The 58,003-nt window shown below is 35.6% G+C and overlaps 1 non-coding gene across 1 annotated transcript; it reads left to right on the top strand.

The window, feature by feature from the left end:
• Window positions 1-15,715: 15,715 nt before the first annotated feature.
• Window positions 15,716-15,822, top strand: LOC139887359 (small nucleolar RNA R71). The gene has a single exon (XR_011773194.1). It is a non-coding gene; the product is annotated as a small nucleolar RNA R71 (small nucleolar RNA).
• Window positions 15,823-58,003: the final 42,181 nt, after the last annotated feature.

The raw sequence follows: 58,003 nt of genomic DNA, 5'->3' as shown, positions 1-58,003 counted from the left end.
ACTATCATTATTATTATGTAAACATAAATGCTATGATTAATATTATTATTATTATTAAAAAAATGATGCAAATTATTATTATTTTCACTAATATTAGTATTAGTATCATTTTTATAATTATTAGTATTATTATCATTAACATAAGTATCATTATTAACAATATCATTATTATTATTATTATTGTTAGTATTATCATTATTAATAAAGTTATTATTATTATTATTATTATTATTATTAGTAAATCATTATGGTCGAAACTATTTTTTAACAAATAAATATTTTGTACAAAATTATACTTATTACATATATTATAATATATATATACAAAATATACAGATATAACATAAGATATAATATATATAAATAAGATATATATTTAAATAGAATTTAGTATAAATTCTACATAACTACAAATATATAAAATTTTACATAATTAATAAATGAAATTATGAGATTTCTATTATATGTTTTAATAGATATACAATTGATATTGGTTCGTGAATCCAAGGCCAACCCTGCATTGTTCAGTTTCGTCGTATGAATATTTGTACAACAAAATATCATATTGTGAGTTTCATTTGCTCCCTTTTTAAATGCTTTTGCAATATATATTTTTGGGACTGAGAATACATGCGCTGCTTTTATAAATGTTTGACGAAATAGACACAAGTAATCGAAACTACATTCTATGGTTGGATTATCGAAATCGAATATCACCCCTTTTAGCTTGGTAACCTAAGAATTAGGCAGATGAGAGGTTCTATTCCTAATTGACGCGAATCCTAAAGATAGATCTATGGACCTCGACAAGTCCCATCCAGGTTATGGATGCTTTAGTACTTCGATTTTTATACAGATGAGAGGTTCTGTATATACAGACGAGAGGTTCTGTATGTTTTGGGATATTCTAGATGCATTTTTTAATGTCGGTTACCAGGTGTTCAATTCATATGAATGATTTTATCTTTATGCAGACGAGAGGTTCTGCTTATAAATATGAAAATCTTGTGGTCAATTAAAATTATGGAAATGATCGCTTATGATAAGCTAATGAACTCACCAAGCTTTTAGTTGACACTTTAAAGCATGTTTATTCTCAGGATTGAAAGAAATCTTTCGTTGTGCATTTGCTCAATTTAAAGATATTACTTGGAGTCATTCATGCCATATTTCAAAAGACATTGCATTCAAGTCATTGAGTTCAGTAAAGATTATGATTAAGTAAATGACAGATTAGATCATTTATAGTTGGATATTATGAAATGGTATGCATGCCTGTCAACTTTCGATGTAATGAAAGTTTGTCTTTTAAAACGAATGCAATATTTGTAAAATGTATCATATAGAGGTCAAATACCTCACAATGTAATCATATGTTATTGTATTCGTTCTTATGGATTGGGACGGGTCTTTACAGAATATTCCAGAAAAGAGCCAAAAATCGAAGAACTTGGAAAAGCATAAGAAGCCACCGGCTTAAGAAATAAAGCCTCCGACCAGATCAACTTAAGCCGCCGGCTTCCCATCCAAAGCCGCCGGCTACGGAGCCATTTATAAAACCAATTTGGCGACCAAGTAATTCGTTTAAAGCTGCAGATTCAGTATTTTGGCCATAACTTACTCATACGATCTCCGATTAAGGCGTTCCAGGTGTACAGAGTCCATATGACATAGCTCTACAACCTCCGTTTTATAAGTTTTATCTAATTCGGCCTGGTTCAGAAGCTAGAAGGCAATAAATGGGGGCTGAAATTCAAATATGGGATTTTATGTATTTTTACTTGTTTCTTGGCCCACATCGCCCACAAAATAAATGTAAAAGGCTCTCCTTCACCTATAAAAGGAGGCCTTCACCCTTTAGTTTTCAATGTACCTTCTTGTATTCTTTTCTCTCTTTTGACAATTGAATCCTCCTCCCCTTATGAGGTTTATGGAGTTAAGAGATGTACATTAGTTTAATATTTTATGCTATGGCGTTAAGGTTCTGCCCGAAGGTTTTCTTTCTATTTTGTAAGCGTTTTTCGTTTTAATTTAATTATTTCTTTTCTTTTATTTATCTTTTAATTTATTGACTTTTATTTAATGTCTTTTATTTATCGTCTTTTATTTGTTTGTCTTTAGTCTAGCTTATTGCTTTAATTTATGTAATGTCTTTCATTTATTTAATTGCTTTATTTTCGTCTACCATTATGAACTAAACGTTCATAGTGGTTAGGTGGACGAAAACTAACTTTGTCTGGGAATCAGATGAACCCGCCGGCTTCACCAATCCAAGCCGTTGGCTTGATTGGGACAAAGTCGCCGGCTTCGTGCTTCATTCTGTGCAGTTTCTGGTTTTCCAGATCTGTATAAATTGAGTTTCTATGATAAATATGTTGAATTTGAGTTACGCTTATATAATAAAGTTTGATATTGTTAGGCTTAGTCGAAGATCCTTTGTTTGTATGTGTTTAATTAATGATTGCATGAAAACCAAGTAATAATTGACTTTCAGCTAGTAACTTGAGTTGATCTACTTGATGTTTAATAGCTTATATAAATTTTAAGTCTATTTGCATGTTGATCCGCATCATAAGGTTGATATGTATCATGTAATTGAATTGAATACTAAGAATTGAGATGTTAGCCATGCACTTCATGTGTGTAGCATATGCTTTAAGTCCTGCTTATTGAATGATATGCAACACTTAGCTTAATCGTTCAGGGATAATAATTGGTCTATGGTTATTGTCTTGCTTTGTGTTAATATAAGTTATGAAACCTATCTAATATGATTTCCATACAAGTTACTCGTTCATGTAACTACTCTTATTATTTATTTGTTTCTTTATCTTTTATTTATTAAGCATTTATTATTTCGTTCATTAAAATCTATTCTTCAATACTCTCTTTCCTAAGAGATAAGAATCAAAAACCTAAATACACATAAAAATCTTTCTTTAGTTCTTTAATAAGAGCTAAGTTACATGATGTTAAAGCTAAGGGATATAAAATACTATTAAATTCTAGCAGGAAATACTATTAAATATGATACAATTTTACACAAGATATTTATTTATTTATAGAATGGATATACCTAAACCTTGCTACAACACTTATAGGCAGTGTACCTAATCGTACAGTAGTGTAGTTTTTAGTAAGTCCGGTTCGTTCCACAGAGAAAAATCTTTAAACAAAGCTTAACGCTATATTAGTTTAATTTATAAAAATACAAATATATATATATAAGTAATATTATTATTTTAAAGGGGGGTTTTTACCGTTTAATGACCGATTTATCGATTTTAAAAACTTTAGTCGCAGTTAAAACCTAATGTAAAATATTAAAAATAAATACAAGACTTAATTTAAAGCGTAAAGTAAATAACGATAATAAAATTGCGATAAATAAAAGTGCGATAAAATAAACTTGTGATAATTAAAAAGTACGATAATTAAAAGTGCAATTAAATACAATGACAATAAATAAAAGTACGATAATTAGAAGTGCAATTAAATATAAAATAAAGGAAATTAAATATGAAATAAAAGAATTATGCTTATTTAAACTTCTGTAATCATGATATTTGACGTGTTGATTTTAGTTTTATGCCCATGGGTTAATTGTCCTTTGTCCTGGATTATTTACTATGTCCGTCTGGTTTTTGTCCATAACAGTCCATCAGTCATAAATATAAAGTGCGAGTATCCTCGTCAAATTATCCTTATACCCGAAGTCAAATATTCCAACTAATTGGGGACTTAAACTGTAACAAGATTTTAATACTTTGTTTAATAATTACACCAGGTTATCGACTGCGTGTAACCCAAGGTTTTAATACTTTGTTATCAATTATGCCAAGTGTCCTTGTACATAATTTCACCCCTGTTTTAATAATTCTAGTGACTATTAATCCATTCCTGTGTCCGGTTAAATGAACGGTTATTCGTACATATAAATACCCCGCCCATCGTGTCCGATCGAGTGTATATGGTTATTTATATGGACGTCCAATTGTAAATCTTTATATTAAAATTAACAAACTATCATTTAGTTAAAAAAATATAAAGCCCATTAATACCCCATAGTCTAATTTCCACAAGTGTCGTTCTTTTTTCCAAACCCCAATTATGGTACAAAGCCCAATTACCCAATTTTAATATTTTTAGCCCAACATCATGATTAATTTGATTTAAATAAGCATAATAATAATTTAGCTACGAGACATTAATGTAAAAAGGTTAAACATAACTTACAATGATTAAAAATAGCGTAGCGTTACACGGACAGAATTTCGACTTACACCCTTACAATATTCGCTAACATACCCTTATTATTAGAATTAAAAATTAAAATTAAAATTAAAATTAAAATATAAATATATATATATACATATATATATATATATATATATATATATATATATATATATATATATATATATATATATATACGTTTACATATAGATAGAGAGATTGATATATGGATATTTAAATCGTCGAATTGCGCTGGCTTTTATAAGCATTTTTGTCCAGGGAGGCTCCGCGAGTCGTGGCCTTTTTGGCCTTCAAACTCCGCAACTCGCGGAGTTTGTTTCTACAGCTCATCTCATTTTGGAACCTTTCTTGCCGACGGTTTTAATATATAAATATAATATATATATATATATATATATATATATATATATATATATATATATATATATATATATATATATATATATATATATAATTTATATAATTAATTATATATTATATTATATTTATATACATAGTTAACTTGTAATTTTTAGTCCGTTGCGTCGAGCGTTGAGAGTTGACTCTGGTCCCGGTTCTGGATTTTCGAACGTCTTTGCGTACAATTTAATATCTTGTACTTTGCGTTTTGAATCTTGTAGTCTTGTAATTTTGAGACGTTTCTTATCAATAATTGGAACCTCTTTGATTTTATTTTGTACTTTTGAGCTTTTTGATCGTTTGCGTCTTCAATTTGTCGAATCTGTCTTTTGTCTTCACCTTTTATTATTTAAACGAATATCACTTGTAAATAGGACAATTGCAACTAAAAGCTTGTCTTTCTTGAGGGATAATGCTATGAAATATATGTTCATTTTTAGCATTATCAAATATTCCCACACTTGAGCGTTGCTTGTCCTCAAGCAATATAGTCTTGAAATACTAGAATCACTTCTTTATTCTTCACACTTTGTACATCAGTGATTTTTATACGGCGGTATAAACAATGGTAGTAACGATGTGGTTTACAGTCTCACATGACTTATGAAATTTAGATCCATTAAGGAAATTGGATCTTTATGAAAATATTTGATCTTTTGAAAATTCATTCTAGCTTTTACCCTAGCTAAGTTTTCCGGAATAACCCTTCACCGGTGTCTGCAAATTGTTTTTGTGGGTTTAGTGGGTTTCAGATTTGAAAATTTTAGCTCAAAACTTGTGGTTTTGTGTCACCCACTTACTAACCTTGTATTAGGAAAGCAACACGTCCAGTATACTTGCTCCGTATATTACCTTTCGGTAAACTACCGTCTGGTTGTAAAGGAAAGCGTTGAACAAGCAACTGTTAAGGCAATGTCCCCTGACATGCTTTTAATTATGGTCTATAACGTGTCGGACGCAATTACTATCCTTTGTAGGAGCAATAGTAAAGCTCACCCTTATAATTTTTTGGTCTGGCACAAGGTCCTGTCTTTGACCATGCTATGCAACCACCGTTCTTACGGTTGACACCCGATTTGGTTCAGGTGACCTAATGAATTCCAGGTGAATTCCTAGGATTTTATGTTCAATGGTAATGAACGCATTGAAAATGGGTTTTCAGAAAACAAATCGGTTTTAATTTTTTATCAAAATATTTTCTCGTTCAAGCTCGAGTTTAGATATCATTGAATTCCATGAGTTTGAATTCTCAATCTTTAAGATCAATCTCAAGGATTGAGTAATATCAGTCTTAAAAGCTGATTTTTGATCTTTAAAGGAGATTATCCTTTCTGGGGATCTGATTCATTAGTCTTATCAAGCTAATTTGCACGGTGCCCCCCATTGTACGAGATAAATCCTTCTCATGGTTAAGATAAATCTGACCACTTGGCGACCCTGTTTTATGCTGAGGTCCGTGGATTTCCTGCTGATTTTAGTAATGAATTTTCTAGATTTTTCGTCAACCTACAGCTGGTCTGAACGACAACTTCATGACCTAAATCAAGAAGCGCGTGTCTTTTTCGGAAGACTTTACTTCCTTTTAATGATGGAATTGATTCATCATGTAGATACATCTTTCTTACAGTAAATCGGGTAAAACTGTTTAGTTTAGTCCAAAGCAAAAGTATCTTTAATTATTTGTTACAGAAATATGTGACATATGTTTAAAATAACTTGGTAAACTTTCCCACACATGGCTTTTATTTTCCTTTTTATTGTCCTCTATTCCATTTTAAATAAATTCTAACATTTTGGTTTGTTTCTCAATTTATGTCCTTTCCGAGGTAACAATAATTTCGGTGTTAACACCTAGTTTTATCGTTCATAAATATGTATAAACATGATTTTAAATTCATTTAGTTGAAAATTTTGAAAAATTTTACTAGAATTGGGTAGTCAGTATATAAGACTAGGGCTGTTCTTTATTATCAGAGAGCACTAGATTCTAATACAACTACTGCTTTACTAGTATTTCTAATGGTAACCAAGTGTTTAAATCAAAAAAAATATTTTAAAATCCGAAAGAATTTAACCCCTTCCCACACTTAAGATCTTGCAATGCCCTCATTTGCAAGAAATCAGTAACAATTTAAATTATTGAGGGTGATTAGCGTAGAAAAATGATTAAATTTTACCAAAGTTTCCAAACATATTGTTGTTTGTGTTGAATGATAAATGGTGCACATCATTTGTTCATTCCGTCTTGTTGTTACATCACATTTATTTTTAATCTTGTCGTCAAAATTAGTAGCTTTTGCTGAACTTAATGCCAGTCTTTGAAAATGCGTTGTTTTACCCTGTTGTGTACATAAGATAAACTGCAAACATATATACATATTTTTGAAGTTTGGTATATTACCCCACATTCAAAAATTATTAAAATCTAATAATAAAAGTTAGAAAATTATAAAAACTATTACAATATTAACATAAGTGTTAAATGTAGTAACATTACAAAAATAAAATAAATAAAACTAAATAAACTAGGGTTGATACTGATACCAGTAGGGGTTCCATGCATAACCGTATGTGTTATAAAATGCTTCAGCTGGGTTATAATTAGGATACGGTGGTTGGATCTCTATAGACCAGGGAGAAATACGGGCTTTGGAGTAGGAATATAGTTTCTACCTATATGTTGGCAATGAGCTATGATGTGGTTTTGATGAACTTTCCAATCTTCAAATGCTCGATGTCTAGCATTTTCATACTCTTGTGAAGCTATAAACCTTTGCATTTCTGTCATTTCATTTTCCCTTCCCACATTACCTGGCTGTTGATTTCTTTCAACCTGTGGATGTCTTCCATTATATTGTACTGCGGTGTTATTTCTCCTCTTCAAAACCTTCGCACCATGATATACATTTAAACCAATTGTATCGCGGGGTTCTGGTTCTTCGATTAATAATCCCCCCAACTTATATCCACATCGAGATACTCAGCAATTATTGTAATAAATATACCACCTCCTATTATACTGTGCGGTCTCATCCCCCTGACCATAGACGATAAATAATAACCCACACAATAAGGTATACTTACAGCACTTTGTGGGTCTCGAATACACATGTGGTAAAATAAATCTTGCTCATTTACCTTTTCCTTATTTTTACCTCGCTGTGTAATCGAGTTTGCTAGAAACCTATGGATTACTCTTAATTCAGCTCTATCTATATCCAAATAAGAGTAAATTCCCCCTTTAAATCGGTGAAGGCTAGTCATTTGACTCCATACACCATGCGTATCAAAATTTTCATCAATCTTCCTACCATTTAATATCAACCCTCGACAATCGGCAGATGCTAGCTCCTCAGGCGTATATATACGTAAAGCCTGAGCCATGTCTAATAGAGACATGTGGCGCATCGAACCTCCTAACAAAAATCTAATAAAAGTCCGATCGGTTAAACTAGCTACCCGATCATTTATTTCTATACTACACAATAATTCTTCACACCATACTTTATATACAGGTCTACGCATGTTGAATAATCGTACCAATCGTTAAAAGTAGCATTACCATACCTCTGAGTAATTAATTCTCTAATCCGTTCGCTCAATTCCACGGCTTCTAATGGTTCCCATTCTATTACCCTAGGTACTTCAACAGCTTTAGAATAAAGAGTGTGCAAGCTCCTTTGGTATTTTGGATAATCTATCCAACGTCTGTCTAATCTCAAGTTCGGGTGCAAATCTTCCACGTGCATATCTGAAAATGTCATAACTGGATGAGGTATATCTTGTTTATAATAGTTATCAACATCTTGTTGTTCCGCATTCTCAGGAGGAGCAATGCGAGCTTGGGATGAAGATTCACCCCTTTCAGTCTGCAAAACACATCAAACACAATTTTTGTGCATCCAATTATGCATTAGTGTCGGCAAAATCATCAATCAAAATAATTACAATGACATGTTCAATTTATATCAAACTTATGCTCATTTTCATATTTTTATCAAATCTACACTTTTTCAAATAAGCATATACGAAAATGTTCACCAAGTTCATAAGCATTCAACTTAAATAACATGTCAAAATAATCATTATTAGCAATTAAACAAGTTTCAAATGGCATTATCTCTCAAAAATCAAGTTCATGAATTTTAGACTTGAAAAAGTCCACTTTAATTCTCAAAAATCATGTTTAGGCTCAAAGTTTGGATCATTTACCTACCTAAACATGTTACACTACTTAATTTAGCAATAATTCATGACAAAAATCGGCCATAACCTATTTATATCAAAAGGCCCCAATTTTGCTCAAGAACACAAACCCTAGATTACTCAAAATTTGAAGTTTAAGGCTTCTAATCATGTTAAATAGTATCAATCTAGGTTATACAAGCATAATACACAAGTAATTTAAGCATAATTACACTAAAAAGCATTAAAATCGAATTGGGTATAAAATTGCTCAAGAACACTAAATTTTCGGATTAAAGGGTGTTTTGGTGTAGAAATTTACCGTTTTCCTTGAGTAATTCCTTGATAGCATTCTTCTCAACATGATTTTGTGAAAGATTTGATGAAAAACGGTGAAAAATTTCGAATTTGGGAGTGGTTTTGTGTGTATTTTCGCAGTATTTTGGGATGTTTGTGTGTTGGGGACTGTCTGATCGATCCAGTTATATTTTTTTCTGGAATTTTGGTACTCCGCGAGTCGCGGTGTTTAAACATTACAAACTCCGCGAGTCGCGGTGTTTGCATTTTTTTTTTATTTTTTTTATATAAAAACCTTAACTTATAAAATAATTAATTAATTAATTTTAAAATTTTGTTTCCCTTGTTATTTAGGACGAGGTCGTTTCGAAACGATGTCCTAGTCCGTCCTTCGACAAAATTTTAAAATTTGTCTATTTAAAGCGCGGTTTTAAAAGCAAAGATTTTTGGGTTTTTTTTAATGTTTTTGGCATACTTTAATTCAATAAGATTAAAAATAATGATAATAAAAGTTCTCGTCCCTCCCTCGGGTAAAGCAATTTCGGTTCAACGACCTAGTCTTCAACTCACGACGAATTTTAAAAATCATATTTTTAACTTAGCGAAATAAAGTAAATTTTTGTTTTTAAATTCACACCAAACTTAAATTTAAAATGCATAAAATTAAAAATTCATATTTTAAAAATTCACACCAAACTTATATTATATTTCTGTTTTTATATATACAAAATTATATTAAAAATATCAATTTTTCAAATATTTACAATTTAAAATATATTAATTTAAAAAGTTTACAATATTATTTTAATTTTTATATATTAATTTTAAAACATGGTAAAAATAAAATTAAAAATCTTTTTGTCTTTTATCCCACTTTAATCAATCAAATATTATCAAAAATATGCGCCCCTCTTTTCGGTAAAGTAATTTCGGTTCCATGACCTATTTTAACTCATGACGAATTTTTGAAATATTTTGAGTTGATTGATTAAAGATATTTATACCTTAAGAATAAACGTTAAATTTCGCAGTGATGTAATAAATTTTTGTATGATATCAATAATTTTGGTCGCAAGACCTAATTTCATCGAATACCAATTTAATACTTTATAGCGAACAAATTAGCGTTTATTATCAAAAGGTTAAAAATAAAAATAGAAATAAAAAAAAAACTGTACAGACTTACCTGTGAGATAGTATTCTTAGTGATATGCTCTAGCCCACTCATAAGATAGTCGGACTAATTGATTTTCCATGGCTACATAGGCGTAACCTCGAGCATTCAGTGTTTTTTCTTCTAAACATATGAACGGTCCATCTCTGCATAAAGTAACAAATTCGGTGTTTGAATAGGTTTGATTATTTGAACATTTACCTTCGTGTGACCATTTTCCGCATTTGTGACATTTTTCAAGGTGTCGTGCTCTTCTTTTCGCTGCGAATTTTGATTTTCCTTTACCAAATTGTAACTTATTATCTTCGCATCTGGATTCTTTTCTTACTCCGTCCAATTTACCTCTGATTAATGATACTATTTCACTTGGAAGTGTGTCATTATTACGTTTAGTGATCAAAGCGTGTAGCATTAGACCATGGTTTAGTTCACAGGAAGTCTTCATTTCGTAAAAACCTAAAAAAAATAAAAATTCAAAATGGGGGAAGAAGACTAGTTCTTTAGGGTCTGCTAGGGAAAGACCATTCGGGTTCCATTTTCGAAAACTACACGAAAACAGAAAATCTAACTCTAATAGAAATACATATTACCCTTTAAAGACTTGATTCTCCCCACACTTAGTTAGCTGTGGTATCAAAATTGTGATTAACTTCGTTGTCAACTTCCATCGGACTATCTATGTAGTGTTTAACTCTGTGACCATTAACCTTAAATTCAATCCCATTTGAATTTATTAATTCTACTGTTCCGTATGGGAAAACTCTTTTGACTATGAATGGTCCAGACCATCTTGATTTCAATTTTTCAGGAAATAGCTTGAATCTTGAATTGAAAAGAAGAACTCTGTCTCCTTCTTTAAATTCTTTTGAACTTCTGATTCTTTTAACATGCCATTTCTTTGTTCTTTCCTTATAGATTGACGAATTTTCGTATGCTTCTTGTCTTAATTCTTCTAATTCGTTTAATTGACTTAACTGTAGATGTCCAGCTTCATGTAAATCAAGATTACATGTCTTCAAAGCCTAAAATGCTTCGTGTTCAATTTCTACTGAAAGATGACATGCTTTTCCGTAAACGAGTCTGAAAGGTGTGGTTCCAATTGGAGTTTTGTAGGCTGTTCTAAAAGCCCAGAGTGCATCCTCCAATTTAATGGACCATTCCTTCGGATTTGATCCTACGGTTTTCTCTAGAATACGTTTTAAAGCTCAGTTGGTATTTTCAACTTGTCCACTTGTTTGTGGATGATATGCGGTGGAGATTTTATGAGTTACTCCATATCTTTTAAGAACTTTCTCAAGTTGATTATTACAGAAATGAGTTCCCCGATCACTTATTAAAGCTTTCGGTGTTCCAAACCTTGCAAAAAGACGTTTTAAAAAGTTGACTACAACTCGTGTATCGTTAGTTGGGAGAGCTTGTGATTCCGCCCATTTAGATACATAATCAATGGCTGCGAGAATATAGAGATTATTATGAGATTTTGGAAATGGACCCATAAAGTCAATACCCCAAATGTCAAATACTTCACATACTTGAATGACATTTTGTGGCATTTTATCACGTTGACTTATTTTTCCAGCCCTTTGACAAGCATCACAGGATTTACAAAGAAGGTGTGCGTCTTTGTAAATTGTAGGCCAATAGAATCCAGCATCATAAAATTTTCTTGCTGTTAGTTGAGGCCCATAATGCCCTCCTGTTGGTCCTGTGTGACAATGGTTTAAGATTTTACTAGCTTCATCTCCGTATACACATCTGCGTATTATTCCATCTGGACAACTTTTAAACAAATGTGGATCTTCCCAGAAATAGTGTTTTATATCACTGAAAAATTTCTTTCGTTTTTGGTACGACAATCCTTTTTCAAGGAATCCACATACTAAGTAGTTTGCATAGTCTGCAAACCATGGAATTTCATTATGATCTATCTTCAATAGATATTCATCAGGAAAGTTGTCTTGTATGGCCGATTCATTTAGAACTTCTAATTCGGGATTTTCAAGACTAGAAAGATGATCAGCGGCGAGATTTTCTGCTCCCTTTTTATCTCGGATTTCAATATCAAACTCTTGTAAGAGTAAGATCCAACGGATTAATCTTGGTTTAGCATCTTGTTTCGAAAATGGGTATCTAAGAGCAGAATGGTCGGTATAGACTACCGTTTTAGCTAGAACGAGATATGAACGAAATTTGTCAAAAGCAAAGACAATAGCAAGGAGTTCTTTTTCAGTAGTTGTGTAGTTTGTTTGTGCTCCTTGTAACGTCTTACTAGCGTAATAAATAGGTTGAAACCGTTTTTCAACCCTTTGTCCTAAAACGGCTCCCATTGCAAAATCACTTGCATCGCACATTAGTTCAAACGGTAAATTCGAATTTGGTGTTATCATGATTGGTGTATTAGTGAGTTTCTCTTTAAGAATATTAAAAGATTTGATACATTCCTCTGAAAAGATGAATGGAGCATCCTTTTCTAGGAGTTTATTCATAGGAGTGGCAATTTTAGAAAAATCTTTAATGAAACGTCGGTAAAAACCGGCATGCCCTAGAAAACTCCTAACTCCTCTAACATTGGTGGGATGTGGAAGTTTAGCAATTACATCTACTTTAGCTCTATCCACTTCAATTCCTTCCATTGAAATTTTATGACCAAGAACGATGCCTTCTTTTACCATGAAATGGCATTTATCCCAATTAAGAACTAGATTTGATTGTTCGCATCTAATAAGCATTCGTTCAAGATTAACTAGACATGATTCAAATGTATCACCGAAGACTGAAAAGTCATCCATGAAAACTTCCATGCATTCTTCTATCATGTCGTGAAAAATCACCATCATGCACCTTTGAAAGGTTGCAGGGGCGTTGCAAAGTCCAAATGGCATGCGTTTGTAAGCAAAAGTACCATAAGGGCACGTGAACGTGGTTTTCTGTTGGTCCTCGGGAGCTATTGGAATTTGAAAATATCCGGAAAATCCATCAAGAAAATAATAGTAACTATTTTCGGCTAATCTTTCCAACATTTGATCAATGAAAGGTAAGGGAAAGTGATCTTTTCTGGTGGCGTCATTTAATTTTCTATATTCAATACACACACGCCATCCTGTTACAGTCCTAGTAGGAATAAGCTCATTTTTCTCATTTATAATAACAGTCATGCCACCCTTCTTAGGCACGCATTGAACTGGGCTTACCCATGGACTATCAAAGATTGGATAAATTAAACCTGCATCTAGCAGTTTAATAATTTCTTTCTTAACAACATCTTGCATATTAGGATTTAGTCTTCGTTGGCATTGCACATTATGACCTTCTTCCATAAGGATTTTATGTGTGCAATACGAAGGACTTATTCCTTTTATATCATGAATCTTCCATGCAATGGCTGGTTTATGAGCTTTCAACACAGAAATGAGTTGTGATTTCTCATTTTCAGTAAGAGAAGACGATATTATTACAGGTAATTCAGATTCACCATGTAAATAAGCGTATTCCAAATGGTTTGGAAGTGGCTTTAACTCTAATGTCGGTGGTTCTTCTATCGATGATTTGTATCGATATCTGTCTTCTTCTTTTAGCATTTGAATTTCTTCTGTTGTTGGTTCATATCCATTAGCTATTAGTGTAGCTAACATTTCAGCTTCATTAATTGGTTCAGTTCCTTCTCCTAAAGAACATTCTCCTGTTCGTTTTAATTCTGGAAATTCTTCTAACAATTCTGCATGTGATTCTATAGTTTGAATATAATAACATGTATCATCTGCAGATTGCGGTTGTTGCATTGCTTTATCAACTGAAAAGGTAACACTCTCGTCCTCTATACTTAGGGTCAATTTCTTACCAAACACGTCTATCATTGCTTTAGCCGTGTTTAAGAATGGTCTTCCTAATATGAGAGGAACTTGAGAATCTTCTTCCATGTCCAGAACAACAAAATCTACTGGAAATACTAAAGTACCAACTTTAACTAGCATGTTCTCCATTATCCCTCTAGGATATTTTATTGATCGATCGGCTAGTTGTATACTTATTCTTGTTGGTTTCAATTCTCCAAGGTCTAGTTTAGCGTATAGTGAATACGGCATTAAATTTATACTAGCACCTAAGTCTGCCAATGCTTCTATTGAACTAAGACTACCCAGAAAACATGGAATTGTGAAACTTCCTGGATCTGATAGTTTTTCTGGTATCTTATTCAACAGCACTGCTGAACAATTAGCATTCATAGTAACGGCCGAGAGTTCTTCCATTTTTTTTCTATTTATGATTAAATCTTTCAAAAATTTAGCATATCTAGGCATTCCTGAAATTACATCAATTAAAGGAAGATTGACATTTATTTGTTTAAACATATCCAAGAATTTGGATTGCTCGGCTTCAAGTTTCTCTTTTTTCATTTTACTCGGGTAAGGAAGTGGTGGTTGGTATGGTTTAACATAAGGTTTAGCCTTAACTGTGTTAACTTCAATAACCTTTTCAACTACCAGTTCTTTTTTCTTATCTTGTTCAGGTTGTGGTTCTTGTGGAGTAGGAATATCTTCATTAAGATTTACAGGTATTTCAGGTGGTTTAAGTGTAATACCACTTCTTGTGGTAATGGCTTTAGCCGTTTCATTCCGGGGGTTAGCATTTGTATCACTAGGTAAACTTCCCGGTTTTCTTTCACCTATTAACCTTGCTAGGTTACTTACTTCTTGTTCCAAATTTTGAATAGAAGCTTGTTGATTTCTAAATGCTTGAGCATTTTATTCATTAGTTTATTTCTAAGATGTGAAAAACTGCGTTTGAGTTTCAACTAGCTTCGTCATCATATCTTCTAAATTCGGCTTTTTATCATCGGTTTGTTGTGGGTTGTTTTGAAAATTAGGTCTTTGTTGGTTGTAAGTATTGTTGGATACTTGTTGATTGCTAGGACCTTGTTGGTTGTTGTATGGAACATTTTGATTATAATTCTGGTTTTGATTGTAAATCGGTCTTGACGGTTGATAATTATTCTGATAATTATTTCCAGGCCTTTGGTTTATGTATGAAATATTCTCTCTTTGTTCCATTGTTAGTTCAATACTGAGACAATCTTTTGTCAAATGTGGTCCTCCACACTGCTCACAACTAATTCGTATTGAGTGTATATCTTTAGTCATCGTTTCCATTCGTCTCTCGACAGCATCTATCTTTGCGGAAATGGAATCTAAGTCATGGCTAGAATCGGCTCTAGCTGCTTTAGATGATCTAACGATATCTTTTTCTTGGTGCCACTCATGTGAATGGGAAGCAGTGTTATCAATAATTTTGTAAGCATCAGTTTATGTTTTCTTCATAATGGAACCACCAGCTGCTATATCTATGTCTTTCCTTGTAGTGATGTCGCATCCTTGGTAGAATATTTGTATTATTTGACAGGTGTCTAAACCATGTTGCGGACATCCTCTCAATAACTTTCCAAATCTTGTCCATGCCTCATATAGAGTTTCATTCGACTTCTGTGTGAACATAACAATTTCTCCTTGAAGTCTCACGGCTTTAGATGCCGGAAAGAATTGTTTAAGAAATTTTTCAACTAAAACGTCCCATGTATCAATCGCCCCTTCTGGTAACGATTCCAACCAATCTTTGGTTTCTCCCTTTAAAGTCCAGGGAAATAACATGAGATATATATGTTCATCTTCAACTTCTCTTATTTTAAATAGTGTGCAGATCCTATTAAAGGTACGAAGATGTATATTTGGATCTTCCTTCGGCGCACCACTAAATTGGCACTGATTAGTCACCATGTTAGAATTTGTCCTTTGATTTCATAATCTGGTGCATTAATGTCTGGATGAGTAATTGCGTGACCTTGGCCCGTGCGTTTAGCTCTCATTCGGTCTTCCATACTTAGAAGTTCCAGATTTTCCATGATTGAATTTGTTGAATCTGAATCACTAGAGGATTCTGATTTAATGGGCCGTTCCTCAACAATCTCTGTTTGAATGATTGGTGGTTCCGGAGGAAAAATTAATGGTTCAGGATCTATGAATCGTCCCTGAATATTATCCGGATTCTCAATTGTGAGGTCGGGTTCAAAAAATGGATTATCGGAAATTTGAATTAGAGTACTTGGTCAACTGGATGACGATTCTAAAGAAAAGTCAACGGCGACAATATTAGCTAGATGTCTTGATCTAGTTACAGGTGGTGTACGTACAAAAGGTGGTGAACGTCTTGCTCGGTGCATTCACTGAATATCCTATTAGTTTTTAAAAGGAAAGAAAAAATATATAAGTTATCCAATTAATAGACTTTTCTGATTTTGCCCACGTTTCGAATAGCCAAAAGATGCAGCAGAGGGGCAGGATTCGTTTGGTCTCAATATAATTGATTACTGTTTGGCTCCAATAACCCGGTCCACGTCCAAATCCAACTATTACTACGAACCAGAAAATTTTGATGTCTATCAATTTAACCACTTAAAATAAATTTTCGTAATTTTATGAAATTTAGATAAGAAGTAGAAAAAAAATTCTATGTCCTAAAAACTAGAATGGCGAGAAATAAGAAAGAAAAAGAAAGAGCGCGTCGAAATAGGTCGAAAAAGAAAAGGGTTGAAAAATAAAAGGCGTCGAAAAATAAGAAAGAAAAAGAGTGACTTATAAAACTTTAAAACACTCGACTAACCCAACCTTATTATTATCACTAACTTAAAATTAAAATTGCAAATTGAGATTACTAATTGGAGTGATAATTGATACATAGGTAAAAGGCGTCGAAAAATAAAAATAAGAAAGTAGCGCGTCGAAACTTAAAAAGGAACTAAAAACTAAGAATTAAAAGTTGCGTCTAAAAATATTAAATCTTAAAAGTAAAACTATATCCCAAATGGCAATGACTTAAAAAGGTACTAAAACTTAAAAAGGCGTCGCAAAATTCTAAAGCACCTAAATCTTAGTCTAAAGAAAAAGCACTTAAAGGATTTTACGGCAAAGCCTAAAAATCTATAAATAAAAATAACTATGGCAAAAAAAACTATATTTAAAACTAAATACGAACGAAAAATACAAAAAATTACGCTAAAACAATTAAAAAGGGACAAAATATAAAAATATACTATAAGTTGTAAAAAGTACAATTTTTATAAAAATATTATTTTTATATTATTTATTTTATAAAACTATTAATTTTATAAACTAATTAAACTAATTAAACTAAATAATACAAATAATAAATAAACTAAACTAAATAATATAATATATATAACCTAATTAGGGTTAAAGTAAAAATAAAATAATTAAACTCCGTAATTAATGCTGTGTAACAACCCAAACCAACCCGCGATTAAACCGTGTAAAATTACAAAAAAAAAATAAAAAAAATTTGCTGAACTGCCACCTGGCGCGGCGCGCCACCAGGGGTGCGCGGCGCGCCAAACCTGTCTGTCCGAAAAGTCTTTAAACGCGAAAATGTTTGACTAGTTCCCGACATATTTAGGCGTAACGCTTTTAACCCCATGTTCCATATATAAAAACTAGCATGTTCTATTAATAAAATTATGTTTACGAAGCGGGGCCCACATCGACCCAAATTACCCTTTAAGTATCAAAATACAATTTTTGACCATAAGACTTTTAATACAAAACAAAGCCGAGCATGGCGATTGGGGATACGCTACCCAATCCTAATAAATCCAAAAGCAAGCCTTCTACGCAAACTATGCAAGTCCTCTAATCCTCGCGCTTACCCGAGCCACCATCCGCATGCAATCTATAAAAAGAGTCAACAACGAGAGGGTAAGCTAACGCTTAGTGAATGATAATATACTACATACATATATATGTATAAAATGGACACGCCACAAAATAACAAATACCGCATACCGAGGCATCCATATAAGGCACTACACTAAGCATACCGTACGATCTCTAAGCAACGAGCTAAAGATACAACAACAATATAAGTTAACCAACGACAATGTGAACAACGCCAAATAGCTACACCCGGAGGGTTAGCTACAACACAACAATACATTAATATATAACAATATAAATGAACAAGGTTAACACCTTAACCCAATACCGAGAACCAAATACCACAATGAAGATTGGCCGAACTACACGAGCCTTAGTAATCCAAAACCACACGAGATTACTATCTTCACAACATCGAGGTTGGCCGAACTACACGAGCCTTAGTAATCCGAAACCACACGAGATTACTACCTCAATAAGATGACCGAACTACACGAGTCACCATGAATCCGAACTACACGAGATTCATTTCCACAATACAATAAGATGACCGAAACCACACGCGTCATCGTGAATCCGAATACACACGCGATTCACTTCTCAATATTATACCCTTCGCCATTGGGGTTATATCAACCACATCACAACCACGTGTGATAATGTACACGCGAACGCGTACTTCGCCAAAGATGGTCAACCAAAACTCACAACCGTGCCAATTGGACTCATACAAAAGTCCATCAAATCTATCTATATGTGAAGTGAGCTCTATAGCCGAGAATCACTTCACCCGACCAGCACCCATCCTACACATACATATGCACATAGGATATTATCACTCACCTTGAAGTCTTGAAGAAAGCTTCCAAGTAAACCGCAACTCGCCAATGGAAAATACCTATTCCATTATCACAATTACAACAATACACTTAGAGTGGATTTACAAATCAACCCAATTCGTCACTTAGTGCAATTTCGACCCAAATGCACTTCCAAGCACAAACCGTGCCCAAAACTAACCAATAATCACTAACACAAGTGAGAATGGTCCTAATACGCCAATTAAACCCGAACTCAAGTGTTAAACACGTGTCATACCCATTTTGACACTTAAACCCTAATTTTGACCCATAAGGTCAAAATCTCACCATTTACAAGTTTTGACACCAAAACACATTTAACTTGGTTTTATACTTCAACTTAATCCATTTCAAGTTTATAAACCTCATTAAATCGCCAAATGGGCCATAATCACCACCAAACCCTAATTTGACCCAAAGTCACAATTAGTCAACCAAATAACCTTAAATGGGTTTCAATACTTCCATAATCACTAACTTAAGTGATTAAACTCAATTTCAAGTCCTAAACATGGCCAATTAGTTCACCAACCCAAAATCCACCAACACTAACAATAAACCCGATTACTAGCATCACTAAAACCACTTCATGAGTCTAAATGGATTTATCAACAAATCAAGTTCAAACCCTAACTTTGAATAGCAAAATCAACAATGAAATTCGGAGTTAGAACTTACCAATACCGCCAAAATGATGCCGTCGACGAGTAGAACAACTTTAATGCTTGAGGTTTGACCCGAAACAACCTCCTTCTTCTCCAAATGGAGTTCTCTCTCACTAGAACTCAATCTCTCTCTAGGGTTTGAGGATGGGAGTGTTTGTGTGGGTGAGAAATGAGCTCCAATGGAGTTCTAGGTCAGTCTTGATGACCCCAAACCGACCCTAATTGAAAAGACCAAAGTACCCCTCATTTAAACCTTTTAAAAAGGCTGAAAATTGCCTCTGCAGCAATCGGCGCGCCGCGCCAGAAGGTGGAGCGCCGCTCCAAATAACTGGAAATTGTGGTCGAGCCCAAAACAGGTTTCAGCAACTTGTTTTGGCCATAACTTTTCGACCGTAACTCCGTTTTTGATGAATCAACTATCGTTGGAAACGTAATAAAATATTCTATCCAATGGTAAGGCTTTGAAACATCAACTCAAACTTTATTTGGGGTTGAAAAGATACGTACACACCTTGTCACTTCGGACAACGTCCAGTTTCCTTCGACGTTCGAGCAAGCAACACGTACACTTCATACACGCATCATACACCATAAATACATTATGTACAATCAATATTTGGGTCTTACAACTCTCCCCCACTTAAACTCGATCACGTCCTCGTGATCTTCTCCACTTAACCAATTCGGAACTACTCAACGGTCCTCAATTATAAGTCCCAATCTGACTTTTCTAAGCAATTCTTCCCAATGAATCGCCTGTAACAACTAAAATCGTCACCCGCGATTTTATCGAAACTAAAATCCGAGCACTAAAACCTGCTCAATCCCCCATTCATCAGGAAAACTCAACCAATCTCGTACCGAGATATCAACCCTATAGTGTACCCTTTCCAAGTACAATGCTAAAAACAACCAAATATCGACCTAAGGTCAACAACCCGAAACGATGAAGACCGAACCAAACGAACCCTTACGGATTACACCAATCACTAAACATCCCTTGTAGTGCGCCATACGACCAATACACAACTACCGTAACATCATAATCCAACGGCTATAACCGATAGCGCCCAAAACGACTATGGAAACGCAAAACCCAAGGTGTACGAAATCAACCATCGTCACACCCGTAACAAACATGTGAGCAAAACACGGCTATCGCCTCACTAATCCCACAACATGGTCCTCACAACCCCACCATCGACGTATAAAACGACCGATAGTTCCCGCAACATGGTCCTTACGATCCTACCATTGGTGTATCAAACAACCAATAGATCACACGACACGAAGGCTGGCCGAAAACACACGCGCCCTAGTGAATCCGAACTACACGCGACTCACTACCTTCACCACAACAACAATCGGGAATGGTCGAACTACACGCGCCATAGTGAATCCGAACTACACAAGAGTCACTATCCCGGAGGAATGACCGAACTACACGAGTCATTTGTGAATCCGAACTACACGAGACTCACTCCTCAATACAATGACCGAAACCACACGAGTCATTTGTGAATCCGAACTACACGAGATTCACTTCCACAATACAATGACCGAAACCACACGAGTCATTTGTGAATCCGAACTACACGAGATTCACTTCCACAACATCGAGGTTGGCCGAACTACACGAGCCTTAGTAATCCGAAACCACACGTGATTACTACCTCAATAAGATGACCGAACTACACGAGTCACCATGAATCCGAACTACACGAGATTCATTTAGTTAAGATGACCGAAACCACACGCGTCATCGTGAATCCGAAACCACACGCGATTCACAATCTCAACATAGGAATGGTACTCGCATTTCCCACCGGTACTCGTATTTCCCGATAGTGTTACACCATACCGACATAACACTACTCCCTTGATGAAGTCAGCGGACCCCGAAGGTCATACTCCACCAATCTCAACACCGGATGAAGTCAGCGGACCCGAAGATCATGCTTCACTGATATAACACCACGCTCATGATGAAGTCAGCGGACCCCGAAAGTCATGCTCCACCAATCACGTATTCCCATGATGAAGTCAGCGGACCCTAAAGATCATGCTTCATCAAACAACCATACCATAATCGAGCAAGAACCACCTATACCAAACATAGGTACCAAACAATAATTCTCCACAAGAGAACCCGACACACACCTCCCTTAACTGGAGGATTTCACCTTGCTCGCCAAACACGTCCATTATCTCTCAACGAGATTTACCACGTTACCACCTCGGTGATGATTCAAATCCAAACCATAAGTACAATTCATCCGAAATTGTACTCTACCACAAATCGACCAAACCAGGTCTCGACAACATTTTCTGGATCTACCAAAAGCATCATCCGAAATCTCACACTAAAACTTCCTCGTGCGGGAGTGTAACTCCCCCACTTAGAACCACGTTCCATATCCACAACTCGTACAACCGCACAATGCTACCACAGGTAGACTTTACCAACAATTGGGCTCACACGACCCATTACCACATCTTACTCCAACCTTGAGCACACGAAGGATTTTAACCAACCCTTAAACACTTTGTATGAAAAGTGTACCGCAACACAATCGGAGTCGAACACCACGCTAGTAGGTATAAAAGAGGCACCTAATGTCGCGTCATAAAGACTCCATTACCAACACACATCGAGATTTAAAACAATCAATCTCAAGGGTTCCAACCAACCGACGAACCTCATGATTCGTCACTTCAACATAAAAGCGAACACGCGCTTAACAACCAAACACCAAAACCATTTTCGTGGCTTGGTAGAAACGTTTCCCAAATACTAAGGAATGCTTGGTTGCACCAAGTCTTACGCCCTTCGCCCGTCAATCAAACATCAACATAAGGTACTTCCATTAGGAACGTCACCCATAGCATAACATGCACAACAAAGGCACGCAGCTCAAACTCAAACGGCATTTAATAAATAATCAAAAGACATATTTATCAAAATTAAACGTACCTTAACGTCTCCTGGCCGCACCCGTCCCCGCTAACTTGGGACATTCCGACTTACGATGTCCTTCTTTTTGGCAATTGAAGCACACCATACCATCACCCTTTGGTACCGAACATTCCCAAGACTTGTGACCCCTCACGCCACAATTGTAACATCTAGCCGCACTAGAATCCGACATACCCATTCGCGTACCACCCGTGCTCACACTCGGACCCTTAGCCCTCTTACTCGGAGCACCATAAGAAACGACCCTTCGCTCACTTGAAGGTTCACCCTTTTTCGATCGTGAATACGACTCGAAACCTCTAGCCAAGTCGAATAATTCCGAAAACGATTTCGCTTGACCCCGGCTAATTTTACTTTTCAAGTCATCATTCAAGGTCCGATAGAAATCTCCCATCAACAAACGATCATTCCCCAAATACTCCGAACAAAAACGAGCCTTCGCCATAAAGGTCGTCTTGAGAGTACTCAAATCCATAGATCCTTGTCGTAAATTTCGCAACTCATTACGCAATTCCCACAAATCGGCCGAAGTCCGGAACTCCTCGAAGAATCCCTCCTTAAAGTCGTCCCACGATAAAGCCATAAACGTCTCGCCACCGACAAGATCAATCTTACCATCCAACCAATCCCTTGCCCTACTCCGCAACAAACTCGTAGCGAGTCTCGTCTTTCTCTCGGGAGGGCAATCAATAGTACGGAAACACCCTTCGACGTCCGAAATCCAAGTTGTGCTTACCAAAGGATCCGGCTTTCCGTCATACATCGGGGGTTTAGTCCTCATGAAGCTCTTAAGATAACGCTCCATTTCACCACTACTTTGAAGTTCGGAATACCTCCTTTCCATTCTTTCTTCTAACGCACCCATTTGCTCCGCAACGGCGGCCGCAACCCTAGTGTTAAACTCCGCGTCATTCGCCTCGGTCTCGTTTCGCGTCGTCATTCTAAAGAATGCAAAACGATTAGTCCACGAACGTGTAAAACCGTACGCACGACACAGCCCCATCTTGCTAAACACTCATCGTACATCACTTGTTAGACACGATTTGCACCCGTAATAAGGTTTGCAAGTTCTTATTACGCACACATGCCGCATCGACTCGTTAGTACAACGACCGTCTCGCTCGATGATATACACAAACACAACCAAAATTCTACGCGGTACAAACACACGCGAGAATTATTATCACAACACAACAACATATTAATAATATCCGCATTACTAATATAAACGTTAGTCAACCTATAGCCAAGGCACTAACCAAACCCATTCCGACCCGTAATCCTACAAGTCCCGCAACAATTTAAGCACACACAAGTCTAAGTCTAGGCACCTATCTCAAGTCACGTAAATCCCTTAGACCATGCTCTGATACCACTTGTAACAACCCAAACCAACCCGCGATTAAACCGTGTAAAATTACAAAAAAAAAATAAAAAAAATTTGCTGAACTGCCACCTGGCGCGGCGCGCCACCAGGGGTGCGCGGCGCGCCAAACCTGTCTGTCCGAAAAGTCTTTAAACGCGAAAATGTTTGACTAGTTCCCGACATATTTAGGCGTAACGCTTTTAACCCCATGTTCCATATATAAAAACTAGCATGTTCTATTAATAAAATTATGTTTACGAAGCGGGGCCCACATCGACCCAAATTACCCTTTAAGTATCAAAATACAATTTTTGACCATAAGACTTTTAATACAAAACAAAGCCGAGCATGGCGATTGGGGATACGCTACCCAATCCTAATAAATCCAAAAGCAAGCCTTCTACGCAAACTATGCAAGTCCTCTAATCCTCGCGCTTACCCGAGCCACCATCCGCATGCAATCTATAAAAAGAGTCAACAACGAGAGGGTAAGCTAACGCTTAGTGAATGATAATATACTACATACATATATATGTATAAAATGGACACGCCACAAAATAACAAATACCGCATACCGAGGCATCCATATAAGGCACTACACTAAGCATACCGTACGATCTCTAAGCAACGAGCTAAAGATACAACAACAATATAAGTTAACCAATGACAATGTGAACAACGCCAAATAGCTACACCCGGAGGGTTAGCTACAACACAACAATACATTAATATATAACAATATAAATGAACAAGGTTAACACCTTAACCCAATACCGAGAACCAAATACCACAATGAAGATTGGCCGAACTACACGAGCCTTAGTAATCCAAAACCACACGAGATTACTATCTTCACAACATCGAGGTTGGCCGAACTACACGAGCCTTAGTAATCCGAAACCACACGAGATTACTACCTCAATAAGATGACCGAACTACACGAGTCACCATGAATCCGAACTACACGAGATTCATTTCCACAATACAATAAGATGACCGAAACCACACGCGTCATCGTGAATCCGAATACACACGCGATTCACTTCTCAATATTATACCCTTCGCCATTGGGGTTATATCAACCACATCACAACCACGTGTGATAATGTACACGCGAACGCGTACTTCGCCAAAGATGGTCAACCAAAACTCACAACCGTGCCAATTGGACTCATACAAAAGTCCATCAAATCTATCTATATGTGAAGTGAGCTCTATAGCCGAGAATCACTTCACCCGACCAGCACCCATCCTACACATACATATGCACATAGGATATTATCACTCACCTTGAAGTCTTGAAGAAAGCTTCCAAGTAAACCGCAACTCGCCAATGGAAAATACCTATTCCATTATCACAATTACAACAATACACTTAGAGTGGATTTACAAATCAACCCAATTCGTCACTTAGTGCAATTTCGACCCAAATGCACTTCCAAGCACAAACCGTGCCCAAAACTAACCAATAATCACTAACACAAGTGAGAATGGTCCTAATACGCCAATTAAACCCGAACTCAAGTGTTAAACACGTGTCATACCCATTTTGACACTTAAACCCTAATTTTGACCCATAAGGTCAAAATCTCACCATTTACAAGTTTTGACACCAAAACACATTTAACTTGGTTTTATACTTCAACTTAATCCATTTCAAGTTTATAAACCTCATTAAATCGCCAAATGGGCCATAATCACCACCAAACCCTAATTTGACCCAAAGTCACAATTAGTCAACCAAATAACCTTAAATGGGTTTCAATACTTCCATAATCACTAACTTAAGTGATTAAACTCAATTTCAAGTCCTAAACATGGCCAATTAGTTCACCAACCCAAAATCCACCAACACTAACAATAAACCCGATTACTAGCATCACTAAAACCACTTCATGAGTCTAAATGGATTTATCAACAAATCAAGTTCAAACCCTAACTTTGAATAGCAAAATCAACAATGAAATTCGGAGTTAGAACTTACCAATACCGCCAAAATGATGCCGTCGACGAGTAGAACAACTTTAATGCTTGAGGTTTGACCCGAAACAACCTCCTTCTTCTCCAAATGGAGTTCTCTCTCACTAGAACTCAATCTCTCTCTAGGGTTTGAGGATGGGAGTGTTTGTGTGGGTGAGAAATGAGCTCCAATGGAGTTCTAGGTCAGTCTTGATGACCCCAAACCGACCCTAATTGAAAAGACCAAAGTACCCCTCATTTAAACCTTTTAAAAAGGCTGAAAATTGCCTCTGCAGCAATCGGCGCGCCGCGCCAGAAGGTGGAGCGCCGCTCCAAATAACTGGAAATTGTGGTCGAGCCCAAAACAGGTTTCAGCAACTTGTTTTGGCCATAACTTTTCGACCGTAACTCCGTTTTTGATGAATCAACTATCGTTGGAAACGTAATAAAATATTCTATCCAATGGTAAGGCTTTGAAACATCAACTCAAACTTTATTTGGGGTTGAAAAGATACGTACACACCTTGTCACTTCGGACAACGTCCAGTTTCCTTCGACGTTCGAGCAAGCAACACGTACACTTCATACACGCATCATACACCATAAATACATTATGTACAATCAATATTTGGGTCTTACATGCTGATTAGGGTTCTGTGTGACCTGTCAGAGAGACCTCCGCGAGTCGCGTGACACTTAGCTGGAAAACTCCGCAAGTCGCGGGGTTTGTAAATTCAAACGTGTACCAGGCTTTACTTCGACAGGTTCCGTTTTTAATATATTTTTTTTTATTTTCTGTTTAAATATTTATATAAAATATTTATAAAAACTAAATAAAACTTATATTTTAAAAAAAATAAGATACTTTATAATTTTATAAAAATCTTAAAAATAGATTTATATATATATTTTTTTCGTTTGGTTTTTAATTTTTTTATGTTTTAAATAAAAACAAAATATTTAAATAAAACTTATATTTTTATAAAATAAAAATAAAGAAACTTTATAAAACTTAAATATTTAACAAACTCTTAAAAATATATAAATTTTTTGTTTTTCTTTTTATATTTTTGAATTTTTAAAACGTATTTTTACAAAAGCGTATTTTTTTTATAAAAGTAAACTAAAAATAAAAATCTTTTTTTTATATAGCGTTGCGCTTCCGGCTTTTAAGCTAGATTTCGATCCCCGGCAGCGGCGCCAAAAATACTTGATGTTAAAGCTAAGGGGTATAAAATACTATTAAATTTTAGCAGGAAATACTATTAAATATGATACAATTTTACACAAGATATTTATTTATTTATAGAATGAATATACCTAAACCTTACTACAACACTTATAGGCAGTGTACCTAATCGTACAGTAGTGTAGTTTTTAGTAAGTCCGGTTCGTTCCACAGGGAAAAATCTTTAAACAAAACTTAAGGCTATATTAGTTTAATTTATAAAAATACAAATATATATATAAGTAATATTATTATTTTAAAGGGGGTTTTTACCGTTTAATGACCGGTTTGTCGATTTTAAAAACTTTAGTCGCAGTTAAAACCTAATGTAAAATATTAAAAATAAATACAAGACTTAATTTAAAGCGTAAAGTAAATAATGATAATGAAATTGCAATAAATAAAAGTGCGATAAAAGAAACTTGCGATAATTAAAAAGTACGATAATTAAAAGTGCAATTAAATACAATGACAATAAATAAAAGTACGATAATTAGAAGTGCAATTAAATATAAAATAAAGGAAATTAAATATGAAATAAAAGAATTATGCTTATTTAAACTTCCGTAATCATGATGTTTGGCGAGTTGATTTTAGTTTTATGCCCATGGGTTAATTGTCCTTTGTCCTGGATTATTTAATATGTCCGTCTGTTTTGTCCATAACAGTCCATCAGTCATAAATATAAAGTGCGAGTATCCTCGTTAAATTATCCTTATACCCGAAGTCAAATATTCTAACTAATTGGGGACTTAAACTGTAACAAGATTTTAATACTTTGTTTAATAATTACACCAGGTTATCGACTGCGTGTAACCCAAGGTTTTAATAATTTGTTATCAATTATGCCAAGTGTCCTTGTACATAATTTCACCCCTGTTTTAATAATTCTAGTGACTATTAATCCATTCCCTTGTCCGGTTAAATGAACGATTATTCGTACATATAAATACCCCGCCCATCGTGTCCGATCGAGTGTATATAGTTATTTATATGGACGTCCAATTGTAAATCTTTATATTAAAATTAACAAACTATCATTTAGTTAAACAAATATAAAGCCCATTAATAGCCCATAGTCTAATTTCCACAAGTGTCGTTCTTTTGTCCAAACCCCAATTATGGTACAAAGGCCAGTTACCTAATTTTAATATTTTTAGCCCAACATCATGATTACTTCGATTTAAATAAGCATAATAATAATTTAGGTACGAGACATTAATGTAAAAAGGTTGAACATAACTTACAATGATTAAAAATAGCGTAGCGTTACACGGACAGAATTTCGAGTTACACCCTTACAATATTCGCTAACATACCCTTATTATTAGAATTAAAAATTAAAATTAAAATTAAAATATATATATATATATATATATATATATATATATATATATATACGTTTACATATAGATAGAGAGATTGATATATGGATATTTAAAACGTCGAATTGCGCTGGCTTTTATAAGCATTTTTGTCCAGGGAGGCTCCGCGAGACGCGGCCTTTTTGGCCTTCAACCTCCGCAACTCGCGGAGTTTGTTTCTACAGCTCATCTCATTTTGGAACCTTTCTTGCCGACGGTTTTAATATATAAATATAATATATATATAATTTATATAATTAATTATATATTATATTATATTTATATACATAGTTAACTGGTAATTTTTAGTCCATTGCGTTGAGAGTTGACTCTGGTCCCGGTTCCGAATTTTCGAACGTCTTTGCGTACAATTTAATATCTTGTACTTTGCATTTTGAATCTTGTACTCTTGTAATTTTGAGACGTTTCTTATCAATAATTGGAACCTCTTTGATTGTATTTTGTACTTTTGAGCTTTTTGGTCGTTTGCGTCTTCAATTTGTCGAATCTGTCTTTTGTCTTCACCTTTTATTATTTAAACGAATATCACTTGTAAATAGGACAATTGCAACTAAAAGCTTGTCTTTCTTAAGGGATAATGCTATGAAATATATGTTCGTTTTTAGCATTATCATTACATAATAAAACAACTCTTATCTGCTTCTACGCTCTCTTGGGACGATAACCTAAAATACTACATCTGACCGGGTCTTGTTGCTCGTTAGGGTGTTAAAAGTGAATTAAAAAGCTTATATACATTTAAAAGTTTTGAAAGTCAAATTAATCACTTCACAATTTTGCACATCACTCGCCCCTCATCCATTTCCTCATCTTGCTCTTCAACCAGCTGAACTTTAGGATAGCAGAGAACTCGAAATGGAATAACCACATGCTCATGAATAGAAACCACTTTCACCCCACGAAAACATTGATGTACTCACTATACCTGCTTCCTCAATAATCCTTTTTAAACCTCCTCAATCAAAGTTAAATGTAGCTACAATACGGGTAATGAAGTGCCCTCCCCGTACCAGGCTGTTGGTCCTCAACCCACTACCATGATGTTTTAAGAAATACGGGACCCCATACGGAATAGATGTCACTCAGTGGGTACAGAACTGATTAAGATACCAAAGATAGGGAAGATAAACCTTCTCATTCTCATGACGACGACGAGTAATCATGTGTGCTATCATATGGTGGAAAGCGCGGAGTTTCAAGTCAAGGACACTACTGCATGTGGAATTATTTGAACACCAGTTACCTCTACCTATATCACCCCAAGCTCTCTCAGGGTTTAATATACGAGAATTAGTAATCTCAGAAACCCTCTCAGCATGTCTAATGAAACCCATAAAGTGTTGGCATTCCACCTCCTCGGTTTCGTAGATACCTAGACACAGCGCCAACTATAACAAAGACATAGATCGATTGACCCCTCCCAAATGAAATTACGTGAAATCGGAGCCATTGATGGTAGATGGAACAACCTTAAACTCTTATGTTGCATAAAACTCCACACACAACTCTTTGTACACAATCTTATCAATACCAAAGAACTTCTCCCAATAATTGTATACTTCACCAAGGTATTCATTTTTTAACATTCCCATAATACCATCATACAAGTTTCCTTTTTGCCAATCAATAACCTTCTGTGGTTCAAAATCTTTATGAATTAGCTCTTGAACATCGAACATTCGTTTCTCACTAATCCTGCCCTATAAATCTCACAAACGGGTGAAGGTCCTACTGACCAATGGGTTCCATCTGGGCGATCCCCGAAGAAGAGGCCTGATATGACTAAAACGGATGGTTTAATTGGATGCGGTGTCGTTAGGTCGCATACCATCTATTTAGAATACCAAAAGGGGGATGGTGTAATTTTTTATTTATATTTAGCTGGGGCTCCTAGCTATATTTCACCTACTTATCTTATCTTATAACGAGTAATTGGCAGTATAACATGAGTTGGTATTTTTTTTATGTTTGTCCGATAACGTGGGATGAAAGTGCGTCTAAAGTTAACCCGATAGCAAGTACAGTGAAATGTTATCTAAGGTTTATAGTACCTAAAATATAATAAACAGATAAAGTAAGATAGGTGGATGCAATATCTAGAGCTGAAGTTAAATCGTTGATAGAGTCTTGCTTCCTAGAGTGAACACTAAACCTTAATCAAATCAGGGTGAACTTAACTGATTTGTCACTAAGAGTTTAGGATTTGAAGATGCCGGCCAAAACTGATACACCCACTCCCAACATTAATCTTAACCAATTGAAATGACCTCTTAGTTTAAATCCTAGGTTCATGAGTGGTATACCTAAGAAAGGTTTCAGCATTTCTTGACCCTAGTTAGTTTAACTACAATCAAAATCTACACTTAATACCTAGTAAGATTCAACACTAACAGATGTGCAATCTTAGATATTCTAAGGTACTGTTAACTAGTGTTGGTCCCGATTTAACAACAGGAAGTTTGTAGGAGGTCAATACAATTCTTTTTGTCAATTAAGTTAATTAATAAGTTTAAGCATATAATCAACAAACAATTAAATCAGAGTCATATGTAACAAACAATTCTTTTTGCAAGAACACCCCTTTGGACATTCGACTTGATTAAACAAATAGAATGTTGGGTTCCCTAGGCATTGACAAAGCAATAATCATGAACCACGCATGGGTTAAGCTTCTGCATTCCATTGTTGTCTTGTAAGGTCACTTGTTAGCCACCAACACATGTCATTCTCTGTTTAACTTCATCTTCAATGTCATTTGAATAGTGTCAATAGAATTAGACAACACAGGAAACCATCATGCTTGTAATGGAGCAGGATTTGCCTAATTGTTGTGTGTTGCTCCCGCCTCTGTTGGTTCTTCATTTACTGGTTCTTCACCTGATCTTCTAGCTCGTTCTGCATACATCCTATGATGGTGATAAAGTAATCTTGAATCTTGAACTATCTTGTGCTGATAGTGAAGGCAATACACTAAACACTTAAACACAACATACAAGCTGTTTCAAATAAATAAATGTAGTTAGCCTGCACATTACAACTAGTGTTCATACTTATGTTTTGTCATAATTAAATCCTTAATTCTATAGGGAACTCAACAATCTCCCCATATTTGATGATGACAAAACATGTAACATGAAAAGAAAAACACTAAGGCCCAGCTCTAAAGGAGTTAAGAAATATAAGCAGTAGTTTGTCCCTTAAGTTTATTTTTGATGGGATCTTTTGATGAGTAATCTATATCTTATAAACTGATATGCTTTTAAAGATAACTCATTGATAATATTCATTAAAGATTTTCACAGTAGATTACAACATACAGAATATTACAATATTATATTTACATATTACAAGAAGAATATAAAAATAGTTATTCTTCATCATCAGCTGGTTCTTATTTAATCTTCACGCCTGGAAAGAGTTTTGGGAGATCTTCTATTATAAGAATGTGAATTGTTGGAGCTAGAATGATTGGTTCACGTCTGAATGGGCCTCCACCAGCTTTCTTCTTCTTCTTTACTATTTCAGTATCAGCATCTACTGCTGGTGGATTTACATATAGAATGGCCTTCTTGAATAAACTCTGTAGTTCTATAGCAATAGCTTTCTATAGCTCAGTTTCCTTTTTACCTCTAAAGTATTCAAGAATCTCCATTCATTCAGAGTAGCGATATCTACATAAATTAGCAATGTCCGCCCTCTCAAACACATTATTATCCCTGCTCATGTTGAATACACCCTTGGTACATTTTTGACACTTAATGATATTTCCAGTATTCAATCTTCGTGTTATCATATTAGCATATCTCTTCCTAATCACTCTTTCCTAGGCTGCTTGAGATCTGGCAATAAGAGGATGTTTTATTCTCCGTGCCTATCTTTTAACTGCCTCTTCTGCATCCATCTATTTATCTTGGGCAGCAACAAGTGCTTTGGCTGCCTTGAGGGATATCTCTTCCTCTTCTTTTCTTCTCTCTTGATTAGCTAGTTTCTCTTCTTGCTGCAGCAAATTTAAAAATGTGGCCAGGTCAGCATCAGACTTATTTTGCTATTCCAGTTGAACAGACAATGTGTATTCTTCCAAAGTAAGGTTCAAGTCTCTAGCTGTAGCTATGTAACACCCTAATATCTATTGTATATAAGTGTAAATATAGTACATAAAGCGTGGGAATAATTCTGGAATTAAACAGAAGACAGATTCTGATCAGGCCTAAGTGCGCTCAGCGCACACTTAGGGGTGCGTGCGACGCACTCCTACTGTAGCTGGGTTCTGCCTTTTTAATTAGATATTTTGGAAGGGCATTGTGGTAATTTCACTTGGGGACGAGTTAAGATCACAAATCAGTGGGTTGGGAGTCATAACTCCACTTTCAACCACCATTTTCTTTCTACTTTAATTCTAGTAAGAGAAACCCAAATTTGAGTGAGAGAAAGCTCAAGTAAAGGAAGAAGACGCTAGTTTCGGGTCTTAGCTCGAGTTATAAAGTTGTTCATCTCCTCTCTAGCTACGTTTTAGTTGTGGTGGTAAGTTCTAATTTTGATTTCCTTAATTTAATTTATGTAAGGGTTAGAACTTAGGTTAGTGATGAACATAAAACCTATTGTTGGTGATTTTAGGGTTTTGGGTAAGATTGAGTCAAGAGGACTCAAGAATGACTAACCTAGGGTTTCAAAGTAATAATTGGTGTTATTGAGTCTAAAACGGTTAGTTATTCACTAGCTCACTTGTGTTGTTAGTAAAATTGGTTCTAGGGTTTATGGTTGACTTGAAATGGGTCAAATGGGTAGGTTTGACCTAGCGGGATAAATTGAGTATGAAAACACCCTAGTTATGTGTTGATGGAAGTCTTAGAACCTTAATCACTAGCTTTTAGTGATTAGTTAGGAGTCTTGACCTTTAATGTGTGAATCTAGTGCAAATGGGTCATAAATGCACTAGTGAGGTTAGTTGGTAGGTAGTCCAACTTATTATGTGAATTAATTGAGAATTAATTATGTTATGTGACTTGCTTTGAAGGTTACAAGTTATTGTTGGAAATCTTGCCAAGTCGACAAGGTGAGTGGAATGATTATACATGTGTGTATATAATGTATTTACTTGTACGAGATTCGATGTGGGTTTAAGTTCGGGCGATCGATACCACATCGGGTCAATATATGATATGGGTTTAAGTTCAGGCGTTCGATGCCATGTCATGTATGTGTGTGGGCGTGTATAGTGGGTTTAAAGTTCGGGCATTCGATACCACATTACACGTGACGGGTGGGTTTAAAGTTCGGGCGATCGATACCACTCCGGGGTTAGTGTTATAATTCGTTGTACGCTAACGGTTGTTGGGAACACCGATGGGAAATTCGAAGTACATTTCCTTTGTACTATTGGTTAACCATGGTTATGTGTTGGTAGTATGGCACTTTATATATGCTATTATTTGTGCTAGCTTGTGGTCTTGGAGATTTAGCGTTATACCTTGCATTGGTATGTCATTTAAGTTGCAAGCATGTATGAGGTAATTGTGTATGTGATTGCAAGTAAGTAGGTTATATATGTATGTGTATAATTATTGCATTCACTAAGCGTTAGCTTACCCTCTCGTTGTTTACCTTTTTAGGATCCGGCTTGGATAAGGGCAAAGGTATTCGCTTGGATTAGTGACTCTCGGGGGTTTTAGCTTTTTGGAAGTTCGACCAAGATTTGGGTAGTTTAACCCCAAACACCATGCTCTAGTGACGTTTGGCAATTAAACTTTTTGTAGTCAAAACTCGTATTTCGTACTTAATGGTATTTTGGGCATATGTGGGCCCCGCAATGTAAAATTCTTTTTATCATTGATTCGTGTTAGTTTTACTTATACTAATATGATGTGAAAAGCATTTCGTCTAAAAACGATGGGAAGTGTTAGATCTTTTAACGAAAACGGAACAATTTGGACAGCGGGCTGCCAGGCCCTGTGCGTGCCGCGCACATGTAGGGGTGCGCGCCGCGCACCCAGCCTGGGCAGGCCTGCTTCGATTTTTTTTTATTTTGCAGTTTTGGTCGGTTAACGGGTTAGGTCGTTACAAGTGGTATCAGAGCATGGTCTAAGGAATTTAGGTGACTTGAGATAGGCGCCTAGACTTAGACTTTTGTGTTATTGAATTACATGCGGGACTTGTAGAACTACGGGTCGGTGCGGGTTTTGATTAGTTCTTTGGTGCATAGGTGGACTAACTATGCTTAGGTTATGACATACTAATCATGTGTTATTGTTTTGAACATCGAGCAAGATGGTTGTGATACGTTTGAGCATGGTACGGCATGTGAGCGTAATAGTGAGTCGCTACCATTATTACGGTTGCAAGTCAAGTCAAGCAAGGATGTGCGATAACTATCGAGCTAGATGTGGTGTGTGTGCGGTCATATGCATAGGTATATATGTGTATTAAATTGTTGGTGATGTCTAATCCATTTTTAATCTTTAGAATGAATACGAGAAACGGAACGGATACGAATGGCCATGGTGGTCCCTCTCATGTGGAGGAAGATGAGATGACTACCAAGATTGAGACCGCTTTAGAAAACTATGTTTCGATTTTCTCACGAAGGGTTAAACAAATATTCGAAGAGTCGGTTTCGGAACAAATTGTCGATATGATTCAAGAACGAATGACCAATGCCGTCAAAGAAGAAGTTGAAAGGAGGTTTCCTAGACCTCAAAATGGGGGCGAGTTGGAGTTTAGCTATAAGAACTTCTTGGCGACTAAGCCTCCTCACTTTCATGGGGATCCCGACCCCATAAAAAGTGCGGCTTGGATCTCCGATATTGAAGGTTGTTTTCGCACGACCGAGTGCCCACCCGAGAAAAAGACTAGGCTTGCTACTAGTTTGTTGAGGGGCCATGCTAAAGATTGGCTCGATGGTAAAATTGATATGGTGGGTGATGCGGCCTTTGTGGGGTTGTCTTGGGCGGAGTTCAAGAAGGAATTTTTCCTCGAATATCGTACGCAAGCGGATCTTTCCAAATTGCGCAACGAGTTAAGGAACATGTATCAAGGGTCTTTGGACCTAAACACTCTCAAAACCAATTTTCTCGCCAAAGCGCATTTTTGCCCCGAGTATGTGGGGAATGATCAATTGTTAATGGAAGACTTTCATGCGACTCTTAGAGACGATTTGAAGGGTAAAATTAGTATTGGTCATGTTGAGACTTTTGCTAAGCTTTTGGCAGTGGCGAAGGGGTTTGAAGCGCAAGCTCCGAGTCCGGTTAGTTATGCGCCAAGTAAAATAAAGTTTAAAGCTTCTAGTTTTTCGAACAAGAAGAGTAAGGGAGCAACCGAAAGTGTCGGTAGCGTGAAGAGGGGTGCTTCTAGTGGTCACATGGTCACATGTTTCAATTATGGGCAAAAGGGTCACTACTCTCGTGATTGTCCAAAACCGTCTACTGATACAATCACGTATTTTAATTGTCAAAAAGAAGGGCACCGGAAGTCGGAGTGCCCCGATCTCCGAAATGATCAAGTTAAGAGAATAGATAAGGCGGCAGGGTCGGCAAGGGGGTGTAATTATTTGATGACCAATGATGAAGCTAAGCAATCCAATGAAGTCGTCTCAGGTACTTTCATGGTTAACTCTAATCCGGTGAGGATTCTATTTGATAGCGGTGCAAATTTGTCGTTTGTGTCTCCAAAATTTGTGCCTAAACTTAATAAACCGTTAGTTAAGTTAAGTCGTCCGGTAGAAGTCGAAATAGCGGATGGCAAGACGGTGCTAGTGGTTGATGTGTGTAAAAATTGTAATGTTGTGTTTGGTGCCGAAAACTTTAAAATTGACCTCATCCCGATGACTTTGGGTGATTTCGATACTGTTGTTAGTATGGATTGACTCGATCATAATAGAGCCGATATTGCATGCCATGAAAAGTCTATTCGTGTGAAGACCCCAGGTGGGGGAGAGGTAATTATTCATGGTGATAAGCGTAGAAGACTTGTGCCGATATGCACTTTTGCACGGGCACGTCGTTTCCTTGTTAGTGGTGGCATGACTTTTCTTGCCCATGTTGTTGATACTCGTGATGAGCCACCACCCATTAGTGAGATTCCGGTGGTTAATGAATTCGAAGACGCTTTTCCGGATGAGTTACCGGGTGTTCCGGCGGAAAGACAAGTTGAATTTCGCATTGAGTTGGTTCCGGGAGCTACTCCCATTGCTAAAACTCCTTATCGTTTAGCGCCGGCGGAAATACAAGAATTGTTAAATCAAACCCAAGAGTTACTTGAGAAGGGTTTTATTCGACCGATTGCTTCACCTTGGGGCGCTCCGCTCTTGTTCGTGAAGAAGAAAGATGGTAGTATACGTATGTGCATTGATTATCGGGAGTTGAATAAAGTGACGATCAAGAATCGTTATCCATTGCCTAGGATTGACGATTTGTTTGATCAACTCCAAGGTGCGACATATTTCTCTAAAATTAACCTACGGTCCGGCTAACATCAAATGGGGTCCGTGAGGAAGATATTGAGAAAACGGCTTTTCGAACGCGTTACGGGCATTTTGAGTTTGTGGTGATGCCTTTTGGTCTTACGAATGCGCCGGCGGCATTCATGGATCTTATGAACCGAGTGTGCCAACCTATGTTGGACAAGTCGGTAATTGTGTTCATCGACGACATACTTGTCTATTCGAGGAGTATGAAGGAACATGAACATCATTGGCATAGTGTGTTGAAGACGTTACGGAAGGAGAAGTTGTATGCTAAGTTCTCAAAATGTGAATTTTGGCTAAGGGAGGTTCAATTCCTTGGCCATATTGTGAACGAGAATGGTATTCAAGTAGATCTGGCGAAGATAGAGACGGTGAAGAGTTGGGGACAACTGACTACGCCTACGGAAATCCAAAGTTTTCTCGGATTGGCCGGTTATTATCGTCGGTTTATCCAAGACTTTTCAAAGATTACTTTTCCATTAACTAAGTTGACAAAGAAGAATACGAGATTCAATTGGGAGAACGAACAAGAAATCGCTTTTCAATTGTTGAAAGAGAAATTGTGTCAAGCTCCGGTCTTAGTGTTGCAGAAAGGTGTAGATGATATGACGGTTTATTGTGATGCTTCTTTGAATGGGCTTGGGTGTGTTCTAATGCAACGAGGTAAAGTCATCGCTTACGCCTCTCATCAATTAAAGGAGCATGAAAAGAGATACCCGACTCATGATCTCGAATTAGCGGCAGTGGTCCATGCTTTGAAAATTTGGCGCCATTACTTGTATGGTGTTAAGTGTACGATTTATTCGGATCACAAGAGTTTGAAACATCTTTTTAATCAACGGGATTTGAATTATCGTCAATGTGGATGGATGGATGTGGTGAAGGATTATGATTGTGAGATACTTTATCATCCGGGCAAGGCGAATGTGGTCGCGGATGCGTTAAGCTGAAAGACTCACTACCCGATGTTACGATTGGGATTGTTACGTATGATTATTACTAACGATTTTCTTGAAAAGCTTGGTGTGATTCAAATAGAGGCTTACGTTCACAACAAGCATGCGGAACGAATTGTGGGGCAATCGGAATTCATTACTATGGGTTCGCGTGGTTTGTTATCTTTTCAAGGAAGAGTGTGGGTGCCTAAGATGGGTGATTACCGGCGGGTGCTACTTGATGAAGCACATAAGTCAAAGTATTCCATTCATCAGGGCGCGACGAAAATGTATCTTCATTTGAGGAAAGATTATTGGTGGCTGGGCATGAAACGCGACGTTGTTAAGTATGTTGAGCAATGCGTCACATGTTTGCAAGTTAAAGCCGAACACTAAAAGCCGTATGGTAAGTTGCAACCGCTAGAAATTCCGATGTGGAAGTGGGAGCATATTACCATGGATTTTATTACCAAGTTGCCAAAAACGGCAAGATCCCAATTTGATACTATTTAGGTGATTGTTGATAGATTGACGAAAAGTGCATTGTTTCTTCCTATTAAAGAAGCAATTACGTCGGAGGCACTTGCGAAAATGTTCATTAAGGAGGTGATATCGAGACACGGCGTTCCCGCGTCTATCGTTTCGGATCGGGACACGCGTTTTACTTCTCGATTTTGGAAGAAGTTTCATGAAGATATGGGTACGAGGGTGAATATGAGTACGGCGTACCATCCTCAAACGAACGATCAAACCGAACGTACGAATCAAACATTGGAGGATATGTTACGAGCGTGTATTATTGATTTCGGTGGTAGTTGGGATGAACACTTGCCTTTGGTGGAATTCTCGTACAATAATAGTTTTCACTCTAGTATTGGAATACCACCGTATGAGATGTTATACGGTAGAAGGTGTCGAACCCCAATTTGTTGGGGCGAAGTGGGTCAAAAGGAAGTCGGGAGCACCGACTTGGTATTGGAGACGAATAGTAAAATCGAAATGATTCGGGCTCATTTAAAAGCGGCGCAAGATAGACAAAAGTCTTATGTCGATAAACATAGGCGACCGATCGAGTTTCAAGAGGGTGACATGGTGATGCTCAAGGTTTCGCCGTGGAAGGGTATTATTCGGTTTCGAAAATGAGGAAAGTTAGCTCCTTGGTTTATTGGACCATTTAAGATTTTGGCTCGTGTTGGTGAAGTTGCGTATCGTTGAGAATTACGCGAAGAGCTTACGGGGATCCATAATACATTTCATGTTTCCCATCTCCGTAAGTGTCTTGCGGATGATTCGTCATGGATGCCATTAGATGAGATTGAGCTAAACAACAAGTTAGAGTATGTTGAAGAGCCGATTGCTATACTTGATGAAAAGGTGAAAATGTTGCGTAATAAAGAGGTGAGGACCTTTAAGGTCCAATGGCGTCGTAGTAAAGGTTCCGAGTTTATATGGGAACCCGAAGAATTCGTGTTGGTTTATCTTCCTGCTTGTCATGCGGCTTGGATCGCGAGGACGTGCTCCGATTCAAGTGGGGGAGAGTTGTAACACCCTAATATCTATTGTATATAAGTGTAAATATAGTACATAAAGCGTGGGAATAATTCTGGAATTAAACAGAAGACGGATTCTGATCAGGCCTAAGTGCGCTCAGCGCACACTTATGGGTGCGTGCGGCGCACTCCTACTGTAGCCGAGTTCTGCCTTTTTAATTAGATATTTTGGAAGGGCATTGTGGTAATTTCACTTGGGGACAAGTTAAGATCACAAATCAGTGGGTTGGGAGTCATAACTCCACTTTCAACCACCATTTTCTTTCTACTTTAATTCTAGTGAGAGAAACCCAAATTTGAGTGAGAGAAAGCTCAAGTAAAGGAAGAAGGCGCTAGTTTCGGGTCTTAGCTCGAGTTATAAAGTTGTTCATCTCCTCTTTAGCTACGTTTTGGTTGTGGTGGTAAGTTCTAATTTTGATTTCCTTAATTTAATTTGTGTAAGGGTTAGAACTTGGGTTAGTGATGAACATAAAACCTATTGTTGGTGATTTTGGGGGTTTTGGGTAAGATTGAGTCAAGAGGACTCAAGAATGACTAACCTAGGGCTTCAAAGTAATAATTGGTGTTATTGAGTCTAAAATGGTTAGTTGTTCACTAGCTCACTTGTGTTGTTAGTAAAATTGGTTCTAGGGTTTATGGTTGACTTGAAATGGGTCAAATGGGTGGGTTTGACCTAGCGGGATAAATTGAGTATGAAAACACCCTAGTTATGTGTTGATGGAAGTCTTAGAACCTTAATCACTAGCTTTTAGTGATTAGTTGGGAGTCTTGACCTTTAATGTGTGAATCTAGTGCAAATGGGTCATAAATGCACTAGTGAGGTTAGTTGGTAGGTAGTCCAACTTATTATGTGAATTAATTGAGAATTAATTATGTTAGGTGACTCACTTTGAAGGTTACAAGTTATTGTTGGAAATCTCGCCAAGTCGACAAGGTGAGTGGAATGATTATACATGTGTGTATATAATGTATTTACTTGTACGAGATTCGATGTGGGTTTAAGTTAGGGCGGTCGATACCACATCGGGTCAATATATGATATGGGTTTAAGTTCGGGCGTTCAATGCCATGTCATGTATGTGTGTGGGCGTGTATAGTGGGTTTAAAGTTCGGGCTATCGATACCACATTACACGTGACGGGTGGGTTTAAAGTTCGGGCGATCGATACCACTCCGGGGTTAGTGTTATAATTCGTTGTACGCTAACGGTTGTTGGGAACACCGATGGGAAATTCGAAATACCATTCCTTTGTACTATTGGTTAACCATGGTTATGTGTTTGTAGTATGGCACTTTATATTATTCGAGTTATATATGCTATTGTTTATGCTAGCTTGTGGTCTTGGAGATTTAGCATTATACCGTGCGTTGGTATGTCATTTAAGTTGCTAGCATGTATGAGGTAATTGTGTATGTGATTGCAAGTAAGTAGGTTATATATGTATGTGTATAATTATTGCATTCACTAAGCGTTAGCTTACCCTCTCGTTGTTTACCTTTTTAGGATCTGGCTTGGATAAGGGCAAAGGTATTCGCTTGGATTAGTGGCTCTCGGGGGTTTTAGCTTTTTGGAAGTTCGACCAAGATTTGGGTAGTTTAACCTCAAACACCATGCTCTAGTGACGTTTGGCAATTAAATTTTTTGTGGTTGAAACTCGTATTTCGTACTTAATTGTATTTTGGGCATATGTGGGGCCCCCAATGTAAAATTCGTTTTATCATTGATTCGTGTTAGTTTTACTTATACTAATATGATGTGAAAAGCATTTCGTCTAAAAACGATGGGAAGTGTTAGATCTTTTTACGAAAACTGAACAATTTGGACAGCGGGCTGTCAGGCCCTGTGCGCGCCGCGCACAGGTAGGGGTGCGCGTCGCGCACCCAGCCTGGGCAGGCCTGCTTCGATTTTTTTTTTTATTTTGCAGTTTTGGTCGGTTAACGGGTTGAGTGGTTACAAGCTACCACTAATCTGCCTTCCTCAGTACTCACAAGGTTTGAATATTCTTCCAAACTCATTTTAAGTTGGCGAGCCTCATCATACATAATCTTCTCATCTTCGGTGCTCAGCCTTAAGTTGTTGCTTTTAAGAAATTGCTGTAAAGGCACATTAAGATCATTGGCAAGAAGATACATTTCTTGATCTAGTGGATGATAGGTTATCCTGATTCTTTTCTCTTCAGCGATTCTGGCCAGGATATCTCTACTACGCCATTCTTCGACATAAATGTTCATCATTTCAGCTTCTCTTTCTTCAAATGAAAGTTCTGGAGGCCCTGTTGGTTTAGAAGGTTCATCTACCCAGACAGTGTGTTTATCTTTTGAGTTGAGGGAAGATGGAGGAAAAGCAGTTGGTATATCTGCTGTGCCAGAAGGACTTGCTGGTTCATCTTGCCTTTCCTGTTGCAGCATTCTTTCAAGATTAACTTCACCTTCAGGTGTTAAGGTAGATGATCTAATTGGTTGATCTGTAAGACCCAAATATTTATTGTACATAATGTATTTATGGTGTACGATGCGTGTATGAAGTGTACGAAGCATGTACGTGTTGCTTGCTCGAACGTCGAAGGAAACTGGACGTTGTCTGAAGTGACAAGGTGTGTACGTATCTTTTTAACCCCAAATAAAGTTTGTGTTGATGTTTCAAAGCCTTACTATTGGAAAAAAAAATCTTATTACGTTTCCAACGATATTTGATTCATCGAAAACGGAGCTACGGTAAAAAAGTTATGGCCAAAACAAGTTATTGAAAACTGACCTGAAGGTTGGAGCGGCGTTCCACCTTATGGAGCAGAGCTCCGATCACGTCAGATGCAATTTTTAGCATTTTTAAAGGGTTAAATGAGGGGTACTTTGGTCCTTTCACTTGTGGACGGATTTGTGGCACTTAGAGCAGTTTTAGATCCACTTTTGGATCATTTTGACATCCACACATCTCTCTCATCTTATCTTAGAGAGAGAGAGGGAGATTCTAGAGAGAGATTTGGAGCTTTGATGAAGATGAAGCTTGAATCGATCAAAGGTGCGAGTGATAAAGTTGTTCCTTTCGTTTTCGGCTACGTTTTGATTGTTATGGTAAATTCTAAATCCGAATTTCATTGTTTGATTTGAGATTCAATGTTAGGGTTTGAGTTTGATTTGTTGTAAAACCCATTTAGTTGATGAAGAGGGTTTATGGAAACTTGCTATTTTGATATTTGGCGGGTTTTGGGTTGGTTAATGATTTAACCATGTTTAAGACTTGTAAATGGAGTATAATCACTAGTATTAGTGATTATTGATGTTTGGAGACCATTAGGGTTCTTGTGGTTGACTAATTTTGACTAGAGTCAAAATTAGGGTTTGTTGATGATTATGACTCAATTGTCAATTTAATAAGGTTTATAAACTTAAAATGGATTAAGTTGAAGCATAGAACCGAGTTAAATATGTTTTAGTGTCAAAACTTGCTAATGGCGTGATATTGACTTCTTATGGGTCAAATTAGGGTTTAAGTGTCATTTTGGGCAAGATAGGTGTTTAACACCTATGGTTGGGTTTGATTGGCATATTAGGACCATTCTCACTTGTGTTAGTGATTATTGGTTAGTTTGGGCGCGGTTTGTGCTTGGAAGTGCATTTGGGTCGAAATTGCACTAGTTGTCAATTTGGGTTGATTTGTATATCCACCCTAATTGTGTTACTTGTTATGTGATAAATGGAATAGGTACATTCCATCAGCGATTGCAGATTATTCGGTGGCATTCTTCAAGGCGACAAGGTGAGTGTTAATATCCTATATGCATATGTATGTGTAGGATGGGTGCGGGTCGGGTGAAGTGGTTCTCGGTTATAGAGCTCACTTCACATATAGGTGGATTTGATGGACTTGGGTACATGTCCAATTGGCATGGTTGTGCATTTTGGTTGACCACCTTTGGCAAGGTGCACACTTCGTGTGTACATTATCACATGGGCTTGTGAGTGGAATAATTATATACGTATGTATATGAGTTATTTATTTGTGGGGTATAGGTTAAAGTTCGATATTGACGATACCATACCCTAGATTATATTGTGGTGTTGATGAGGGCTTAAAGTTCGATGTTGACGATACCTCATGTATGGAATTTAAGTTCGATGTTGACGATGGCATACGACTATTGTAGTGATGTTGATGAGGGTTTAAAGTTCGTTGTTAATGATACCTCATATGTGGGTTTTAAGTTCGATGTTGACGATACCACATTAATTCATTCGATGAGGGTTTTAAGTTCGATGTTGACGATACCTCATACGTGGGTTTTAAGTTCGATGTTGACGATACCACGTTAATTGGGACGAATGGGATTTAAGTTCGATGTTGACGATACCATTCGTAGAGCTAGCCTTGAGATCTTGAATACTTTTGGATGTTGTGAACATCGATGTTTGTCGTATTATTGTGATATATATATATATATTGTCGTATTGTTGTGATGTAGCTAACCTTATGGGTGTAGCTTAATGGTGTTGTTCACATCGTCGTTGGTGAACTTACCTTATTGTTGACATTGTTAGCTCGTTGTTTAGTGATCGTACGGTATGCTTAGACTAGCTTGCCTTTATGCTTGGATGCTCCGGTATGCGGTATTTGATTATTTGTGTGGCGTGTCCATTTTATGCATATATATATATATGTATGTAGTATATTTTCACTCACTAAGCGTTAGCTTACCCTCTCGTTTCTTACCCGCGCCACTATGCTGTACAAATTTTTTATTTTTTTTAATTGATATTTCTGCATGATCGTTTGTATATTGGGTTGGGTTGTTACAAGTGGTATCAAAGCATGGTCTAAGGGATTTAGGTGACTTGAGATAGGTGCCTAGACTTAGACTTTTGTGTGTGCTAAATTTGTTGCGGGACTTGTAGGATTACGGGTCGAAATGGGTTATAGTTAGTGCCTTGTTTGTAGGTAGACTAACGTTTATATTAGTAATGCGGATATTATTAATATATTATTATGTTGTGATAATAATTCTCGCGTGTGTTTATATCGCGTAGAATTTTATTTGTGTTTGTTTATAACATCGAGCGAGATGGTCGTTGTACTAACAAGTCGATACGGCGTGTGTGCGTAATAAGGACTTGCAAACCTTATTACGGGTGCAAATCGTGTCAAACAAGTGATGTACGATGAGTGTTTAGCAAGATGGGGCGGTGCAGAGTGTGTGTTTTATACGTTCGTGATCTAATCGCTTTGCATTCCTTAGAATGGCGACGGGAAATGGGATCGAGACGAACGATTTGGAGTTTAACGCTAGAGTTTCGGCCACCGTTGTAGAGCAAATGAGTGCGTTTCGAGAAGAAATGGATAGGAAGTATTCCGAATCCCGAACTAGTGGTGAAATGGAGCGTTGTCTTAAGAGCTTCATGAGGACTAAATCCCCGATGTACGACGGAAAACCGGATCCTTTGATAAGCACAACTTGGATCTCGGATGTCGAAGGGTGTTTTCGTACTATTGAATTCCCTCCTGAGAAGAGGATAAGACTCGCTACTAGTTTGTTGCGGGGTAGGGTAAAGGATTGGTTGAATGATAAGATTGACCTTGTCGGTGGTGAACCGTTTATGGCATTATCGTGGGATGAGTTTAAGAAGAGATTCTTCGAGGAGTTCCGAACTTCAGCCGATTTGTCAGAAATGCGTAATGAGTTGCGAAATTTGCAACAAAGTTCCATGGACTTGAATACTCTCAAGACAACCTTTATGGCGAAGACTCGTTTTTGCCCGGAGTATTTGGGGAATGATCATTTATTGATGCAAGATTTCTATCGAACCTTGAATGATGACTTGAAGAGTAAGATTAGCAGAGTTCGGGCGAAATCGTTTGCGGAGTTATTCGCCGCGGCTAGAGGTTTCGAGTCGTATTCGCGATCGAAGGTTGGTGAACCTTCAAATGAGAGAAGGGTTGTTTCTTATGGTGCTCCAAGTAAGAGGACTAAGGTTCCGAGCGTGAGCATGGGTGGTACACGAATGGGTATATCAGATTCTAGTGCGTCTAGATGTTACAATTGTGGCGTGAGGGGTCACAAGTCTTGGGAATGTTCGGTGCCCAAGGGTGATGGCATGGTGTGCTTCATTTTCCAAGAGGAAGGACATCGTAAGTCAGAATGTCCCAAGCTAGCAGGGACGGGTGTGGCAAGGAGACGTTAAGGTACGTTTCATTTTAATAAATATGCTCTTTGATTATTTATTAAGTGCCGTTGAGTTTGAATTGTTAAATGCCTTGTGTTGTGCATATTGTTGTTATGGGTGACGTTCCTAATGGAAGTACCCTATGGTGACATTTGATTGTCGGGTGAAGCGCGTAAGACTTGGTGCAACCAAGCATTCCTTAGTATTTAGGAGATGTTTCTACCAAGCCATGGAAATGGGTTTTGGTGTTCGGTTGTTAAGCGCGTGTTCGCTTTTGTGTTGGAGTTGATGAACCATGAGGGTCGACGGGTGGGATGGAACCCTTGAGATCGAGTGTTTTGGATCTCGATGTATGTTGGTAAAGGAGTCTACGTGACGCGACATTAGGTGCCTCTTTTATACCTACTAGTGTAGTGTTCGACTCCGATTGTGTTGTGGTTAAATTGTACTTAGGGTACCGGAGTGAAACCCTTAAGTACATGAGTGACTTGGTGAAATTTGACAAACTAAAACAATCGAATGATTGTGAGAGTATAGTTGTGTAATTTGTGGTACACTTTTCGTTCGAAGTGTTTAAGGATAGGTTAAGATCCTCAGCATGCTCAAGGTTGGAGCAAGATATGGTGATGGGTCGTGTGAACCCAATTATTGGTAAAGTCTACCTTCCGGTAGCATTGTACGGTGGTACAAGGTGCGTGTTGTGTTGGTTTTGTGTCGTTGTTTAAATAAAGCCAACGGGTGACGGTGAACGTCAATTTCTAGTGAGCGAAATGAATTCGTGAGAATTCGAGTGTTATGACCGATGGAGAGATTAGTCACGTATGGCGGATAGTGGTAATTATCGTGGAGGATGTTACCATGGTGAGGCGGTTATGGAACGTAGTTCCAAGTGGGGGAGTTACACTCTCGCACGAGAAGGTTTTAGTGTGAGATTTCGGATGATGCTCTTAGTAGATACGAAATTTGTGTCGGGACCTAGATTTGGTTAATTTGTGGTAGAGTACAATTTCGGTTAAATTGTACTTATGATTTGGATTTAAATTATCATCGAGGTGGTGATGTGGTAAACCTCGTTGAGAGATAATGGACGTGTTTGACGAGCAAGGTGAAATCCCTCGGTTAAGTGATGTACGTGGCGGATTCTCTTTTAGAGAATTATGGTTCTGTGCCTATGTTCGATATAGGTGGTTCTTGCTCGATGGTGTTGGCGTGGTGTACGCGTACGTATGTTAAATGGTTAGTGTAATCTCTTAGGATTCACTATGGTGTGTGAAGTGCGCGATGCCACACTACTCATTGATTGAGGCCAAAAGAGCGTGTATTGATGGATAGTGCATTCCGTTAGGATTCACTATAGTGTAGCAGGGCGCGATGTTACGCGACTCGTGGTTCGAGGCCAAAAGCGCGTGTGTGGATGGTTAGTGGTACCCGTTAGGGTTCACTATAGTGTAGCAGTGCGCGATGTTGCACTACTCGTTGTGATTGAGGCCAAAAGAGCGTGTGTGATGGGTGGGTTTAAAGTTCGGGCAACGATACCACCCAAGGGACTAGTGATGCATACTAGTTGCATCTGCGTGGCTAACGGTTCATTCGCGAGAATCGTTCCCTTTGGATTTTTGTTATGTGTTGGGAATATTGTTATATCATCATGGTATAACATTATCGGGAAATGCGAGTACCGGTGGGAAATGAGAGTACCATTCCTTGTGTTGTGATTTGGGATGTGAACCATTGGTTGTGTTATACGCCGATGGTGGGGTCGTGTGGACCATGTTGTGGGATTAGTGATGCGATATCCGTGTTTCGCTCACATGTTGTTACGGGTGTGACAATAGTCGATTTTGTACACCTTAGGTTTAGCATTGCCATAGTCATTTTGGGCGCTTTTGGTTTTAGCCGTTGCTTATGATGTTAGGATAGTAGCGTATTGGTTATATTGTGCACTACAAAGGATGTTTAGTGGTAAGTGTAATCCGTAAGGATTCATGTAGTTCGATCTTCAACGTTCGGATTGTTGACTTTAGGTTGAGACTTGGTCGCTTTTAGCGTTGTCCTTGGTAAAGGTACGCTAAGGAATTGATATTTCGGTACGAGATTGGTTGAGCTTTTCCCGAAATGGGGAATTGAGCAGGTTTTAGTGCTCGGATTGTGGTTTTGATAAATCGCGGGTGACGATTTTAGTTGTTAAAGGTGATTCATTGGGAAGAATTGTCTAGGAAAGTTCGGATTGGAACTTATGATTGAGGGCCGTTGAGTAGTTCCGGATTGGTTAAGTGGAGAAGATCACGAGGACGTGATCGAGTTTAAGTGGGGGAGAGTTGTAAGACCCAAATATTTATTGTACATAATGTATTTATGGTGTACGATGTGTGTATGAAGTGTACGAAGCATGTACGTGTGATGACCCAGAAATTTCTGATCAAATTTAAACTTTAATCTTTATATATTCCCGACACGATAAGCAAAATCTGTAATGTTGAGTCTCGAAAGTTTTGAAACTATATTCATGTAATCAAATACCCTTTGACCATGCCTAAAGATTCACGAACAATTATGTGTAAGTAAATATATATACATATACATATGTGTGATTATTAAATTAAGATATATTAATAAAACATTAAACGGATTAGTTGATATAAATATAAGCTATGAAATCTATTTTATGAACTTGGAAATGCTATCAATGTATTGAATGAATAATATGTTGCATGAATGTATTTGTTCGATGTAAGTTCATCGACGAAATTAAAAGGTAATATCAAATGATTGAATTATCAGATACATTAAATGATGATTATGAGTCTCTGTTATGAGGTCCACTTTGAATTAGGAAAACCTTACTTTTTAACAGTATTCGGAAATTTAATAAAGTGATTTACATGAAAGAACAAAAGTGTTATTATTGAGGATTAGACAGAAGTTAGTGGAGGTTTGAATTTCATAAAACTTGATTGATCTATTTTCAAACGTGCGAAAACATTTTCCGAGATAATAGAACTTTTTATTTAAAATGTCTTTGTTTGAATAACGTAAGTTGGAACATTGGTTACTAGATATATATATATATATATATATATATATAATGTGCAACGTGTATTTAAAACATGTTTAGGTATATTAAATATATATAGGATTGCAAATTAGTTATATAAACGATAGTAACATTTGTTATCTGATTCGATAGATATTAAGATATATTATTTAGAAAGATTAAGGTGATTAAATTAAACATGGACGTATATCAAATTGGGTTTTAAAGTGTAAATGTTACGCATTATAAGATTTCCTAAACGAAATTAAAATAAACTTTGAACTATTATTTGTTTTGATAAACTAAATACTATATTAATATTTTCATACGATATGTACAAGGTTATATTCTTAAATGAAAATATATTTATATTTTACAAAGTGATAAATAATAATATCAAATCAGTCACAAAACGTTTTGATTTAAACTAATAATATTAAACATGTTTTGATAAACAACGAGACTAGGATTTATAAAAGGAAATGATCAAAATACTCAAAAGATAAAGTTACACTTTGAGTGGGTTAGTTTTTAATTAATTTAAGTCTAGTTATTAATAAAGGTACATGTCACAAAATGTTTAATTTAAAATAAAATATTTTGACAACACAACGAGATTTTGATTTATAGAAGGAAATGACCACAACACTCAATTATATAAGATACATTTGTCATAAAGTAATTTTTCAATAACTAAAACTAAATTTTTATAATGGTACGAGTCATTAAACGTAAAAGGCTAGTTTTCTAAACGTACGAAAGTGCGCTCGAAAAATCGAAAGTGGTACATGAGTCGTGAGATCACGACCGTGTCATTTTTGTAAAAATTATATTTTTACCATGAACGTAAATATAATATAATATTTAATTAATTCTAAAGATTAAATATTATATATATTAAATAATATATATAAAAAAAAACTACGTACCATTTGCAATATAAGGAAAAAGATATGTCGGCAGTCTCTAATTTATGGATATGAGCTGGAATCATTTGAGGTGTGGACCCAAAAAAAAAACGTCGGCAAAGAAATAAGTGGAAATCAGCTGGCATAGTAGGTGGAGACAAGTGTTTAAATTGAACGAATTATGTCTTGTGGATTACTTCTTTCATTATGCATTTCGTAACACATACACACACATATCACTTAGCTTTCATAATTATATTTATATTATTATTATTATTAATCAAATTATTATTATTAGTATTAGTATTATTATTATTAGTATTATTCACATAAAATACTACGACAGAGTCATGAGCGGGATTATGCACGTGCCTTTCCTGCAATATTGAATCTCAATATTGATACGTGAGTACTTGTAAATTAATTTTTACTTATTGATAGTGTATCCCTGACTAGTGCTCGAGAAAATAGGATTATGCATGCTTGTATTTTTGATATTGCCATTAGATAGGATAGACTGAATCTTGAAGTTAGTTACACCTGTGGTTAAGATAAGGTATAAGATATGCATGTCCTTGGAAAGCTAACGAAAAATTAAGAACTTTTCCTTTAGATACCGAATGGTTTCGATGAACGGATTAAAAGTTATAATCAATTGAATTTTTATATTGTTATTAAAAATGATTATTATTATCGTCGTTAATATCGTTGTTCTAATTTTTATATAATTGCTATTATTATTATTATTATTATTATTATTATTATTACTATTACTATTATTATTATTATTATTATTATTATTATTATTATTATTATTATTATTATTATTATTATTATTATTATTATTATTATTATTATTATTATTATTATTATTATTATTATTATTATCATTAAAATGAACGCGGTATAAAAGACGATTTAAGAACTATTAACAAATTGATTAGGAGATAATGAGTATGAGTATGATGATGAAATTTAAAGTTATTGATTTAAATAAAATTATCGTTTTTCATTCATTATTATTATTAAAAGTATTATTATATTAAAATATCATCTTTACAAAAATTATTATTTTTAATAGGAATATTAACGTTAATATAAAATTTAATTATTAATAAGAATTATCATATTGTTATAATACCATTTTCGTAAATATAAATATTGTTATTAGTAGAATAATAAATATTATTTATACAAAATAATACAACTTCTACTTATTATTATTACCAATGTTATTTTATCAAATAAATACGTGATACAAATTATATAATTACCTCAGTAGAATCTATCGCAATATTTTTATTATATTAAATGAACTTTATAAATTTTATTACTTAAGACATATAAAAGTATATTTTAATATAAAATTTTATTTATTAACAAATGAATTATATTATTTACTCTATTAAATCTTTTAAAAATATTTTAAAAAATATAAAACGACGATATTTAAATTACATAATAATCATTTATAAAATTTTGAAATCATTTTGAGTTAAACTAATTTTTTTCGACCTTTGCATATTAGACTCGAGCATTAGGATTGTGGTACACTATGACTTAACTTAATTTATTAGACAAATATTGACCAACATATAAATATATATAATTAATTTAGGTTCGTGAATCTAAGGCCAACCTTACACTATTCAATGATGTTATATGTATTTTTACTACAAAATACTGTATGGTGAGTTTCATTATTCCCTTTTAAAATGCTTTCGCAATATATATTTTTGGGACTGAGAATACATGCGCTGTCTTTATAACTGTTTTACGAAATAGACACAAGTAATTGAAACTACATTATATGGTTGAATTATCGAAATCGAATATGCCCTTTTTATTAAGTCTGGTAATCTAAGAATTAGGGAACAGACACCCTAATTGACGCGAATCCTAAAGATAGATCTATCGGGCCCAACAAGCCCCATCCAAAGTACCGGATGCTTTAGTACTTCAAAATTTATATCATGTCTGAAGGAGGATCCCGTAATGATGAGGATATTCTTATATACAAATTGTGAATGTCGGTTACCAGGTGTTCAATCCATATGAATGATTTTTGTCTCTATGTATGGGACGTATATTTAAGAGAAATGGAAATGAAATCTTGTGGTCTATTAAAACTATGGAAATGATTGTTATGATAAACTAATGAACTCACCAACCTTTTGGTTGACACTTGAAAGCATGTTTATTCTCAGGTTTGAAAGAAATCTTCCGCTGTGCTTTAGCTCATTTTAAGGACATTACTTGGAGTCATTCATGACATATTTCAAAAGACGTTGTATTCGAGTCGTTGAAGTTCCTTAGAGATTGATATTAAGTAAATGACAGATTAAGTCAATTATAGTTTGAATATTAGGAGATGGTATGCATCCCTGTCAACTTTTGATGAAATGAAAGTTTGTCTTTTAAAAACGAATGCAAAGTTTGTAAAATGTATCATTTAGAGGTCAAGTACCTCGCGATGTAATCAACTATTATGAATCATTTATAATCGATATGGACTTTGTCCGGATGGATTAGGACGGGTATTTACAGTTGGTATCAGAGCAGTGGTCTTAGTGAACCAGGTCTGCATTAGTGTGTCTAGCTGATAAGTCGTTAGGATGCATTAGTGTGTCTGGACTTCGACCGTGTCTGCATGTCAAAAGTTTTTGCTTATCATTTTGTGTCGAAAATCATCTACTTACCATCCTTAAGAAATTACCTGATTATTACTCTTTAGTCTAAATGCGTTTTTTTTGTATTTATTGCATAATAGTGTATAGACGAAATCTTATCCTGGCATATCTGTTACTGTGAACTTTGAATGGCATTTTTCAAAGATTCTTCCGTAATTTATGGGATTTTGGTAATATATATACATATGTAAATTATGTATTGAAGAATACCAAATCTAACTCCTATGATCTATTTCATATCAAAAATTCATTCCCTTGATCATACGAGATGGATCCCTCAACCAGTTCAAATTCCTCAGATTACAACAGCTATTCCGATATGGATTTCCATTCGAGCTCTGAAAACAGTGTGACCGGAATGGATCAACCAATCAGCCATCATCTATTCTGGATGAAATGGGGATGGGTTTGCAGCCTCCTCAATCATTGACGACAAGAAAAAGGTGATCCCTTCCATCCACCAAATTGCCCTCTTGGCAATGAACCTGAAGCACTTACCGGCGAACCTGTTCGAGAAACCATATTTTCTCTTATTTCCAGAGTATCTCGTCATGACTATATACTACACCAAATTTTAGATTATATTTATCCGCTCGTCCGAACCGATAATTACCCCGGTGTGATAGAAGAAGTCAACGAGCTTCGCGCTCGGGTAGTGGCTTTGGAGAATACGGTGCGAAGGTTACAAACTCCATCCGCAGCACCACCAGCATAACCCGTACCGCTAGAAATATCCACATCGCAAGCCTCAATATCATAAGCACCTGCAGCATCACCGGCATCAACATCAACCACCATTATTAACATCAACAGGATCATTACCACCACCAACAATCGCATCCGCACCACACACCTCAATATCCCAATCTGCGTATCGGATATCAACGTCACACACACCAAAGATACCAAGGAGTACCAACAACAACAAACGATGAAGTATTGATTCATAACTTCATCGAAGAAACATTCTGTGGTGATTACGTAATCTCTAAAGTTTTAGAGTTTATCTACCTCCGCCTTAACCATAAACCAGATGAGTGGACAGAGATGATAGAAAAAAGGATCGAAACCCTGACAAGAATGGTGCGCGGTCTACGAGCTAGATTTGTTTTACCAAACAACATCAGCAGTACTCATAGCCTCACCAACACAGTCTGTGCTGTCCACACTATTAAAATCGTCAGCACCTCTAACATCACAAGCTTCGTCAGTTCAAGAATCACTGTGGAAACCATTACGAATTAATAACAAGTATATTGTATCAACGAGTTATGAAGTATTAACTTAGTTCCTCCGAAGAATTTAATGTATATTCTATATATATATATATATATATATATATATATATATATATATATATATATATATATATATATATATATATATATATATATATATATATATATATATATAAGATTTTCAACCATAATAAATCTTTCTGTACTAAGCTATTATGTATGGAACTTAACTATCCGGTTAATTCATATTACTAATATGCTATGATGTACATTCTTCGTTAACAATTTAATCATTGTTAACCACAATCTCTGCTTCAACTCAATGAATTTTATTTCATAATAAATTAAGTGTATCATTCAATAACATGTTTGATTTTACACTTTCATCTTCGATGCACTCGAAACTTTCTAGAAAACATCAATCGTACATTGCGAAGTTCGCAAGAATTCTTCAAGCGTCAACATCCTTCACTAAAGAATATCAAAAAAAATAAATAAATAAATAAATAAATATTAAAGTATTGATTGCATTAGTGAAATACTCCGTGAAGATTATGTAATCTCTAATGTTTTTGAGATTATTCATTTCTAATTCAAGCCGAAAGTCAAATGAGCTTAATATGAATTTAAACTCATTGAATCTGTATTACATCTGAAGAAAATATACTCACATATATTTTCATAAAGACTGTAATGAAAATTCTTGTTCAAAACATTATCTGTGAAATTGTTTTTTAACGGGTAGGTAATACCGAGAGATATTTAAATTTACAATTAATATGTTACATTCTTTGAATCTGATTCAACAATCACCAACTGTATTCACTACTCTCTCAACAATATACATTCTTTCGTAAACATCAAAATAACTATTCTCATCCAAATTTGATTACATATTCTAATTTTGACAAATCAAAATCCAAGTCAAGATTTAACAGGAGACATCACTCTTAGAATTCCTACATCTATCAAAGTCATACTTTAAATTCAAAACTGTGACAGAACATCACTTCTATTTGTAACACTCAGAAGTATATAAAAATCATTCGAGATTCAGGAAGATTTCATCATTTGGATATTGACTATGACAATCTGCATTCAAAACCCTTCAAAATTCCGGAAGACATTTCAAACATTGAATAATCGAAATGATGATCCAACCGCACATTACCCGAAGTCTTGTACCTGAAAATCTCTCTAAACCAAAGTCATAGTTTAACACGTACCCGTGTCGAATTCTTTATCATTTATTAGCAAAAACAACCTTACGATCCCTTTTCAAATTAGCCAATTTTGTCACAGCTCTAGCAAGTCAACTTTGACTTTTCAGTCGGACCAGTCTTATTATAACCCCGATAGATACGTTGCCCTTTCGCCATTGTTAATGGGGAACCTTTTATATTCCACCACAATAGCAGAGAAGTTAACAACAACTTCATTGATCAATGGTTCAAGTCTCTTCGAAAAACCATTATATTTGTTCGTAGGAACTCGACCGTGCATTCACCCGTATCTTAAACTGACGTACCAATCACCAGGGAATTAACAATCAGTATTTTGAATTCCGTAGCATCTCCACGCCAACAGTTATACCTATAATGTCTACCTCCAAGACTTACAGATTTTGAATGTGAAGTTTCTGAAAACACCTTGGACTGCGAGCCAGTTTTTCGAAATACTAATGAAGCAGCAAAAACTGTAAACGACCTTAACAGTAAAAAGTTTGGTGATAAAGAATAGTGTGTCGGTAAAGCTCAGAAAAAGAGAAGATTTGGAACCGGAAAACGGATTGAGCAAAGTATGAAAGAGACTGTGGATAAATCACAAGGACTGAACCTGCTTTCAAAGGATCCAAATGATTCAGTGTCTGCTGAAATCGTTAGCAAACACGTTACCCCTTATTCTAAACCTTCACAGACAGATATTCTTCATCATCATCTTACCTTAAATATTATAAGGTATTTTCGTATCTCCCATTATACATATTCTCCATATCTCTGGAGATATTTTCACAACTATTCTTATCTGAAATCATCTATCTCTCTGTAATATCTACAACATAAAAGAAACTGTGTTAGTTTCTAAATTCTGAAAAATTCGAATATGAATGTTTTTGAAGTAGTGTTGGGAACTGATGCATGGATTAGTATAATATAATGACACTTGATCAACGTCATTATATTACAGTAATTCATGCTGAGTTTCTAATGGAACGTGATGATTCACAGAACATACCGTCATCATGTGCCATTTACACGACTCTTACATTCTATATAATCTCTAAACATATCAAGAAACTATTTCTTGATGATTCGGTTCTTTCCAGGGTATTCTGGTAATTTAACAAATCAATATTTTACCATTACCATTTCCTTCTTAGAACAATTACTATGTTCATTCGGAAAACCATACCTACGAATTCCGGACCATTACAAGAGATGTTAAATTGCAAGAAGAAGAAATGAACGGACAAAGCTCCGAAATAGAAATTGGAGTATAGATCACAACAAATAGAAGGGAGCATTAACTATGGATGACAATGATTATAGAATACAGAAGCAGGGACATCGAAGTATAAGGGAAGATATAAAACCCAACAACCACCCGTAAATTATAAACCGTAGATGTCAATGCAAATAGCAATATAAAGACACGGGAGAACTAAAAACACTATAAACCCTAGGGTATAGTAGAAGTAAATAGATTCTTCCTGTGGCAGATTAAAAAGAAGAATGACATATATGAAAGTTAAGAGTATATCAAGGATTAGAATGGGATGGAGCATATTAATGAATACTTTAAGGTATGAATTGAGGAAGAAAGAATAGAAAGTGTGAGTTGTAAGGAAATGGTGAGGGTGGATTAATAGGGAAATATTCGACAGAGCAATCGAAGCAGATTACCGCGTTTAACCAAAGAAGATCCGAATCTCCTTAATTATTGAAGAATCAAATCTTATTATGAAGATTTCTTCTAAATTCCTTAAATTCCGGAAACAAATCTTGACTACGCCACCGGTTAAGTCAAACCTGCATTTATTCATTTTCACTCTTATGTGATAGCTTTACTCGTAATCTTCACATAAACGAATTGTTTTATCCATATTACTCGATGATGATAAAACTCTAGTTATTAACTCATATTCGTCATGAAAACATTTTTATAGTTAGCCATGGCGACCTCGATCAAATTTCGGGACGAAATTTCTTTTAACGGGTAGGTACTGTGATGACCCAGAAATTTCTGATCAAATTTAAACTTTAATCTTTATATATTCCCGACACGATAAGCAAAATCTGTAATGTTGAGTCTCGAAAGTTTTGAAACTATATTCATGTAATCAAATACCCTTTGACCATGCCTAAAGATTCACGAACAATTACGTGTAAGTAAATATATATACATATACATATGTGTGATTATTAAATTAAGATATATTAATAAAACATTAAACGGATTAGTTGATATAAATATAAGCTATGAAATCTATTTTATGAACTTGGAAATGCTATCAATGTATTGAATGAATAATATGTTGCATGAATGTATTTGTTCGATGTAAGTTCATCGACGAAATTAAAAGGTAATATCAAATGATTGAATTATCAGATACATTAAATGATGATTATGAGTCTCTGTTATGAGGTCCACTTTGAATTAGGAAAACCTTACTTTTTAACGGTATTCGGAAATTTAATAAAGTGATTTACATGAAAGAACAAAAGTGTTATTATTGAGGATTAGACAGAAGTTAGTGGAGGTTTGAATTTCATAAAACTTGATTGATCTATTTTCAAACGTGCGAAAACATTTTCCGAGATAATAGAACTTGTTATTTAAAATGTCTTTATTTAAATAGCGTAAGTTGGAATATTGGTTACTATATATATATATATATATATATATATATATATATATATATATATATATATATATATATATATATATATATATATATATATATATATATATATATATATATATATATATATATATATATATATATATATATATATATATAATGTGCAACGTGTATTTAAAACATGTTTAGGTATATTAAATATATATAGGATTGCAAATTAGTTATATAAACGATAGTAACATTTGTTATCTGATTCGATAGATATTAAGATATATTATTTAGAAAGATTAAGGTGATTAAATTAAACATGGACGTATATCAAATTGGGTTTTAAAGTGTAAATGTTACGCATTATAAGATTTCCTAAATGAAATTAAAATAAACTTTGAACTATTATTTGTTTTGATAAACTAAATACTATATTAATATTTCCATACGATATGTACAAGGTTATATTCTTAAATGAAAATATATTTATATTTTACAAAGTGATAAATAATAATATCAAATCAGTCACAAAACGTTTTGATTTAAACTAATAATATTAAACATATTTTGATAAACAACAAGACTAGGATTTATAAAAGGAAATGATCAAAATACTCAAAAGATAAAGTTACACTTTGAGTGGGTTAGTTTTTAATTAATTTAAGTCTAGTTATTAATAAAGGTACATGTCACAAAATGTTTAATTTAAAATAA

Source organism: Rutidosis leptorrhynchoides, chromosome 1, assembly GCF_046630445.1.
Source record: "Rutidosis leptorrhynchoides isolate AG116_Rl617_1_P2 chromosome 1, CSIRO_AGI_Rlap_v1, whole genome shotgun sequence".
Taxonomy (NCBI): domain Eukaryota; kingdom Viridiplantae; phylum Streptophyta; class Magnoliopsida; order Asterales; family Asteraceae; genus Rutidosis; species Rutidosis leptorrhynchoides.
The sequence above is the reverse complement of the archived record's forward strand: the minus strand, read 5'-3'. Positions and strand labels throughout refer to the sequence as shown.